At 44.0% G+C, this 71,930-nt stretch overlaps 1 protein-coding gene and 1 long non-coding RNA gene across 3 annotated transcripts; one reads left to right on the top strand and one right to left on the bottom strand.

Moving 5' to 3' along the window:
- Positions 1–27,879: 27,879 nt before the first annotated feature.
- On the top strand, positions 27,880–54,067 carry LOC101840871 (neuronal regeneration related protein). Of its 2 annotated transcripts, XM_040758051.1 has the most exons (5): positions 27,880–27,971; positions 28,451–28,494; positions 29,744–29,808; positions 47,412–47,489; positions 52,284–54,067. In XM_040758051.1, the coding sequence occupies exons 3-5, from the start codon at positions 29,806–29,808 to the stop codon at positions 52,407–52,409; spliced, it is 207 nt and encodes a 68-aa protein (XP_040613985.1). In that variant the 5' UTR covers positions 27,880–27,971; positions 28,451–28,494; positions 29,744–29,805; the 3' UTR covers positions 52,410–54,067. The 2 variants fall into 2 exon arrangements, with proteins under 2 accessions (XP_040613985.1, XP_005065354.1); XM_005065297.4 differs by lacking the exon at positions 27,880–27,971 and having other exon boundaries at positions 28,328–28,494.
- Positions 31,179–38,582, bottom strand: LOC106022446. The gene is made up of 3 exons (XR_001197423.3): positions 38,392–38,582; positions 34,784–34,837; positions 31,179–31,549 (listed from the first exon to the last, which is right to left on the bottom strand). It is a non-coding gene; the product is annotated as an uncharacterized LOC106022446 (long non-coding RNA).
- Positions 54,068–71,930: the final 17,863 nt, after the last annotated feature.

Raw genomic sequence — 71,930 nt, 5'->3', positions numbered from 1 at the left:
AGCTATTTGATTTAACATTTTTCAATAAGCAATTTTGATTATATTCCTTCCCTGTTACCTCCTCCCATTCCTCACCCACTTCCTCTGGATCCTTTCTTAGTTTTAGTTTTTTTGGGGGGGTTGTTATAGTTTAAGTTGCCCACAGAATTTGATTAGTGTAACGTTTAGTCTTCCTGCCCGCCGCCTGGGTCCTGTTGCCGCTTTCAGCCCCAAAATAACACACAACTCACTATATTACTTATGACGCTGTTGGCCGTTTGCTTGGTTTCTTATCGGGTACCTCTGACTTGATCATTAACCCATAATTACTAATATGTATTTTATAAGGACTTATCTTTCTGAGGACGCAGTCCTTAGCACCCGTTGCTCCCGGGAGATCACAGGCGGCAACTCTATCCACTGCGTTTCCCAGAATCCTCCTAGATTCCTAGTCCCACCTATCTTGCTTCCCAGTTGGCCAGATTTCCCCTCCTCTAGCAGCCCAATAACTCCTCAGCGGGTAGCGGGGACTCATAAGTGTGCCCCCCTTAATTCATACTTAGAATGTTGATGGGCTCCACCTTGTGCAGATAACCACAGCTTCTGTGTGTTCCTAAGTGGAATGGTCATGGCGTCTCCAGAAAATGGCATTTTTCAGCAATCTGCTCCATTCCCCAGCTCGTCCACTTAAACTGCGATATGACAGCATTCTGTTTGTGAAAAGAGAGCATAGGGTGACAGTCTAAATTGGTGCTGCCTACTTTGCAACCTAGAGGTTGTTACAAAGTAGCAAAGATGAGGAATTTTTTTAAAGGCTTCGGTTACATTAGCTCAATCAATGGGCTGTCTAAGTGTTATCTGTGTTATTTCCCCCTTGCCACCACAAAATAAAATTTGAAGCCTGGCCTTCTCCCACAATTAAGATGCACAGAGAATCATTCTCCAATCAAGTAAATACTCATCAGTTAGAGTTCCCATGCGAGAGTGCGGAGAAATAGCTCCATGCATTTACAGCTGTTTCTCCACAAAGGTGCCAAAATATATGCATTGGAGCAAGGGCAGCCATGCAATGCAGGTCTTGTGAAAACTGGATTCAAACACGCAAATCTTAGGTAGCACCTGTTCCCCTCCAAACACAATTCAACTCAGAAAACAAAGACATTAAAGTAAGACCTGAAGAGGAAACAGGCAATACTTTAAGACACTGGTGTAAACAATTACCTAGAAAGAAAATAAGCTTCTGTGCACAGGCAAAAATAACTTTTTGTTGCTCATTATAAGAATGAGTGGTTTTTGCACATGGGAGAGTCCAAGCACAGCCTCTCCCACCAAAACTAAGTAAGTTCACACAAGCAGATGTTAGTAGAGCCGGTTTCCTGTCATTTGCAGTGAGGTGGGTGGGGTTAGAAAACATCTGCAGAGCAAAGCAAACAATTGGTACAGGAAGCGGGCTTCATGGAGTGGGAATGTCTTCGCGAACTGACCACTGGCAAAGCGTTAACACCTAAAATAGACAAGGAGTTAAAACATGAAATGCGAAAACCAGAAAGAAGGAATGCAGTTAAGAATTGGCCAGTGAGGGCTTCATGGAGTGGGAATGTCTTCACGAACTGACCACTGACAAGGGTTAACACCTAAAATAGACTAGGAGTTAAAACATGAAATGTGAAAGCCAGAAAGAAGGAATGCAGTTAAGACTTGGCCAGTGAGGGCTGGGGAGTTGGGTCAGCTGGTGGAGCATAGTGGGGTGGCTCATGCTGTCTGTTAGCTTCAGCTCCGGATGCCCTGTCAGCCTCTTCTGGGCTCCACAGGCCCTGTCGCAAGCCCCACAGACACACAGACACACAGACACACACACACACACACACACACACACACACACACACACACACACACTGCCACAGCCTTACACTCGTAATTAAAAAGAAAAAGGAGATCTCTGAGAAGACGTTTACTGGCAAATGATACAAACAGGTGCTTCTCAAAAGCAGTGACTCAAAGGATCAGATAGTTTAAGGAAACGCATTTAACATTATTGGCCACCAGGGAAATATGTCAAAGCCACAGCGAGCTCCTACATCATCACAGCTGGTATGGAGAGCACAAAGCTAATAAGCGCTAATGAAATTCAGGGGACAGGAGGCTCCCATGCACCGCAGCTGCAGTGATGGTTAGCATAGCTGTACTGAGAACAGTGTGCATGTTCCCTCATATACTCATATATATATATATATATATATATATATATATATAGTTGTTGATTTCAGATCTTAGCTCCTGTAAATAGTACAGCTAAACACATGGCTGTGCAATCATCACTTGGCGCTAATACTATTTGTCTTGAAAATGTATGTGGCAGTAGGAGAACTGGATTATGTGATAACTCATTTTATATATATATATATATATATATATATATATATATGTATATATATATGTATGTATACATTGCCCACTTTTAAAATAGAATTTAGGTTTCCATTCTCTGAGAGAGGCAAACGGGTGTCTCTCCCAACAAAGGGCCACTCATCAACAATTACATTCAGGGACAGGGTAGAGAGTACCAACAAGGCCTGAGTCAGCCCCACAGTGTCTCCCCAGCCAATTTGCAGTGTACTAGTGCAGCTAATATATATGTAGGGGTATGTAAGAGCAAACGGCATTTATTGCTAAGACAGCGTATGCGGGGTCGTTCCCCTGTACAGAATGGCAGTGGCCCCAGAGAGGAGCATGCAGGCTGCTTTTAGGCCCAGCTAGTGGAGTTTTAGGGGCGGTTAGGTCACCTCGAACGTAATTGGATAAACGGGGAGCAGTACGCTAGCATGCTTTTGCTAGGCCGCAGACACCTGAGCCAGAACCTCGAGCTCACATCCTCTCCATCTCATTCTGTATGGGAAAGTGCGCTGATGAGATTTATTCCCCCGTGCAACAGTCACTCCCCTTCCTGCTCGTGGAAGTTGCCGCATTCAGCTGTGGCTTTAAATACCATTTGCCCTCTGCTTCCAACCAGCATGTGCTGGCTTGGAGCCAGTGCTGTCCACTTAAAATTTCCAACGCTGGCTTCCAAAACACTCACAGGAAAGTCTCAGACTCAGACGTGAGCATTGCTTAAGAGTAGGGATTCTGCAGTGACCCAAAGAACTCTACCAGGGAACTCTTACAGCTGATTAACACCTTCAGCAAAGTGGCAGGTTACAAGATCAACTCAAGAAAGTCAGTAGCCCTACTATATACAGATGATAAAAGGGCTGAAAGAGAAATCAGAGAAACATCACCCTTTACAATTGCCACAAACAACATAAAATACCTTGGGGTAACGCTAACCAAACAAGTGAAAGACCTGTATCGTAAGAACTTTGAATCTTTAAAGAAAGAAATTAAAGAAGCCCTCAGAAAATGGAAAGATCTCCCATGCTCTTGGATAGGTAGGATCAATGTAGTAAAAATGGCAATCCTGCCAAAAGCAATCTACAGATTCAATGCTATCCCCATTAAAATCCCAGCACAATTCTTCACAGACCTTGAAAGAACAATAATCAATTTTGTATGGAAAAACAAAAGACCCAGGATAGCCAAAACAACCCTGTTCAACAAGGCAACGTCCGGAGGCATCACTATCCCTGACCTCAAGCTCTATTATAGAGCTATAGTCCTGAAAACAGCTTGGTATTGGCACAAAAATAGACAGGCAGACCAATGGAATCGAATTGAAAATCCGGGTATTAACCCACACACGTACGAACATCTGATCTTCGACAAAGAAGCTAAAAATATACAATGGAATAAAGAAAGCATCTTCAACAAATGGTGCTGGCATAATTGGAGACTGGCATGTAGAAAAATGCGGATCGATCCATGTTTATCGCCATGCACAAAACTTAAGTCCAAATGGATCAAAGACCTCAACATAAATCCAGCCACACTGAACCTCTTAGAAGAGAAAGTGGGTGGTACCCTTGAAAGAATTGGTACAGGAGACAGCTTCCTGAACATAACACCAGTAGCACAGACAGTGAGATCAACAATTAATAAATGGGACCTACTGAAACTGAGAAGCTTCTGTAAGGCAAAGGACACAGTCAGCAAGACAAAAAGGCAGCCCACAGAATGGGAAAAAATATTCACTAATCCCACATCTGACAGAGGGTTGATCTCCAAAATTTACAAAGAACTCAAGAAGCAAGTCTCCAAAACAGCAAAGGACCCAATTAAGAAGTGGGCTGCAGAACTAAATAGAGAGTTTTCAATAGAGGAGTCTAAAATGGCTGAGAGGCACTTGAGAAAGTGCTCAACATCCTTAGCCATCCGGGAAATGCAAATCAAAGCAACTCTGAGATACCATCTCACTCCTGTCAGAATGGCTAAAATCAAAAACACCAATGACAATTTATGCTGGAGAGGATGTGGTGAAAGGGGGACACTCCTCCATTGCTGGTGGGAGTGCCAACTGGTTCAGCCACTTTGGAAAGCAGTATGGAGATTCCTCAGAAAAATGGGAATAAACCTACCACAAGACCCAGCAACTGCACTCTTAGGCATATATCCAAAAGATGCCCATTCATATAACAAAGATGTCTGTTCCACTATGTTCATAGCAGCTTTATTTGTAATAGCCAGAACTTGGAAGCAACCTAGATGTCCCTCACCCGAAGAATGGATAGAGAAAATGTGGTACATCTACACAATGGAGTACTATTCAGCAGAAAAAAATAATGGAATCATGAGATTCGCAGGCAAATGGATGACACTAGAAGAAACCATCCTGAGTGAGGTAACCCAGTCACAAAAAGAGAAACATGGCATGTACTCTCTCATATATGGATTTTAGACATAGATCTGGGGAGTGCCAGCCTACAATCCTATTGCCAGAGAGTCTGGGAAACAGAAACTTCATTTACTGGCTGGTTAAGTACCGAGCTGAACTCAAGAAAGCCAGTATCAGAGAGGGAGGACTGATGATCAAAGGGATTAAGACTGGGCTGGTTGAACCCCCAGAAACAGCTGACCAGACAAAGGTTAACTCTTGAATCCCAGGCATCAGCCTGGGAATCCAGCATGGGACTGATCAAGACCCCCTGAATCTGGGTGTCAGTGAGGAGGCCTAGGTAATCTATTGAGCCTTGGACAGCAGATCAGTACCCATCCCAAGTATACACACGGTCTCTGGACTCCCATAGAACAATGTGAGGTGCACTCTCACCCTGAACTCTTGGGGAAGGGTCTAGGCCCTGCCCTATATGAAATGACAGACTATGGACACCCCCATGGAGGGCCTCACCCTCCCTGGGGGAATGAGGGGATAACGGGGGGGGGATGGGGGGAGGGCACGGGAGGAGGGGAGGGAAAGGGAGAGGGACCTCGTACTGACTTGTGAAGCAACCTTGTTTCTTATCTAAATTTAAAATGGAATAATAAAAAAATATTAATGAAAAAAAAAAAAAAGAAAGAGTTTGGCAAAGACAAAAAAAAAAAAAAAAAAAAAAAAAAAGAGTAGGGATTCTGGGGCACAAACAAAACTCACCACCCAATAGGGACATAGCTTTCGGTTCAAATTTTTCTCCTACCTGAGAGTGGTTCTCTTTCTCTCCCCCCTCCCTCCCCCCTCCCTCCCTCCCCCTTCTTCCTTCCTTCTCCTTCCCCAGAGCACTCTCCCTCTCTCTCACTCATATAATTGATCTAATTGGACTCATTTCTCTTAGGCCCATTCTTCAATTTAAACTACATACATTTTAGAAAAAGATCAACCCAGGAGAGGCTTTTATGGAAATAGCTAAATATGAAAGGCATGCTCTCTACATTAGTCCCTAAACATCCGGGCTCTGGAAGGATAATGCTTCCCCCGTGACAGCTATTATAATGTGAGTCACGGCTGTTTGCCTCCAATGATTATCATCCTTCTGCCCTTTCCTGCCTCCTTAGTGAGATTGCCCTAACTCTTCCCAGTCTCCACAGACTGACTTGAGGGAACTGCCGACAGGAAGCCCTCCATACTTGTCCCCATCTGAATGTGTATTATGCTGAGTGCCTGGCTCAAAAATAATCCAGTCAGATTGTTTTCCCAGGACAACGGTAAAAGATGAAGAGATAGTAGCTTTTAAAAAAAAAAAGCCCGAGCAGCAGGGCGTGGGTGGCGCACACCTTTAATCCCAGCACTTGGGAGGCAGAGGCAGGCCTGTACTATCTAAGAAGCCAAGCACAAGGGAAATCCCCAGGAATCCACAAGGATGGCCCCAACTAACAGTCTAAGCAATGGTGGAGAGGCTACCTTAAGTGCCTTTCCCCTATAATGAGATTGATGACCATTTTATATGCCACCATAGAGCCTTCGTTCCATAGCTGATGGAAGCAGAAGCAGACACCTGCAGCTGAAATCCTGGAGTCCAGTGACAGAGAGGGAGGAGTGATGAGCAAAGGGGTCAAGACCAGACTGGGGAAACCCACAGAAACAGCTGACCTGAGCAAGTGGGAGCTCACTGACTCCAGACTGACAGCTGGGGAGCCTGCATAAGACAGAACCAGGCCCCCTGAACGTGGGTGTCAGTGGGGGACTTGGGCAGTTTATGAGACCACTGGCAGTGAAACCAGTATTTATCCCTAGTGCATGAACCGGCCTTTTGGAACCCATTTCCTATGGAGGGATACCCTCTCAGCATTGATCGAGGGGGGAGGGCCTCGGTCCTGCCCCAAATGATGTGACAGACTTGGATGATCCTCCATGGGAGGCCTCACCCTCTCTGAGGATTGGATAGGGGGTGGGATGGGGATGTGGTAGAGGGGGGAGGGGGAGGGTGGGAGGGAGAGGGAACTGGGATTTATATGTGAAATAAGATTGTTTTTAATTTAAATAAAAATTAAATTTAGAAAAAGGAAAAAATTGATGGTTTCATATAAGAATATAACATATTTTAGTTATTTTTACCCCTCCTTCCTTTCCATCTTCCCCCTCTTCCTCTTGCTCAAATCTTTCTTCTTTCCAAATAGTTTACCTCCTCTTTTCACATCTTCTTATGTGTGACCCACCAGGTTCAATCAGAGCAGTTTGTGGGCGTGTTGGTGGGAGACTGCGTACTGGGCGGTGGCAATTATCAGTGGTTGCACCACTGAAGCCAGTAACATATTCTTCCCCAGAAACCATCAACTACCAATAAGTAAATTCTCGGGAAGAAGATGGGCCTTATGGATCCCATCTGTGATGAAATATTGATAGGTCTGTACGTGGTAACCACAACTCCACTGAGTCCACGTAGAACTCAAACACACTTCAGTCCTGAATGAGATTACCACCGTGAGTTTCTTTTCTGAAGTGACCAAAGGACAGTTTAGATTGCTTGGTTTTTGAGACCAGATTCTACTATGTTGATCTGGCTAGCCTCAAACTCTTGGGTTCAGGTGATCCACCTGCTTCAGTCCCCTAGATGTGTGGTGGGCACACTGCCCAACTCAGAGAACTTTCTTAAGAAATCATGTGATCTTGAAGCTTCTCTGGAGATACTTGAAAGCTCCAACTTTCGAATCCTGTAACGGTTAGTCTCAGTAGTCAGTTTAAAGAGATCTGGAATCAGCTAGGAGATGGCCTCTGAGCATGAACGTTTTCACTGTTAAGTCACAAGCATGCGAACCATACCCAATGTGCAACTGCATTAAATTCGTGCTTTATTGTCTTCAGAGTCTCCTATTTTACACCTCACTCCACATGTGCTGGGAAATTTATGTCTGTTTACACTCACACAATAGAAATTCCAATCATGCTGTACGTCCTACAGTGAAAAGTGAGTTATCCAGTTATCTCTTGAGACAATCACTGTTGGTTCACATGAATATATAAGTGAAATTATATCCACATAAAATGTAGTATAGTGCTCATTCTCATCTAGGGTTAATTGAGAAAATTAAACTCTCATAGCCCATAGCATTCATTGTATGTAATATATTTAATTTTTCTTCTGAACACCAGGAATGGTTTTAATTATATAGTCCATGGGAAAGAATCATAAATAATTTTGTGTGTTCTGAGGCTCAAATGAGAGACTCAGTACCAGCTATTGTGACAAAAGTTAAAATGGAGACTTCACACTAATGAAACCATGTTTGAATCTTTCTTTTGCCCCTCCGTAGGATTGAGTAATTTTCTATAGTTTTGTATAGAATCATGTTTCCATTGGTTTCCTGTTTTTGATGCTGAGCATGATTCCATTATATGAATAGACTACTGTTTATATGCTCATTCTCCGGTTGATGAGTATATGGAGCATTCCCAGTTTGGAGATAATTTAAATAAAGCTTGGGTGAGAAGATTTGTAATGTCGTTTGGTGATAAATGCACACATTTCTCTTTTATCTTCTGGTCCAGGAATGCAGTTCTGTGTGTCTGAATCTGGGCTTAACCTTCTGGTTGTTCTGAGCATCTTAAGATGGCCGTATAATGTAGGGGCCAAAGATAGAGCAGATCAAACTCTTGGATGGCACAAGACAAGTTTGACCCAACAGCATCACTAACATTTGTACAAAGTAATGGGTTTCACTATGATGGTGCATAAATGCATTATAATATACTTTCATCACCCCTTGTTATCATGCGCTGCCTTCCCTCCTAGTGTCCCCCACATTCCTTTCCTTTCAAGGCCTCCTTCTGCATTCATGTACTATCTCTAATTTTTGTCTGCATGTTGCTGTTACATGTATACATTTATGTAAATATATAAACACAACCCGCTGAGTCACTTGGTGTTGTTCATATGAATATACTTTGGGTTGATCATTCAATATTGGGGAGCCAACTGAGGGAACTCCTTCTTGGAGAAGAGTATTCATTAACTACCTGTAGTTCTTCATCCAGGGGTGGGGCCTTGTGAGATTTCCCCCAATCACATTTGCATGTCAACTGGTATGGCCATTATGTAGGTCTTGTTTAGGCTACCATATTGTTGATATTTTTGTGGGTACAACTTCCATGCCCTATTTAGAAGATACAGTCTCTCAGCAGCTCCCACTCCCTCTTGCAAGATATTGCTTGAGCCTTAGGTACAGGGGTATTGTAGACTTATCAGCTATACTACTCCTTTGCATGTGCCCAAGGGATCCAGCATCCCATTGCAGAAATACTTGTTCAATCATCTTCATTGCTGCTCTGTCTATAGACAGGAAATGAAAACAACATTAAATATCCTTCAGCCGATGAATGGATAATGAAAATGTGGTCCACATACACAATGGAGTCCTATTCAGCTATAAAGAAGGGTGAAGTGATGAACTCTTCAGGTAAACAGATAGAACTAGGAAATACTGAATGAGGCAACTTGGTCCCGGAGACACAATTACCACATGCTCTCTTTTACTTGTGGTTTCTAGTTCCAAACCTTCTGATGTGAGTATATGATTTCCAGTAAGCATAGAAACCATGAAAGTAAAAAGGGAACAGCGATGGGGTGGGGAGAAAGAAGGAGTTCTAGAGAAGGGAATTCGCAGGACACATATGCCTTGAAGGGAGAAATGGGAAAAACTGGAGATGTGCTAACCAGGGAAGGAAAGACAGGAGAATATGGAGGGAGCAGTAAGAAAGAAGGATTAAAAAAACATGTTTGAAAAACTTATAGAAAAACATTATTTTTATTTATCTAAAACTGCATTATGTATGTAAACATATGTATTTTACACATAAATATATATATATGTATACATATACGATGTAATTTTAGATAATATATATATGGGCATATGTATGTGTGCATATATTGCTTGAATGAAGTTATACCATTTGGGGTGATAATACCTCCCACCAAGACCATAGTCTATCCAATAAAATTCACAGTACCAGTCATGAGAAACCTCTTTTTAAATTGCTGGTCAGGGCATCCAAGAGACTTCCAAAACAATATAGGTTGTTTCCGTTGCCCTTTGTTGCTATGCAGAATTTGGAGACACCGTATTTCAGACACAGGGCATTGGAAGAATTGAGCTGATACTGGCCTGGAAGCCACCTCTATGAGAACTAGCATTAATCATTCTATGCAATCTGTCAAGGGCAGAAAAAAATCAACCAGGAGTCTTAGCAACTGTCATGTTTACACAATACAACAATGACCTAGAAGAGCAAGATACCCTCAAAGGTGTCTTAGTGGCACTTTTGTCTTGGAGATATCCAAGAGCTGTCTCATTGGACTGAAGGCCTACTCAATGGGAGGGAATTTGGGCCTGGTAATGTAAACCGAGTCAACAACCCATGACCGAAAAAGCTTTGGAACCCAGAGGAGAGCCTACGATTGCCACTTTCCTAACAGCGTTCTTTTTTTTTTTCATTTGAGTTAGTTATATTTTTTAATAAATTTTATTTAAATTAGGAACAATCTTATTTTACATATCAATCCCAGTTCCCTCTCCCTCCCATCCTCCCATGACCCCCACCAATCCCCCTATCCCATCCCTCATCCACTCCCCAGGGAGGATAATACCTTCCATGAGGGATCATCGAAATCTATCAAGTCATTTGGGGCAGGGCCTAGACCCTCCCCTGAGCATCTAGGCTAAGAGAGTATCCCTCCATGAATGGGCTCCCAAAGTCCGTTCATGCACTAGAGATACATCCTGGTTCCACTGCCAGAGGCCCCATAGGCTGCCCAGGCCTCCTAGCTGACACCCACGTCAGGGGGCCTGGCTTGGTCCTATGTTGGTTCCCCAGCTGTCAGACTTATGTCCATGAGCTCCCACTAGCTTAGGTCAGCTGTTTCTGTGGATTGTCCCAGTGTGGTCTTGACCCCTTTGCTCATCACTCCTCCCTCTCTGCAACTGGATTCCAGGAGTTTGGCTCAGTACTTAGCTGTGGGTCTCTGCTTCTGCTTCTATCAGCTACTGGATGAAGGCTCTAGGACGGCATTTAAGGTAGTCATCAATCTCATTATAGGGGAAGGGCATGTAAAGTAGCCTCTCCACTATTGCTTAGGTTCCTAGTTGGGGTCATCCTTGTGGATGTCTGTACAATTCCCTAGAGCCATAATTCTCTTTAAACCTATAGTGGCTCCCTCTATTGGTGCACCACAGTAGAGATGGAGAAACTCAGATGATTTTAAGCTTTATCCTTGGTCCTAGAGTCTTCTTTGTGGAGGGTAAAACAACTTTTCCACAAGGGAATTTTGAATATAGCTAACCCAGAGGCAATCCCTATGACTGGTCTCTGTTGTACAACTGAAAACAATGGTCTTATGTTCAAGACCAAGAAGTAGCTTCCAAATAATGATTATTCCATTTGCTTTAGGATTCAGTGTTAACTTCGCGGGTGTGATTAATTCTGCTCCCCCAGCCAGGAGGGTTCATAGCACTATTCCTTCCTTGACCAAGGAATTTAATTTTAGTCCAAAGAGCACAGTATATAGACAGTCATATAGCAGTTTCTTTTAAAAAGTAAAAAAAGAATTTAGTGAAAGCTTGGAGAATTAAATAGAACGCACATGTCCTATAAAGCACACACTCCTCAACTGTCTGTTTGGATGCAGAACAAGAGATGTGACTACATTTACCAGTTGAAAGAAAGTTGTATTTTAAGAACTGAATAGTACTCTACTCTATGTATGTACCGTATTTTTATTACCCTTTAATCTGTTGATAGACAACTAGGCTGAAACAAATGTCTTGCTGTAATGAATAAAGCATCGATAAATTTGAGGGCGTAAACATCTCTGTGTAGGGAATGGAGTTCTTTGAGGATATAACTAGGTGTGAAATAGCTGAGTCAAATGGTAGTTCTATTTTTAACTTTTTGAGGGATTGCCAAACTGATTTTTCACAGTGGTTTGCGTTAATTTGCACCCCCTAAAAGCAGTGAATAAATGCTCTTCTTTCTCCACATTCTGTCCAAAATTTGCTGTCAGAGTTCTTGACGATAGCTCTTCTGACTAGGACTAGGTGGTATCTCAAAGTAGTTACGGGAAAATGGATAGACTTAGAATGTATAATATTAAGTGAGCCCACACAACCTCAGAAATAAAAAAAATGCATGTTCTCTTTTATATGTAGATCCTCGTTGCACACGTGTCTACATGTTACAGAATAACACGTATAAAGGAGAACAAGGAAGGTAAATATTAGATGGTGAGGAATGTAGGTAATAGACGTGTATCATGAAAGAAGATTTAAAGCTAATTGTTTTTGGAGTTTTAACTCTGTCATTTATTTTTTCCAGGGTTTTTGGTAGAGAAGTTAACTGGGATGGATAGACTGTGGCTCTAGCTAATTTCCCTGCATGACTTTGTTTTTTAACCTGCAAGTGCTTTATAATAAATTTTAATTAAAGAAACATTATCTAGAGCAGCAGTTCTCAGTCTGTGGGTTTTAACTCACATATCAGGTATCTTGCAGATCAGATTTTACATTACAATACCTAACAATAGCAAAGTTATAGTTATGAAGTAGCAATGGAAGTAATTTTATGGTTCAGGCTCGCCACAACATGAGGAACTGTATTTTAATACAGTCACAGAGTTAGAAGGTGGAGAACCAGTGGTCTAGAGGAATCTCAAATGGCCGAGAAACACTTAAATTTCAACATTCTCATCCATCAGGGATAAAGCAGTCCAGGGAACACAACAGCCACAGCTCCAAGAGGTGACATGGGTGGCTTTGGTCATTCAATGGGTTATAGATGTTGGTCATCATTCAGGAGGGTTGGTTACGAGTTGTTATTGGTCAAGGTTAGGAAAAAAGCTTAACAAAAGAAAAGGGGTGATATAGTATGGAAATGATGAGACAAAGATGAATTGTTGAGTCTACTTTTAAACAAACATTAGTCTCAAGTGTTTTGCATCTGTATGGATTTCATATGCTGATACAAATTTAAGGTTACTTTTTGTTATACTGCTCATATGTTTCTACTCTTGTTTAAGGCATTGTACCCATGCAGCTCATTTTTAAAATGTTATGTAAAGTAGTCTTTGAAAGATATTTAGGATAATAAATACAGGTTAATAGTCACCTTAGCTATCAAACATATAGTCATGTTAGGTATGTTTTCAGGATCATAAGAGATATATTTTGGATAGATAGGTGATCTTAAAATACTTCAAAGACATGCAGAATATGGCTTTTAAAACATTTTAATAACACAAGGATTTTCATGATAGGGAGACATGTTTACTCCTAGCAGCATCAATTTACTTCAAAAAAGGATGATGGGCATTGAAGAACATTCATATGGAGCTTTCTGTATGATAAAAGCTAGTCATTTGGGCAGGAAACTGCCCTTGTCTCAACTGTTGACAGTTTCTGTCCAAATTGGATCAGCAGGACCCAGGGAAAGGCAACTGCCAAACTTTGCCAGGATAAGGTAGGACAGTCCTTCAAAAAATGCCGCTTCACAGAGAAGTCTGTCAGATTGTCTAGGCTGCAGATTGATGCCTCATCATTGCAGAGGATCCCTGGGTGACTGTCCAGGCAGCCAGCTGTTTCTGACGTTTCTTTTAGTTTTGTAAGTTGCTTGCTCTGCCCTTCCTGTTTGCTAAGGTAATATAATATCCTTCTCGGGTTTTTGACAGAGTTGGAGACTAGACAGTCATGATTATGGTTTTCCTTGTTACGATAGAAGATAAGTTAGGTACAGAACCTGGAACTCACCGAGATGAACAATAAAGTATTTTCTACGAAACTGCCAAATACAAATGGACTAAATATCGTGAATGTAACTCTTACATAACAATTATTCTTATTATACATAGCTTTAGTGTGTTAGAGTTAAACCTTCTCGTTTCTTGTATTTACACAGAAAGGGGAAATGTACAAAAAAATGATCTTTTTGTACGCTGTGAAGGTGTGCCATTCTGATTGGTTAGATAAAAAGCTGAATGGCCAATGTCTAGGCAGGATTTTTCAGGCAGGGAGGACGGTTGGAAGAAGAAGGGAAGAGTTGCTATCCAGATGGAGAGGAAGTAGTATGGGCAGTGCATAGTACAGGTCATAAAGCCACAAGACCAAAGTAGGTTGATAGCAATGGGCTAATTTAAGTTACAAGAGCTAGTTAGTAGCCAGCCCATGCCATCAGCCACACTGTTATAATTAATAGTAAATCTCCATGTCATTCTTTGGGGCCAGTAGTCCAAATTGAAAGGTCTGATTGATTACAAATTCTCAAAATAATGTCTGTAGGAGGAAGGATGTATGCCGCCATTAACCATGTAACTTACTAGAGGCGCATACAGATGAGGTAATAAAAGAGCGGTTTACCACACCGCTAACCACACCCACTTTAGACATGACTAAAGATGTATACGGATGGACGTAAAGACGTATACGTACGTAGGTGGTGAACTACGTCACTAGCCAGGCCCACTTTTGGGCATGGCGAGGGGGCGTTACGGGGGAAGGCATTAAAGACTGCACAAAGGAAGTCTTGGTCTCTTTTCCCGGATTTCGGCTTCCGGTTCGGCAGCAGCAAACTACTGGACTCATCTGGGTTACTTGTTTGGTATCTTGTGAGTAATTTCTACAATAAATACTTAGTTTTACTTTCAGTAAGTGTGCCTTTTATCGTTACAGTGTCATTTGGAGCATCAAATGTCTATATATTTAGTGACACAGGGTGAATAAGAGGTCAAATAAATAATATTTCAAAAGTATTTAAGAACTCTAAATTTAAAAAAACCACAACCTCTTCACCTCTCATTTGATAATGTTTTTGGGTGGAGGACTGCAAAACTAAGGTTGTGACAGGGATTGAAATAATAGCTCACAAACCACAACATGAGGGTGACTGAAGAATTGTCTTTAGACATAAGACATTGGTTTTGAGTTTCCACACAGTAATCCTATTGCAAATGATAGTCTTAGGATTTTTGTGCTAGAATGAAAGGAGTCTGAAGAACTTTCTAAGTTAAAGTTAATAGAATAATAATATTGTCAGTTCCTCTAAAAATCTCCCTTTAGTGCAGTGTTCTACAGTGTTATGTTTAGCAATCTATAAGTCATCTTAAAGGGAGACTTGAAAATCATTCTCCAGCCATGAATTTTAGCTCACTCACTGTAAACTGAAGCTGTAGAGAGCACTCTTGTGGGTTTTGACCTAAATTTGGTTTACACTGGAATAGGGAAATGCTGATTCTTGTTGGCACAGTAAAATTCTCCTTTTGAATATTCTACTAGCACATTTATATTCACACACACACATTCAAGATACATGTGTATATACTATGAAACCTCTGGTCAGAAAATATTGCTTTTAAATTCTTTGTTGGTTTTTAACTGTGTGTGTTGTCTGTGACTTCAACCAGGATTATTTTCTTGCTAATACAAGATCAGACTAAATGACGTCATCCCTGATGGATACATTTGTACGTCTTGAAAGAGAGGGTGCAAAGATTGTAAAATCCACAATACCAGGAAATCTGCCGTGAGACATCCTCTCAAATAAATGGCCGATACAGAGGATCTAAACAGTGCAGTATCGTTAGACATGCTGGAGTGGAATCAGGAGTCTCAAGGGGTCGCATCTCTGGATAGGGAATTGTGGAAGGATGATGACAGCTGAGAGAAAGAGAGTTTTAACCTCTCCCAGAAATGAGCCTTCTGACTGGTTGTCCAGAGAACAGTGGTCATTCCTGAAACTATGCATACAAAAACAACAATAGCAAACTCAGCAGTGTGTGTGTGTGTGTGAGTGTGTGTATGTGTGTGAGTGTGTGTATGTGTGTGAGTGTTTGTATGTGTGTGTGAGTGTGTGTGCATGTGTGTGAGTGTGTGCATGTGTGTGAGTGTACGTGCGTGAGTGTGTGAGTGGGTACGCATGTGTGAGTGTGTAAGAGTGTGAGTGTGTGTGAGTGCATGTGTGAGTGTGTGAGTGTGTATGCATGTGTGTGAGTGTGTGTGAGTGAGTGTGTGAGTGTGTATGCATGTGTGTGAGAGTGTGTGAGTATGTGAGTGTGTGCACACATGTGTGAGTGTGTGAGAGTGCTGTGGGTGTATGTGTGTGAGTGTGTGAGAGTGTGAGTGTGTGAGTGCATGTGTGAGTGTGAGAGTGTGTGTGAGTGCATGTGTGAGTGTGTGTGTGTAGCAATGTCTGACTTCCTGATATCCCATGGATCTTGCCATGCTCTAGCCCCATCGTGTCACTCAAGCTGTGTCCATCTCTTGGAAACTCCCACAGTTTCAGGCCTGAAGACTGTTGCCTTGACTTTTCCACTCTAATAAAAGTGTTCATCCATTGCTTTTTAAATTCATGGCTCCATTTCATGATTGAGATCCCAGTGCAAGCGTCAACCCGGAAAGGGCTTACCTGAACACCCCTCCCATCAGTGCCCTTCCTGGCATTCTTTGCTACACCTTCTGTTATTGCTGCTAATGTTCTTTGGCTGAAAATGCTTTCCGTACTGTTGCTGGCGTCTTCACAATTGCTCATGGCACTAAGTTCCACCGGGACAATGCAGCTGTGAGGATCTTGTCCATTGCTCTATCCGAGATGCCCCACACCTTGTCGTCTGCATAGTAAACAAATGCTCAACAAATACTGAAGGTAATAAATGGTACCAAGGAGTGTAGGAGAGGTATTGTGATGTGATGCTTGAAGGATTCAGTTTAATATACAGAACTTATGAAAATTCAGGATTGGAAGTTGAAACAAAGACAGCAATACAAAGAATCAATGTAACAAAGAATTTGTTCTTTCAGAAAATCAACAAGATAGACAAATCTTTATCCAAACTATCCAAAAGGCAGAGTGTGAACATGCAAATCAACAAAATCAGAAATTAAAAGGGGGCATAACAATGGACACTGAGGAAATTCAGAGAATCCTCAGATCACACTTTAAAAACCTGTACTCCACAAAATACGAAAATTTAAAGGAAATGGACAATTTTCTGGATAGATATCACTTGCCAAAATTAAATCAAGAAGAGATAAGCAATTTAAACAGACCTATAACCCCTAATGTAATAGAAGCAGTCATCAAAAGTCTCCCAACCAAAAAAAAAAAAAAAAAAAAAGCCGAGGACCAGATGGCCTCAGTACAGAATTCTACAAGAAATTCAAAGAAGAGCTACTGCCAATTCTCCTCAAAGTATTCCATACAATAGAGGCAGAAGGGTCATTGCCAAATTCTTTTTACAGCCTGCAATAACCTTGATACCCAAGTCACACAAAAACACAACTAAGAAAGATAACTTCAGACCAATATCCCTCATGGACACCGATGAAAAAATACTCAATAAAATACTGGCAATTCGAATCCAAGAACACATCAGAGAGCAAGCAGCCAAATATCAAAAGCTCCCTCCTTCCGTGTCCTCGTACAGGCTTCCACCAGAAGGTGTGGCCCAGACTAAAGGTGTGTCTCCCAGCCCCAACGTCTCAGAGATCCAGATGAGTGAACCAACCTACTTCAAATGAAGCAAAAACAAAAACAAAAAAATCCCTCACAGGTAGGTGTACCTCCCACTTTTGGGGTCTTAGCTACTTCCCGACGTAGTCAAGCTGACAATCAAGGAGAGCCATCCCAGAAGCCAATGAGGACCGATCACTCATACAACTGTGAGGAAAGGCCTGGTCTCGCCAGGCCCTTCACGAGGGACGCCCATGTCTTACTCTCCCTGGGCCGCCACCAAAGGAGAGAAACTAGCTCCACAGAGCAGAAAGCCATGGCGTGCCAACCACAGTCTGAGATGAGAGAAACAGGGGACCCAGAAAGCTGAGGAAGCAGGGAGAGAGACAGCTGCCGTGTCGACCTGGTGTGGACCAAGAACCCTGGGGGCCGGAGTGGGGGCGACGCCTTCTAGGGGGAGGAAGGGGAGCCGTTTTCTGCAACTCTTCCTACCCCAGTTCTCCAACTGCTAAGCCTGAGGTCGCGCTCTCCGGTGAACAGTTGTGTTCCGCCTCTTCGGCTTTCCGGGTGTAGTTACAAGGCAACAGCTGCTGGATGTTTAAAAACACTGGCATCTTGGTGCAAAGCGAAGCAGAACTCTGCACATGAAAACTTGGCTTTTTTCCCTTCCGCTCCAAACTGTCCTAATGTCAGCTCCCCAGTGTGAGAAATCTTTGACTTCTAAGGGAAGTCTCGTGGATCGTCCTAACCCCAGCCTCAATCCAACCCCACGCTGTTTCATTTATTCCTATAAAACACAGAGTCGAGCAAAGCAGAAAGTTCACAATAAAATACTGATTAGGACATGTTTCTTTCATTCCTGCAAAGTGATTCATGTGGAGTAAGAAAGCTGTGTGCAACACCAACATCAAGATGAAATCGAAGCTAGGAAGTCTGAGGTGTAAACGAGATTGGGTCAGAAAACTAGCCAGACAGCAAAGCCAAGGCGTTAAGGGCGTTGGAGACACGCAGTTTGGTCGTGTCCAATGGGTCGTAGTCAACAGAGCAGTTGCTGTATGCTGGTTAAACTGGTACGGGAACATGCTAGTTGACTGGTATAGGACATGCTGGCTAACTGGTATAGGTCAATCTGGTTAAATGGATTCTGGAACCATGTTTTCTGAGTGTGAGCCTCCTTACCTTCATTTACACAGTGTCAAAACCCAGGATGAAAAATAATTTAGGCACATAGGATATATATATACATATACATATACATATATATAGAGAGAGAGAGAGACTATCTTGGTCATTATTCCCTAAGTAATGTAATATAACAACTATTTACGCAGTGTTTATACTGCACTGGATACATGTCATCTGGAAATGAGCTACAGTATAAAGTATATAAAAGTATATAAGCTTGTGTAAATTGGTTTATACTAATGTTATATCCATTTATTTACATGTATTTGCATTATATACATTTATACCCATGTCTGAGGACTTGGGAGTCAGAGAGGGATCCTGGAGTCAGTTCTCTGAGGATACTAAAGGAAAACTATGATCTGATGGCTTAACCTCTCTCTGAATTTCACAGTTGTTCTTCTGTGAAATACAGACACTGATATTAGTATACAGGCTAAGCAACAACACAAGGGCTCTGTCATCCTTGAGCTAAAGTATCTGTCCATGGAGAATGCTTGGCTTAAATGCAGTCTTCCGGGGGAATGCATGCTCTTGTGAAAAAGTGATGCGGTCTAGTCAAGATTTAGGCTGCCTAAGCATTTTTACTGGTGAAATCTGTGATCCTTAATAGATCTTTTCACTTGTTTTTTTTTTCTACCCATTGCTCATCTTGAAGTCGGAATAAAGAGATGGTTTTATAACGTCTCAACATGCAGTAAAAAATAATTTTTTAAAGAAAGTGTAACAAACATTTGATGTTCCTATTGTCAAACACACACTCACACACACATGCACAACTCTCACACACACACACACACACACACTATTTGTTATTCTTTACATGTATATTTCCACAAAATCTCAGGAGACCACACTGTCTGATGTATTAAGTGACTGGAAGGGTCTTTCCATAGGAAGGGAAGGTAATGACCTTACATATTTTAAGAAGGAAGAAGAGTAGGAGGAGGAAGGGGAAAGAAGAGGAAGAAGAAGGAGGAGGAGCAGGAGGAAGAGGAGCAGGAGCAGGAGGAAGAGGAGCAGGAGCAGGAGGAAGAGGAGCAGGAGCAGGAGGAAGAGGAGCAGGAGCAGGAGGAAGAGGAGCAGGAGCAGGAGGAAGAGGAGCAGGAGCAGGAGGAAGAGGAGCAGGAGCAGGAGGGGGAGCAGGAGGAGGAGGAGGAAGAGGAGGAGGAAGAAGAACCTTCTCATCCTAATGGCAAAGACCCTGCTGTCTTCCAGTCAGCTCTTTATCCCTTGGGTCACTCTTTCCGTCTCTTCCTCTAAAGTAAAGCAGCACTGCATTTGGTGGACGGGTGAAGAAGAGACTACGTGAAAAAGCCCCACCCTCCACACCTCAGGCTGCAGTGATTCTTGGGTCTGAGGCTGTGCCCGCTAATAGGACAGGACATGGCTTAGCTGCCAGGTGCTTGTACTCGTTTCAAAATTACGTTCCATATGTACAGGTTTTCACTCTAACCATACCACAATACCACAGAATGTGTAAATCTAGAGGGTTTTGTTTTGGTTAATCTACCTGATTGCCAAAACAGGCAGTACCCTACTATAACAGAATACATTATTCAGCATCTTTGAGCATGTTTTGGCATTTTCCCAATGTTGTAGAAAATACTCGTTCACTGTTTTAATCAATTTTAAAATTCCAAACTTAAACAAGGTAGAAAATTCTTTGTAAAGGCAAATCAGTTCACACACACACACACACACACACACACACACACAGAGAGAGAGAGAGACAGAGACAGAGACAGAGACAGAGACAGAGACAGAGAGAGAAAGGATGCTGGGATTTTAAAATAATTTACTTTTGCTTATTTTAGCATAGCATTAAGCACTAGTATTATTTTTAAATTTCCCCAGTAAAGTTCAAATCAGTTTTAAGGCTAGAACCTTTTAATGTGTTCCGAATGCTTGGTTTGTGTGTGTGTGTGGGGGGGGTTGGACAGTTTTCCTTTGAGATTTCTTTCTCTCGTTCCTTTGCTTCTGCAACAGGCTCCCCTTCTCTCCTCCAGGACCAGCTTGACTTTTCCAGGGAGTTTCAACTATTTCCAGATGTTGAGACAAATAAAAGGTCACGATACCAGAATCTTCACAGGTTCTTAACTCTTACATTTACCTTTTATCTTCTAAATACTTTGGGTCTCTCCCCCCCCCCTCATTATTTTCACAGGACAACCGTGCCTGCGGGCCGTCCTCCATCAGATTTCCGCATCCACTCTTCACGCATGCCAAGTTCTTGCCGATATTCCTTTCACTGCCTCTGTCCTCAGTGGCTCAGTCCTTGGCATTTTATGCAGTCTCTCAAGACACACTGGATCCCTCAGGAGGAAGGCAGCTTTCTGAGCATGCTCTCAGTGTGCGTCTCTCAATGGTGAGGCAGAGAGTCTCTCCCCTCAGCAGCTGTGTAAATACAGCCGGGAAGCTCCAAGTAGACAGAGGCATGCCAGTTATTTTCCTTTCCCTCACGTGTTTTGGAATGCTGCTCTGAGAAGCACGAAACACAATTTCATTTACTTAAGCCTCCACAATGGTATCTGTCACACACACACACACACACACACACACACACACGTTTAAGTGACATTTAAGGGCTGGACAAAACTTTGTCCTTGATGTGCTACAGCGACAGTGTCTCCCGCTCTGCAATAGCTCGACTGGTAACTACTGTGTGTTTGTGTGTTTCAGGCGCTTTACTCTCCCATATATCTGGTGGAAGGAAATGTACTAGTTTGCTAGACTTGACATGACTTAACAAAACACACCAGACTAGATACTTTAGACAATAGACATATTTATTTACAATTCTGATCCAATACAAGAGCAAGATAATACCTAGCTTGGTTTCTCTGGAAATCTCTTTGTCTTGCAGATGGCTTTTTCTTCATCCTGTGTCTTCATGGGTGACTCCCTCTGCCTGTGTCTATGTTCGTGTCTTTAAAGTTGCTTTTAACCTGAGACTAGGGCCCAACCATATGACCTCTTTTGGCCGTCATCATTTTAAAGACCTCTCCGGATACTAGGACCAGGAATTCAGCTTGTAAAGTTGGGGGTACAATCCACCTCTCAGCGGACGGGAAGCACAAAGATATAGCAGACACTGGTGAGAAGCTTACTCTAGGCAAGTGGTTAGAGCACTGCCCATGTAGCCAAGTGGTTAGAGTACTGCCCATGTAGCCAAATGGTTAGAGCACTGCCCATGTAGGCTATACACTTCACAGGCACAGGATGAACTCTATCACTACCAATTTTTATACCAAAACTCACTTTCTTCCTGTGTTTTGAGTTTTAGGAAAGACCATCATTATTCCAGCAGGAACAAAGCCAGAAGCCTGGCATCATCATAAGCCTCTCTTCCAGCTAGTCTCTTGTGTTGTGTGGAGGCTCTCAGGAAGTCTGAAAGCCCACCTGTGTAATTAACTCGAAGACTCCCTTCTTTCCCTGGGTTTTCAGCTTAATTTGAGATATTCAAAATTACTCACTGGGATTAACCAGCTAATTTTTTAAATTGAATTTACTCCTTCAGTTCTGTCCCTCTTCATACTCGAATCCATCCTTCAAAATACTTTGGAAAAAAATGTTTATACGGAGAAAAAAATCAGTCATGTCACATTCTGTTTAAATGTTTATTTGGCTTGTGCCTCAATAAGGATTGCATTTTACATTCTGTAACTCAAGTGTGCGATATAATTCTTCCCTATCAGTTGGGTTGGTTGAGTTTCCAGAAATAGTCTAACCATCTCTAGACGACCATCAAATCCAAGGACGCCAATTCACATTGACCAAACAATTGGGATCTGCTTCTCAGAGACATCTCACCTGGACTTGTGGGTTGCGTGGGGAGTGAGGAACCCCAGGAAAGAAGTGGCTGCTTCATTAACAATGAGGAAACCAACAATGGCTGTTAGGCAAGCCATCAATAACGGCGGAGCCTGCTTCCAGGGGAGAAGACAGAAAACCTAATTAAGACAAGTGTACAGTTCAGCATAGAGGCCCTCGGAAGCTTTATAAATTGGACCGGGAGCTCAATGATAGATTCCTATAAGACTCAGAATTTAGTGTGTCTGTGTGTGTGTGTGTGTGTGTGTGTGTGTGTGTGTGTGTGCTGAAGTGATGAGGATTGAATCCAGAGATGTGTATATGCTAAACACTCCCACTAAGCTATACCCCTCAACCTCCAAGCTAAAGTCTCTGTTCTGATATGCGTGTGTATACGCATCTTCATGTGTGTGTGTGTGAACATGTGTGTCTATGAGGAGGGAGTCAGAGGTAAAAGTCAAATGTCTACCTCAATTGCTCTCCATCTTATGTTTTTTGCAACAAAGTCTCTTGCTGTTTGTTTGACTGCACTAGCTGTCCAGGGCTTCCCCTTTCGCCCCCGCCCCCACCACGCCCCCACCACGTCCCACCACGCCCCCACCCCGCCCCACCACGCCCTAGCTAAGGACTCAGCTTTTCACATGGGTGCTGGAGATCCATAGGCAGGTCCTCAAGCTCATACGGCTGAGAAAGCGCCCCAAAACTTTCTGTTTGTTTTGTTTTTTGAGGTAGGATTTTTCTGTGTTTGCAAGGTGACCTCAAACTCAACAATCTGCTTCAGCCTCCCCAGTGTTAGGACTGCAAGTGTGACTCCCCACACTGGGCATCTCAGCTAAGGTTTGGAAGAAGCTAGTGGCCGCCAACTGAAGAAGGAGCTAAGCGCTGCCCCGGCGGCAAGAACAGCAAATGGAAAATAAGAACCTGGTGCTGTTCTGAGACTCACTGGGGAGCAGCGTGTCCTTCACGTCACCAGAGAAGGGTTAAAGCTGGTGAAGAGCCAGGGCGGGGCACGCCACGCCATCTAAGATTTATGCCAGAAACACATCTACAAGGCTTATTGTTACCACGTGTCCAAAAATAACTATATGTCCAAACACTGCCCACAATGTCACATACGTAACGTGTGGTGTAAGCTTCAGCCAAAAGCTGGTGGAGGGCAGACGAAAGATTGTACATAAGTAACTGACCCAAAGATTCACGGGCCTGTTTTAAACCACTCTTTATATAGCCTTCCTCCTGGAATCTGTGACCCCAAGCAAAAAACGCTGACTAAAGTCTCAGGAACGTGCATGTGAGATATGTTGGGCCGGTAAGAGGATGTGTTTGAGAATACATTTTCCGTGAGGGTTGCCTGTACCCTTCCCTTCTGATCTGCTCTGCGACGGAATATTCCTTGGTATACTAGCAACCAGGAACAGAGCGCAGGAGTCCTGTTCTAAGCCAGGGTTCTCATTCTCTCCTGCCACTCGGTGTCAGCAGCTGCGGAATTTCTAAGCTTGGGACCCCGCCCTGCTGCCTGTGCTTTGACAAGCTCCCCTCCCTGTCCTCAGCAGGCTGCCTCCTCCTTTCCGACAAATTCAGCTTCAGCATCCGGCTCCTCGAGGAACTTTCTATGAAGCTGAGTTTGATCCAGAACTTGCTGTTTACACCGTGTCCAGAGAAGAAGGTTATGTTTGTCTTTATTATACTGCACCAAATCTTCGGGTTTCCATTCTCTCTCCACGCCCTAGCCCCACACTGAAAATACTGTGACGGTAAAGGCATTGTCTACTTTGTTGCTTTTTTTCTCTTTCTGAAGAAAACCTTGATTCTATCCAGGTGCACGCAGCCTGCCCGACTCTAGGGAGCCCCTTTCCATTCCAAGGAAAAAGATCTGATTCTGACTGTAAGTCAGTTTCTCTCAACTGGTGGTCAGCTTGCCTTCAGAGAGGATTTGGCAACACCTGGGCACATATCAGGTTGTCACAGAGGGTTTGTTACCAGCATCTTATGATGGACAAGTCTTCCCTCCACCCCATTCTCTGTTCCAGTAAAGACTCATCTGGTACCAAGTTGGGGTTTGGGACTTCCCTTGTTCAAGGCAAATTGTTGACAAACCGTTGTGGGATGTTTGTACATTGTGGGAAGATGTATTGCTGCGATTGGTTTAACAAAGAGGTGAATGGCCAGGAGCTAGGCAGAAGGAAATAGGTGGAACTCACAGGGAGAGAGGGGACGCTGAGGAGAAGAGAGGTGGGGTTGCCAGCCAGAGATGGAGGAAGCAGGATGGGCAGTACAGAGATGAGGGAACACCATTGGGCAGAACACAGATTAACATAAACGGGTTAATTTAAGCTACAAGGGCTAGTTGGGAACAGGCCTAAGCGAAGGCTGAGCTCTGGCCATTAATAGTAAGTCTCTGTGTCGGCATTCGTGAACTGGTGCCCCAAAGAAAAGTCTGATTACAGGATATGTTGTTTTTCCAACTGGTAATGGGCTAGGAATGAATATATGTCCAACAAAACTGGTCAGAACCAAAGCGAGGGACTCTGGTCTGATCATATACACTCCGAGGTTACAAATGGCTTTCATCTTGTAGCAGAACAAGGTGTGTCGTGACTGAAAGGGAGAGGTGCTCAACTACACAGTCTGTAGGGTAGACAGCTCTGAGCAGGGCGCAGTGGTCAGGCAAGCGTGAAACAGCCGTTGCTGCTTGGGCGAGGTGACCTGGTGTGACGTCCTTTCTGACCTTGAGGAGTTGTTCCCGTCCCCCATAACCTAGAAGGGACTCAAGAATATTTGTATTCTTTGTGTTGAATAGTTGTATTATGGTTGTCGAACAGTCGTATTATAGTTGTTTTCTGGAATACGAGATGACGGAGCTATGATTTTGAGCCAGCATGCTTAAATATCTGTCACCTGAATGCCTATGCAATGATGGAAAAACTAACATTTAAAAAAATACAAAATTGTCCTGGTTTCAAAAAGACATCTTAAGGTAACTTTGCATAAGCATTAAAATCCACATGTCTGTGTCAGTGCCTGTGTGTTTTCGTGTGAATCAGTGTGTAGGTGTGTGTGTGTGTGTGTGTGTGTGTGTGTGTGTGTTGGGTGATTATGGGATCATGAGTGTGTACACAGGTCCATGTGGAGTCCAGAAGTCTTGAACAACTTTGTGAAGACACAATACACACACACACACATGACCACTTACTCCAGAAGGGCAACCTAGGACAAACCAAAGTAAGGATTGCATCAAAGTCTGACTTGGTGGACAAGTGAGTTTTTACTGTGGTTTCTTACAGGACTATGGGTGAGAAGTTACTCGCTGGAGCAACGCCAAAAGCAGCTCCATCATAGGAAAGGCCACCCCAACACAGGTCACAACTCATGAAGACTACGTCTGTGGAACACTCTGCACACTTTGAAAGCCGCTGGACACATTGAAGGGATTCCTTCCCCATGGCTTGGCTTGGTTCACAGGAGTCCCTTCCCCAGGCCGTTGTTTGATGCTGCTATCAAGCTGGGGAAGAACGGGGATCTTCTACTTTTCACCTTTCCCGAGGGAAGTGTAAAATTCATTTACCCCTCGAGTTTTCATGAGCCCCGACCTCTCCTCCTAAATGTTCCGAGGGGAGCTGCTATGCTATAAGCCGCCTTGTCTATTTATTTTTGAGAGAAGGTCTCCAGCTGAGTCCCGAGCTCACTTATCTCCTTAACTAAATCTGCTGTCCTGGCTCCCCCAGCACTGAGGCTGTATTCACTGCGGCCTCACCTGCCTTTTCCCACCCCTCCTAAGCAGCTGAACTCGGGTCCTCACGCTTTGCAGCTGGTAGGTATCACCTTTTGCCTACCACGTAGGTGTTGGGCATCAACACGGGTCCTCAGGCTTGGCGTCATACCCACTGAGCCCTTTCTCTTGTCCAGGACCCAGTTTCTGACAAGTTGCTGGCATGGGTTTTGGTAACCTTGGGTGTGGTAGTGACCTTGGGCTGAATGGCAAAGCTCTCCTGTGAAATCCCCCTAACCAGCCTTCCAGGGGTCCAAACAGGAGAAACAGCCTCCTCTCCCACAGCTAGACTACTTCTCTCCACATCTCCACACTTTCTTCCCAGTGTTTTCCTGACGGGAAAACGTTGACCATGAATGCACCGGAGAGCTTTGATGAATTAAGTTTCTTTCCTTTGTTCTTTGCCGTCCTTCCCGAGTAGTTCCCACTGTCCCCTCCAAAACACTCCTGGTGGTGGTTATGGTGGCAGTGGTGATGGTCAGTTTTTCAATGAAGAGCCATCTCCCGGGCTTCCCAAGCATCGCATCATGTCCTTCTGAAAGGTACTTGTTGTTTCCGTGGCTTTTGTAGTTTGAAAAGCACTCCAGTCTTCCAATAAGCTTATATTATTTTAGAATTATGCTCGTAAAAGATTATTTCTCAAGGCTTACTATTTCTGTACCCAGTGCTTGACTCTTAAAAAAAAGACAGTTTGTAAACATATGGCTTCTTAAAATTGAGCTTTGTAAATCTGTCCTTTCTTTGTTGAAATGGAAAACATTCCTTTTAAAGACTAGGAGTAAAATATAGATAGAAAATTTAGAAGCTATTAGGAACCTTTATCTCCCCCACGCCTTGGAAAAGCAATTAATTAGGCACTAATCTTTGCCGCGAAACATCTGACAATTACCATAGTATGGTAGATATCCTGCTGTCTTGGCAACGCCCACAGTTTGTTGCAACATTTTTGAGCTATTGCATTACTACGTAAGGTCGATTTTTTTTTATAACATGAATTCAAAAAATGAAACAAAACAGGTTTTCCCCGCCCTCACCCCCCAAGCAATTCCCAACTTAAGAAAAGTTGCTCTACTGGGTCTGGGCAGGAGAACTTTGAAATCCTCGAGGGAAGAAGAAAGCTCTGGGGCGGCCGGGCTTCTCTGGCTGCACCCACCCGGGCCTCCGCTCTTTTGCGGTCTGTGTGTGCGCGCGTGCGCGCGGCGGAAAGCGTGCGAGCAAGCGCGGAGTGGGGACGGTGCCCGCGACCGACCGCGTGCGCCCCGCTGCCCGCAGCCCCTGAGGCGCTGCACCGGCCTGGCGGGCTTCAGGCTCGGGCTTCCCCGGCTCGGGGGCGGGCGCCGCGGGCAGCTCGCACAGCGGCTGGGACGGGGACCTCCGTGCGCGCCCCGCTGCGGCCGCGGGCACCATTTTCTGCTGCGCTCAGGACAGGCACACACAAGGGAAGGCGGCGGGGCCGCGGCTGCCCCGGTTCCCTCAGATGCCCCGGCCGCAGGTTTATTATTACAGTAGGGCTGCACCGCCTCTCCCTGGCGGGCCGCCTCCGCGCCTGGCACGCCCCCAAACCGCCGCCTCCGCCTCCTTATTTGTCTGCAAAGCCGCCGCGCGGCGAGGCGGGGAGCCCGCCAGAGTGTGCGCTGCTCCGCTCCCGGGGCTGCTTGGCGCGGTCCCCCCACCCCACCCCGTCCCTCCCGTCCCTCCCGTCCCCACCTCCCCGAGGGCCTAGTGCCCTACGGCGGCGGCGGCGGCGCGGGTGCGGGGGCCGGGGAGCGCGCGCCTCTTGGCCGCGCGCCCACGGGGCCGCGAGCCGCCGATTCCTGCCGAGTAAGCAGTCTGGCTCCGCGGTGGCAGCAAGGCTGGGGCGCTGGCCGCGCGCCAGCTCCATCAGAATTAGCTCATTGTTCACTAGTACACTAGCAGAAGAGAGAGGAGGAGGTGGGAGGGGAAGGGGGGAGGGAGGGGAGGAGAGAGAGAGAGAGAGAGAGAGAGAGAGAGAGAGAGAGAGAGAGAGAGAGAGAGAGAGAGAGAGAGAGAGAGAGAGAGAGAGAGAGAGAGAGAGAGAGAGAGAGAGAGAGAGAGAGAGAGAGAGAGAGAGAGAGAGAGAGAGAGAGAGAGAGAGAGAGAGAGAGAGAGAGAGAGAGAGAGAGAGAGAGAGAGAGAGAGAGAGTTGAGATTGAGAGGCTGGTTTGGAGGAGGAGAGAGAGACACAAGGCACACACACTTGGAGAGAGCGCGCAAGGCAGGGAACCCTTCCCCTCCTTTTCCGAGGCTGCACTTCTTGGAAGTGAAGCAGCGGGTTGGGGTTTTGTTTCCCTTCCCCCCTCCGCCCTCCCCTTCCTCCACCCCTTTCCCCTCCCCCTCCCTCAGCTGTCTTTCTAGCATGATGCCCTTTTTCATCCACATTTGTGTTTCAGGTGTAGAGAGGAGAGAGAGTGAGCAGGGCGCGGGGCTTTTGTCTGTAAGTATACGCCTTTCTCATCCCCAGCTGGGAGCGCTGCTTTCTCTTTTGTGTCGGTCCCTTGCTCAAAGCTGGACCCTTCAACCTTGCAGAGTTCATGCTTTCTCCCTCCGAATTTTAGAGCTAAGGTGACACCTTGGAGAAATTATGTCATTTCGCTCCTGCTGCGCTAAGGCTGGGGTTCGACTTGACCTCCACACTCCTTTGTTTAATGCAGAAGTTGAGAGAAATGAATTCTTTTGTGAAGGGGTGGGGTTTTTGCTGGCTGGTGCGGTTGATTTTGCTCTTGCTCATTGTTAGGAGCTGTTTTGTTCCTTTGCATTAAATGCACTCGGTGCATGCACGCTTACCCTGTATAAAACCCTCACACTTGATTACTCTTTCAGGGTTGCTGCTGCGGCCGTGGGTCTTTTCATGCTTTTGCTCTTGAAACACTTTTTTCTCCGTATTTGCTTATAAAGCAGTTGAACTTGGGCTTCGGGAGCATTAGAAATAAATGACTACTTTTTCTGGTGCTGCTAATAACTTGATTTGCATTTATGTTTATGCATATGCATTATAGGGAAACTCTAGGTGCCTCTGATACCCGTTTGGAGAACTTTTAGTTTTTCCATTCATCTTAATTTTGCCATAACTTACATTAACACAAGAGTTGTGCTCTACTGGAGAAAAGCTGGAGGGTGAACCATTGAAGCTTGTACATGAATGTTTATTTGGTTTCGGGAGAAGTGCATTATGGTGTATATTCCTGACTTTCTCCCCTGTGTAGGTTTTTTTTTTTAAACACGGAAGGTTATGTAATGCAGAGCCATTTCCAAAAATATCCACACTGAGGCATTACACTACGGTGGTGGAAGGCTGACTCTTGCTCTGCCGTCTTGATTGCAAATATACTGCCAGTAGTATGTCTGGGAACAAAGAGCTGCCAGAAAACAATCTATTTTTAATCAACCCGGGTCTACTTTTAAGTTGCTAAACCTTTTGAACTGCGATTTAAAGATGAACAAGACGCTAAGAATAGCCCAGGACTGCAGAGCCAGGCGCCAGGGATGCCTTTGTTCCCTATGTAAACCTGTAGACCACTTGGAAGGCTCTTGCAGGGACTCCAGTGGTTAGAATAATTTGCACGGAACTGTGTTCAGCACACGCAGTGGTTATTTGTCCGTGACCTCTGAGGAGGCATTTTTTTTTTGCATTTGCTGACCTGTGTCGAAGCAATATGTCTACTGTATTTAAACATATTTTGCAGGTTGGTCTCCCTGGACTGAAGAAAGGGAGAGCAGAAGCCCAAGGCTATTAAGATTCTCAAAAATGGTAAGACGTGGTCACCAGAAGAAACTCTCAGTAGCTTCCTGTCAGTGATTACATATGGGTATCAGCCCACCCTCACCCAGCCTGACTCTATTGTTCCCACCCGGGCTGACCTTTCAGAGAGAGGCTCTGCTCCAGCATGTGGGAGCCTGCCGCTCAGTATCTGTATGAACTGGATGCGGTGAGTTAGAGCTGTTGACTTGCAGTCATTTTGAATAGAAAGCTAAGATCCCTGATTCCAGAGCTAGGATGGTTTTTTTTTTTAGCCCAAACAGCAGAAGTGCTCTGCTCCTAAGAAGACTGACATGTTGTGACACACATGAATGGAGAATGACAGTGGTGTCCAAGCAAAGCTTTGGGTCTTACGTTTACAGATGGCCTGAACTTATCCGGAAACTATGAGTCTGTGTCTGAGTAACAAGCCATAGTGTGTGCCTTCCTTAATAGCAGTAGACATGATTTTTAATGAATACATCATGTATTGTTATTCGTGTGTGTGTGTGTGTGTGTGTGTGTGTGTGTGTGTGTGTTTTCTGACTTACAACTTCCTTTAAAAGAGGCATTTCAGTTTCAGAGGGCAGGCATATTAACCTAAATCATACTCAGGAGGAGGGTGACCCGCAGAGAAGATAGTTAAATTTCTGGTCCAATAAAGTATCATGGAAAATATGCACCCAAAGCAGCTAAACAAGTATGTTAAACTTAAGTGCGGGAGAAAATAAAGACAAAAAAAACGTTGTGCAGCTCTCTGGGCAGCCTGCCCACCCGGAGACGCTGATGGCTCTCACAGCACCTATTTCCTACTTAAAACGTATGCTTTCCTAGCTTACTTCTTTATTTTTTCTTTCTTTTTCCTTTTAAACGAGGGTGGAATTCGGTGAATTAAAATTGGATCTGATGAACTTCATGTTTTCTTTGAGAACAACCAAGAATTAGCTTTCCCAGGAGAACGATGAATCAGAGGCAGTCAAATGAGTTCAGGTTGGCTCTCGTTAAGAAGGGAGCCTTGTGTGTGTGTGTGTGTGTGTGTGTGTTTGTGTTTAGCATTTGCCTTGCCTGCCTTTGCAACAAGTGGGTGGGCAGAGCACTGGGCAGAGCAGGTTTTGCTTGGGCTGCTTTGCTAATGGTGAAATTTAAAGAATTGGGGCAGAAAGGCAAGGGAAGGGAGCATGAGGTCAACCTTATCAACATTACCTTCACTTTACCTTCCCAGTTGGCCATTTTTGCAAAGTTGTAAGGCAGCGGTGGCGGAGTCTCGTTTCCATTGTTCAGCTCTTTAACTGGAGTGGGTGCATCCCTCACCTCCGTCCCAGACCCCTCTACTCTCCTCCTGCTGTGGGAGATAGACCACAGAGGCTGGATGTTGCAGTGTATCAAGTGGCAGTTCAGTTAAACATAAGCAGGACCGTTGAACCCTGCCAGAGTTGGTCCTATGGATCAAGGTCAAAGCAAGACACCACATCTCAGTGGTAGGGGGTGGGGTGTGCTTCGTGCACGAGGCAGGCTTGCCTGCCAAGCCAGGAATGAAAGTTGGAGTCATTCGGAGGCAGGGAAAAAAGCAGAGACAAATTAATATTAAACGCTAATTTCCCTCACGTGTCCATGTTGTGGTGTGGCAGAATGGACGGTCGCAGTTTGTTTCTCTCGGGAGGATTTTTTTTTTTCTGGTGGGAAAAAAAAAATCTCACAACTTCTCGGCGTTCTTTTCATCAAGATGTCAGGCCCTTCTGGCACAAGCCCATGCCTGAAATAAAACCACCAGCAGTTATTGTCTGAGGGCGATTCCAAGTCACTTTCTAGAAACCCTTGTATCTGGAAAGTCTGAGCTCTTAAAAATCTTGGTGTATAATGAAGTAAAAAAAAGTTTCAAATATATGTATTTTTTTTAGAAAAACCTGATACTAAAACCTGATACTAGAGATGTCTTCAACCTCTTTCCTTTTTAGCAAATGAAGTTAATTCCCCTTCTTTGATTAAGACTGGGTTACTTTGTAGAACTCTGTGTCCAGTTGACTTGAAGATCTGCTCCCAGTAGAAATTACTTATGGGAAGCAGGGTGTTTAACCGCTGTCCGTCCCTGGAATGCTCCTTAAACATACACCACCTACATAGTGTAAGACACTACAGAGAATCTAATTTCCATCTACTGTAAGGGCTCATTTCAAATCCAAATTTATAATCTAGCCACTCCAATGTAAGAGATTAATCCTGTAAACTCTGGAATTCTACAGGTTGTGGTAGGGTATCTGGTCTTCTTACACACCTTGAGCTGGTAGGGTGCACTGGTTAGTTTTTTGTTTTTGTTTTTGTTTTTGTTTTTTTTTGTCAACTTGATACAGACTAGAGTCACGATCTTACTGGCCTGTGGACATGGATGTGGGTTATGTTTCTTGACTAATGATTGATATGGGAGGGCTCATTCCTCTGTGGGTGGTGCCGTCCTGGGGTATAATGCAGGGTAAGTAGGATGTGCGGAGCATTCCGGCATACAGTGCTCACCCGTGGTATCTGCTTCAGTCCCTGCCTCCAGGTTAATTCTCAGCATGGTTTTCTTCACGTCACTGACCATCCTATTACCAGTGACTCAGTCCCCAGCCTTTTTAGTTTCCCACTAAACATGCCCTTGCTTTTATTGTTTGCAATTTGTAGGGTTTTGCATAGTTTTTTAAACTTTACTGGAAGCTTTCAGGAATCTTCGAGATTTTCTTTTTTTCATTTCATATAGCTTTTTGATGTTTAATTTCTAGACCTATATTTTATGATGTGTGGTTGATTTGTGGATTTTGTTTTGTATATGTCACTGAGGAGACTTGTATGGGTAATCCCAAAATAAGAAATTTGAATATTTGCATATCCATTTACCTGGTCACTAAAAGTCCTTGAGTGCATGACACACACAAATATGACTTGTATGTGTCAATGAGGAGAAAACATTCCAGAATATCTATTGAAACTAGCTTGAAAAACCAGATTTTTTTTAATCCACTGCCAAAGTTAAAGTCCTGGTTTTACCCTCTGTGTGGTAAACCTGTCTCCTGGTGTGTGTGTTTGCCGTGGATGCCTACTGGCATGAGCGTGGCCTTGGAGTGTCTTAACAGAGATCTAGGAACTGGAGCTGTGTTAGTTCCCTTTATGGCTGATGCTGGACGTTAAGACAGATGGGTTGACTCTTGGAGCGTTCATGGCACTCTGCTTCTGTAGAAGCCAGGAAGGAGGCAGCCAGAGGCTCAGAGGGAGACTCCTTCAGCAGCTCCCCTGTTAACATCAACTTCCTGGTTGAAAGAAAAAGGCAAGGCTGGGCGAGGGCTGGTCTTATTGGCCTCCCGCATCACTAGGTTTGGGATGTAAGTTGACAAGTTTCTGCAGTGACTTGTGCTCACCTGGGAGGTAATTTCATACAGTGCTGTCTTGTCTCTCACCAGGCCTTCCTGTGCCCACGAATGGGAGAACTGGTCATTGTTTGGGGAAGTAGGACAGAAGAGATAATCAGTCTAAATGGGTTTAGCCCCAGTCCGGCTTACTCCTGAGCTGCAAAGATAGTCAGGTTGGAGATGTACCTGAGCACCTATTGTCTTGGACTAACCCATCTTGGAATAATTGGCTATTCAAAGCATGTTCCACTTTAACACTATGTATTTCTTGAAAAGTCAGATATAGGTCAAGTTATCATAGATATACAATGGGAATTTACTTCATTTTAAATCCTTCCAAAGTCAGAAAATGCGCTTTTAAAATATAAATATCTTGAACAGATGAACGAGTAATCCCCAAGAGTTTCGAATGTTTAAATATCCATTTACATAGTCACCGAAAGCCCTTGGGTGCATTCAGATGCCCTGAAAGGTGGCGCTGCCGTGTCCTTGACACCACGTTTTCTCGTTAGTGCTGTTCGTAGCTGGGGAGTTTTTGAAGACTGTATCCTTACAGCTCCAGTGAAATGGAAGACTGAAATAATTATCTAAATAACCAGGCTTTAAAGAACTTGTGACTTCATCTGATGCACCCTGGTGTAATTCTAAGGCTGGAGTGGTATGTATAAGTGGTAGGGTGTGCCTGCTTTATCTGTATTATAAACTCCTGTGCTACAGGCAAGGCAATCTTATCAGCAAATCCAACCCAGATACACAAAGGGGAAAAGATTCAAGCGTGCTTGGACTGTGGTATCTTGTCTGATGGTGTGTTGTTGTAAGATTCCAACTTTAAACTGCTCTTCTGGCTTGAACTATCAAACAGCTCAGCCCTGGCTCTAAATTTATCCAGAGTAGACATTTAGGGACATTATTATCTTGAGAGAGTTTCAATAATATTTCACCTCATTGGCTGAAAGAAAGTCACAATGCTTCTGTCTACTGCATCGTGAACACTGCCAGCCATTAAATTCTCAGTATCAGTCCGTTCATTAGTAGTGATGACATGCTGCTAACCCCAATGGCATAACTTGTTAGTAGTTCATAAGCTTTCTTTTTTCATATTGCCCGATTGATTATAAGCCTACAAAGGTCAAATTTCATGCTTAGAAATGGTAAACATGTAGCAGAAGCCTAACAGATATTTTGTGTGTATGCATGCTAATGTCTATTAAGTTGGATGTTTTAAAATTTATCTCTAATGAGTTACCATGATTAGTTCTTGTGAAGTAGAAGTAATTTGTACCATTAACCTCTCCTTGTAAAGCCAGGAATCTGAAATGAATGTAACTTTTCATTTAACACAGCCAATTATTTGCCATTATTCCTTAAAAGGGCAAGAAACTTTATGGTCAAACCACCAAGTATGGCAGTTGACAAGAGAGAGCAGTTTGGACCTCTCCAGTTCCCAGTGTTTGGAGCCATGCTCTGAGTAGGCATTGAGGTTCCAGCACTCTGGGTTTGCTTGATCCATCCATGGTACTCAAAGCTTACAGTAGCTTACCCCACAGCTATAAAAATCCCCTCCTGAGTCCAGGAGGAGCTGTCAGCCTTCTGACTTTAATACTCACCTATTTCCAGTAAATTCTGAATCTATGGTCCCAAGGACACAGAGGCAGCATCACCTGAAGACACGAGAGTAAGAGGAGTAAGTTAGTGGGAAGATTCCCCCATGCGTGTTGTCAGCTGAACAGCATTTCCACCTAAGCACCGTGCACGGCTCTAAAGCTTGTGGAAGGCACAGCCCTGGCCCCCAGCCTCAGTGGATGCATATGCTAATTGTAGAAGTTTAAGACTAGCATACAGAGCGAATCTAGCAAGGCTCCATATGCAAGGCCCCTTGACCCAGGACCAAGTGTAAGATGGAGAGACAGACCCATAGGATGAGGATGGATGGTACCATTGGAAATCTCCCTGATGAGACAGAAACTAATCTAGGTCCAGAAATGACAGGTTTACCATGCGTGCCTCCCCACCCCCCCACTCCTCGCACCTGAGGCTGACGGTATCGTTTCAGCCTCTACATCCGCTGTTCATCCCGAGTGTGGTGCCCGAGTCCTCCGTGTGGTATTTCAGGAAGACTTGCACACTCACCTGGGGTTAGCACGAAACCTAAGCACTAGACGTGAACTGTTCTGGAGAGAGAATAATGTGCCCTCGCTGCATTTTCTGTCCTAAAGTCTTGAAAACGGTCTTCACTAAGCATGGGGTACACGAAGAATTAATTAAGTCTATTCGGGTAGATTTAGAGCAGGCAGAAGAGAGTACTAGACAAGAGGGGTTAGAGCAGGAAGTTATGCTTGCAGTGGTGCTCTCCTTCCCTGTGAGGACCTCTGTGCTGTCAAGGACCAGAACTCAAAAATTAGACCTAGGAGTGAAGTTCTCGGTGGGTGCTCTAAGCAGTAAGAAGCCACAGAGCAGGCATCTCCCAGATGGCGGGGCGCACTCACTCAGGTTACCGGATTATCTCAGGTTCTCTGCCTTCTGACTGAGAAGCCTGTCTCCCACTCACATACTTTCCGGTTAAAGGCACAGCTGACTTTCTTGCATCCTTTGGCTGTCCTTGGACGGAGGGTCACCCTAGTGGGAAAAGGGATGCCTCTGGCCAGTGGTTTGGAAAGGGGACAGGAAGCCCGCCTCTTAGTCCTCCAAAGGCAGCAGCAACCCTGCTTTGTGACAAGTCCCTCAGTGGTGCCCACTGAGCCAGAGGAGCTTCCTGCTGTGCCTGATGCCTGAGAGGACTGAGCTCCTTCCAGTTAGGCAGCCTGGGTGCTCATGCTCAGGCTGTGTGAGGGACTCAGCCTCCTGTCTCCCCTCAGGTCTTCCTGTCTAAGGGGACAAACTCAGAAGTGCAAGCCAGCTCCGAGCAGCGTAGCAGCGTCTTAGTACAATCGTTTGCCATTTGAGTCCTGTAGGCTTTGTGTGGTAGCCAATAGCCATGAGCATCTGAGGGAAGTCTCCTCACGTGGTTCACCAAACTTGGGGAAAGCCAAGTCTGTCCATGAGGGTCTTTCTCAGAGCCCCACTTTGGGAGGTGTTAGCTTCAAGATCTCCACAGTAAGTGACAGGACTAGCACCCAAAGCCTCTTTAGGCGAGGTGGGCCCACCCTGAGCCTTTTCAGTGAGGGTAGTATAGGCCAGTACCTGTAGTCCCTACAGATGAGTTGGGCTTTTCTCCAAACTCTTCAGCAAGGGCAACATAGGTGAATATTGTTTCTAGGACTGTTTACCTGCCCTCCATCTTTTTCTCAAATATATATATTTTTAGTGCTTTTTCAAGATTTTCCTAATTTTAATTTCTGGGGGTGAAATCAATTTGCCAGGAACCATTTGATATAGTCCTTTATTTGTAGCCACGATTGTGATTAGTCAGGTCACTGGTCGCAGGACTCCTTCCTTCTGTGTTTTTTTTTCCTTGATCTGTAAGGAACGCACTGCCTAACAAAATGAAGATGTCCTTCAAGACTGAGAGGGATCTCTGAAATGAACCCATTGCCTCATCCAGGTATCACACCAGTACCGTTCCCCTTGGTGCTAACTCACCAAAGCATGCCTTCCTAAACCGCTAAGGTGGTGAGCTTGAAGTGCTCACACGCTGACCACCACATAAGCCTGCCTGCCTGCCTTGGGAGCAGTAATGGCTGTGGCGTCTTGCTCTCCCCGCTTTCCTCTGTGGGTAGGGTGGTGAATCCAGAGACGGGGATTCAGAACTTTTGAACAGCTAGTTAAAATGCTTTTGCATTGTCATTGCACAGTGTGGAGGCAAGCCCTAACCTTCATTAACGTGCTCTGGTAGGACCTTGGAATGGAGCCTACATCCATCTATAGCCCAGGTTGACCTCTGCTGTAATACCCAACAAGGACCTGGCATGTCCCCAGTGATCAATAAGTGCTCCAAGGCTTGTGGGATGAGTCAGTGGTCATAGATACATGACAGTCAGGCATTTCTGGCCAGAGCCAGGTGGCCTACTTACTCCCGGATTTATAACCATTAACGTCCTGACCCTGTGCAGAGTGGCCGTCTCTCAGATTATTAATCTTGCGGTCCAGGAAATGAGATGAGTCTGGAAAGATGATGCATTCATTGACCGAAGTCTCTAGCACTGGGCATTTTGGAAGACTTGGGGTTAGGGAGGTAAGGGGAAAAGTTAGGTTAGAACTAACCATCCTAGAAGCACAACTCCTTAAACTCTTTCACACCCCTTTAAGCAGAGTGGCACCGTGTTAGCTCAGAACGGTGGATTTGTTTGGTCTGCTGTTTCCGGGATGCTGGCTGCTGAGTACCATCGCGCACTCGGTTAGGATGGTTAGTAGTGACCGCGTTTGCAGCAGGCAGGGGCGGGGATTGCCTCTCAGTGGGGCAGAGTCTCCTCTGGCTTCACAGCAATGAAATCTCTTAAGACAAAATGAGTGTCTCCTCGGCCTGCTTTCTAAAACCTTCAGGGTGCTGTGATTATACAGCTGGAGGCATTTCAAAGCCCCGATTCCAGAAGGCTGGGTCTCAGTGTCCCTCGGGACTTTCATGGCGGACAAGGCAAGACTGACCGGAACGTGGGACGGAGGAAAAGATGTAGGAGAGTGTGGCCAAAGCACCGAAGGTCTGTGTATTCCTTTTTTTAGCTGAAAGGGACAGTTAGGGACACTGGTTGGAAAAGAGGGGAGCACGGCCAAGTAGCCGCTGCCAATGAAAGCGCTGGATCCGAGCCTTACCGACGGGTGGTCAGAACAGAGGGAGTTTCAGAAAGTGCAAAGAAGTGTTGGCATGGCCGGCCAGCTCGGGCCCCGCAGCTCCTGCACACAGATCACTATCACACAGCGTCCTTTGATTACTGGGGCAGGTAACAGCCTTCCTGGTGGAGCCGGGTTTGATACAATTCCAGCGGGGAAAACTACCACAGTCTGGAGAGGGAGACTTTTACAAAAGTTGTTTTGTTGAATATAGGGCCAGGCGTTTTGAGGACACTTTTGTTGGGTAAAGTTGGTGTCTAATAAAGGAAGCCATTTGGGGCGGGGGACAGGGAAGAGTTAGAAAGTAAGGGGGAAAACGCTGCTTCCTGGATGACCTCTGTGAAGGCAGAACTGTAGTCAGTAGTTAGATGGGTAAAAGCAATGGCAAGCTTGGCCCCAGTGAGTGTTTGGTGTTAAGCCCTTAGTAGCCCACCACAGGGGAGTTTCTTACCTTTCCCTGGGTCATCCTTGTAAAAGTTCCCCCAAGGTTTGTTGAGACCATGGTCTTCAAGTTTGTCAGGCACTTGCTCGGTGGGCATATCAGCGTGTGGGGGTTGGCAGCATATGGCTGAGCATGCGCCCTAATGCGTTGTAGGAACTCAGTTGAGCCAGACGAAAAAGAGAAACTGTGCAAGGCATACAGCCGTGGTTCAAAGTTGTGCAACATCAGATGGCGTAAGACTAAGTTAATTAGAACTTGGGCAGCTGAATTATCCAGCCCACTGCTTTCCTGAACAGGCTTTCTTTGATTTGTAGCTTTGTCAGGTGTGTGTGTGTGTGTGTGTGTGTGTGATGTGTGCATGCATGTGTGATTTGTGCATGTGTGTGATATGTGTCTGTGTATGTTATGTATGTGTGTATGTATGTATATGGACAATACATATATGGATGTATGCATGTGTGTGATGTGTACATGTGTGATGTGTGTGTAATGTATGTATGTGTGTGATGTGTGTGTGTGTGTGTGTGATGACTGACCAGAAGCCCGTGGATCCACTGTCTCCACCCAGCACCGAGGTCACAGACACTTGCTGCCACACTCAGATTGTTCATGAGCACTGGGTGTGCAAACTGTGGTCTACACAGTTGTGTAGAAGCACTTTTTCCCACTGAAAGGTCTCATCAGTACTCCATCCCCTAAAAACCTTTTGGATGGTCCCAGTACAGATCAATGGGACATTACTTGTTGATAAAAATGTGCATTCTGTGTTTTACAAGGCACACACCAGGTGTCCACCACTTCCCAGAAAGTAAGGACTTCGTAGTATTTTTTCATGGATTGACTGTGCAATTGAAATTACATATTCAACCAGTTAGTTAATACAGAGCCAGCATATCTGCTTATATCTTTAAGCCTTCTGTCTTCATATGTTTATATCTTGATTATCTGTATTTAATTTTTCCGAAGCCCCAATGATCTGTATCAGGCCAAGTCTCTGAGCTCTGCTCTCTTATAGAGTTTGGGTCTAACTACACACTGTCCAGTGCTTTGGCCTGGCAGTTTGCTTAGTTCTTGATAATAGAATCTTAAAATTATTCAAATCTTGTTACAGTGTCTGGGAGGCAGGTCTCTACCTCTTTTTATTTAATCTTTACTAAGTCTCCCTACCCCCTCTTTTTTTTTCCTGAGAACTGTTTTTTAAACTTTAATTTTATTGTGAGAGGCTTGGTTGTCTACCCTGTCACAATCAGTTCAATCAGAGGCTCAATTAAATTTGTTCTTTGGCCTCATAGAAGCATCTTATTTGATAATGTGAATTTTTACTAAAATCACCAGCTGTTCTTATCCTATAACTTCGGTTATGGTTGAATGTAGTCTTCCTTGTGGTCTGAGCATGAAATGAGACTCATTCTATCGCTTGCTATTTGGTGTCTTTAGACCATGACTACCTAGTAGTCGGCTTGTTAACCCGTCTCCATCTTCTCATTAGCCCGTCTTTAGAACTGTCTGGATTCGTGCTACATCAATTAAAAGTTTCCAGACTGAATCACAGTAAATCCTATTTTCTTTCCGGATTTCTGATTCCCAGTGGCTTGCTCACCACCTCTCTGCTCTACTCAGTGTCCATTTTCTCCCTCCTTAGTCAAGATCGCATTGTGTTTTCTGCAGTGCATGGCCTGTCTCCACGTCTCCACGTATCATCGCTAAGGATAAGATTCTGATTCTCTTAGCAGTTTGCTTCAGAGTTGACTAGAATGTTGAAAAGCAAAGTTACAGCGAACAGGACTTCAAATATTTTCCGTGAAAGAGAACAGCATGCAGAACTGCAACGGCCTTTGTAGGCCATCTGAGGAGGAGCTGTTGGAGAGTTCATTTGGGGGTCATATTAAAACAATGTGGTTTCTCAGCAAATGGTCTTTGTCATTTGCTGCAGCAATTGCTAGATATATTTGTGCTGTGTTGACCATTTCCTTCCAGGGAAGCTGGGAGAGAGGGAGGGAGGGTAAGGGGGAAAAGGAGAGGAAAACTGAAAGATGGAGGCTGCCAGTGTTTCTCAGGTTGGATACAGTGACATCCGGCATCTTGATGTAGCCGTGTAGAAGCTTCTGCTCACGTAGTAGATTTCCACAGCGGCAGTATTAACACTCTGAGGACTGCGGAACAAATCCTGGGTCCTCAAAGACTGCTTTATTTTTTTTCCTCCTTAAGGTTAGCTCTATTTGTAGGAGTGGCTGTTTACTGGAAATAGGTTTTAGAAGAACAAATAATTTGAGAAAATTGCTTTTGACAGTGGGTATCAAAAATGTAACCATGTTTCATCTCCAGGGCACTAAGAGGGGGCGCTGGGGCACCCTTGGGGGTTGAAAGCAGGCCTCTGTATTCTCTAGAGGGCCTCAGGGAGATGCTCCAGGTAGCTCTAGGGAAAGCGCAGGGTGTCAGTAGTGACAGGTGAGCGACCACTCCATGTTTTGATTGTGTGACCCCGGGAAAGACCTGCCAACTCTCCCTCAGCGTTTTCATCTACAGAACGGTGAGAGGACAGTGGTCCCGGGAGTGCCCACCCACGTGCTCGGCCATGGTGCAAACACTGTGTATGGGCTCATTTCATCCTAATAGTGAAACGGTGGGGGTAAGTCATCGTCCAGTGTCCTTTTCCTTTTGACGGACCTTGGAAGCTGGAGAAATCTCACAAGATGTGATGTTTCTCCATTCTTGCTGGCAAATGCAAACAAACTCATCTAATGAAATAAGGTGGCCCAGACTTAGAATTCAGATTTGTTAAATAAATATTTACTCTGGTTCTACTCCAGGGTGGTGAAAGATTTTGATACCATGTTTGTTGGCGTCATCAGGGTAAAGACAAGCTTACACTGTGCTTTCCTGCCTCGAAGGCGTTTTGCCTGCAGCTTAACAAAGGCCATTTTCCTTTTTTATTCTCTTTCTCATTCATTTTTTTCCTTTACTGAAAAGGCAGATATACTGCTCTAAGACAGTTTTAATCACACTTGTTAAGTAATTTGCACGTATGCCCATGCACACACACACACACACACACACACACACACACACACGTATGTGTGCACATGTATACTAGGTCTGAGGATAGGAGGCAGCTCGAAGTCAGGCCAGTAGCCTCGGCGGCAGGCCTTACTCGCCGAGGCATCTCACCGCCCAACTCTGCTTTTTTTGTCGTTCAGCTGCAATTGCATAGCGTCAGAGCTTTAAAGGCCTCTTTAGCTTTTGGCTCCTTTGTTCGGAAAGTCTTTTCTCAGATGCGATGAGCTGTTCCAAAGCTTTAGTCTTGTGCTCTTCCTCGTGGTTTACTTTGAGCTGTTATCAGCTGTTTTGACTTTGTTTTGTCTTCATTACTGGAAAGCCACCCATTAACGTCCAGATTTGAAGCACTGGGCTTATTTCCTTGAGTCTAGACTACACTTGGCTCTGATTCCTGTACCGGACTGACCTCTAGTCCTGGGGAGGTGTCTTGGCAGAGAACTGGGAATCCCTCGATGCACGCGCGCTCTCAGTGTTGGGTGCCTGTAGTCTTCAGGTGGCCTTTATTGTGCCAGGCAAGTTCTGACTGTGAGGGGTGAGGCTGGGGTGTGAGAGGGGGAGTTTGCTCAGTGTGAGTGTTTGCAGGTGACGCCAGGGTCACTCCGCTTCATCAAGCCAATGCTGCCGTACCTGGATTTGAACCACGCCCCATCCAAGCCTAGAAAATTCACGTCATGAATGGGTTTAAACAGAGGTGTGGAAGAAAAGCCAGACACACGTGTTCACCTTTGGTGGCTTGTCCCTGCCAAGTTTTGTTGCTACCCTCGAAGCCTTCGCAACTATTCTTAGAAAACAAAACCCGAAAGAGTCGGCAGCCAAAGAGACTATTGTGTGGTGGAGCAGAGGGGCTGTGGAAGCTCTTTGGGCTGACGATTAATTTCCCATGTAAACACTTCGGTTCTGTTGCCAGCAAGGAGGTTTTCGTTTCCTTTCTCTGCCAGTTGAAGTCTAGAAATAAAATTTCACAGCTGTCAGGTTCTCACGTGTTCATGATGGTGGCTTTACAGTGAGCAGGGAGAGATCAGAGGGTTCTACTATTAGCGTCCACAAAGCTGGTCTCGGGCACTCCGACTGCTCCAGCAAAGAACCACCAGTCTTCGGGTTGTCACCCAGGGCACAGTGTGAACGCTCACACAGTCCGCTGCAGGGTATGAGTCAGACAGGAACATTTTCTCGGACCATCGGAGGAACACTCACCCATGGGTCTGACCAAGTTGGGATCTATCCCTGTCTTTCTAGAATAAATGTTTTCCCTCCCTGCCCCCCCCCCCGCCCCACTTTCTCCATGTTAGGGACTCGTCAGACTGCGTGGGCTCTGAGAGTGCCAGCGGTTATAGGGGGCCAGCCCTTGGCAGGAAGGCTCACAATGTTTTCTCTCTAATTACTCATTGTTCTAACAGCCAGTGCGTAAGTGTGTGTGTGTGTGTGTGTGTGTGTGTGTGTGCGTGTGTGTGTGTGTGTGTGTGTGTGTGTGTGTGTGTGTGATTTAGTTCCCAACACAGAGTGTTTGCCAACTTAGGCACGAACACCTTTATGCTGCTTTCTGAAACTTGGGTGGCCCAGTGTTTTTCATGCTTTCCTTTCTGTCTCCCAGTGGCAATGGGTTTCTCCCCATGTCTTTTCCCTTGAAGCAGCGTTGCCTGGCTTATGCAGGCCTCTAAGATCAAGGCTCTGGAGAGCCAGCCCAGTGTGTCATCTTTTGGCACCATCTGGCCTTGGGTGAGATGCTGCATAGAGGAAATGATCATTGTCCCCCGTTTATGGCTTCAGTTGGCATTCCTCACTCTCCAGTGCGGCCAGCTACACCCAGGACTCAGTGGCTTTTTTAGGAAGATTCAAAATTGCCCGACTTCAGAGGACACTAACCAAAAGGAGGTGTATGGATATGCACGTACATTCTCTTCAAATTACAGGGCTAGGTTTCACAACCTCCTGGCCAATTAGGCATAGTAGAGCATGTACGTATGTAGGCATACACTGTCTAATTGGCAGTTAAGTTATGAAATATACCCCTTTGCTATACAAAGAATTAATTATGGAGTTGGCTACCCGCTACCCTACTCCGTTTTCTAGTGGCAAGGGGTGGGCATCTATCTTTTTAAGTCCTAAACAGGCCATTGTGTACATCCTTGAAACACAATGGACCCCTTCCAAGGGTAAAGAATTACATTACAGTTATGGCCATTAACAGCTAAGCTAAGCCATGCAGCAGCCTTTACTCCAGGTTTCTGTGAAGGTTTGTCAAACAGCTACGTAAGTGACTATTAGCTGTGTGGCATATATTTGCTCAGAGTAAAGACATAACGCTGCCTTTGTTGGCCTTTGTCTCAGAACAGACTTTTCAAAGAAACATTGATAAAAGTAGTAAACAAATAGGGAAAAATTTAGAAGCTTCTAATAGAAATTACCAGCTGGTAATACATAGAAATCAAATTCTGCTGTGGCATATGGGAGTGACAGGAAGTAGGACAAAGGACTTTTCCACTCCCCTACATGTGGACCACAAGACTACTGGAAAAAAAAATAAAAACAAGCAAACAAAAAACCCAAAAGCAGCAAGCTTCCAAATGAAAACCTTGAAAGGGTTTAGGCAATGTTCTAGGTTGCTTTTCTTTTTCTTTTGAAACACGAAAGACTGGTTTTTAAGTCCCCCCATTACACACACACACACACACACACACACACACACACACACACACACACTTTATTTTCCTAATTTAGAATACTAGTTGTTACTTACAATTTCTACCAGGTAGCAAATGGCTTTCAAGCTAATTACCTGTAGGTTTAAAAATTGAAGTTATTTTTATTAGGGGCTTGACAGAATAAAGTAAGTCCTCAAAAAGAGGAGAAAAGAGGAAGAAAACATAGAAAGGAAGAAAGGGGAAAAAGTGAGCGTTTTATTCTCAATGTGGATGCTGTGCTGGGATATTTAAACTTAAGGCCCAGCAATCAAATACTTCAGAATGAGAAATCGTACATTTTCATCATAAGCCATATCTAAATGTATATCATAGATTTAAATATATTAAGACACCTTCATGTAACCCTGTTCCTAATCTAATCATCAGTGAAGTAAATACAGCTTTGTGGGGGAAGGTGTATTAATTAGCAGGCTCAGAGACAACTATGTACACACTTTCAGGTAAAAAAAAATAAAAAAACACTAAATTCTTCCTTCTCTATATTTTTGAAGTAAGCACCCATATTTTTGTGGTTGTCAAAAAAATAGCTTATGTCCCTGGGCCCCCACTTGAATTCTAAGAGAGTAATAGTCTACAAGGATTTGACAGAGAACTCCCCTGTTGATTTTTCTACATGGAAGAAAAATTTGAAAGACCACGCACTTCTCTTGTGATGCTACAGGCCTTTGTTTTACTTGTTTAGTAGGGTGTTTCCATGTTTGTTACCCAGAACATTGGCATTTCTGAGCTACTAGCCGCCATCCCCCAAAGTAAGAACTCCGTAAGGCTTGAAAAGGAATGTCACTTTAGTTTTTATGAAAATTGTGAACTTGGATCCAGAAAGGCGAGTGTAGTTAGACGCACATGTGTGGTCGTGTAGGCATGAACCAACTGGTACCAAGGAGACAGAGGAGCTTTGAGTTTGGTCCATGATGCATTCCTATTGTCTGACTCCCATCAGCATTTCCGGGTCCTCATCAGGAGTCTAGAAAGCCGGGCAGGGTGCAGCAGCCTGTGACACTGTTGGGTCCTGAGAGCTACAGAGGGCACAAGGGTGTCTTCCTGCTTGGGGCACATTACCCATCAGTCTGTTCCTGGATTTGCATCTAATATTAACTAGCTTCCCAGAACTACTTAAAATTGCCAACCAAGACCTTCTCCTGCCAGAATTTCTGCATGTTACACTACACGTTGGTTTTGCTTGTTCCTGGTTGATGGGTGTGCTAGTAAGTAGCGCCATGATGCTAAATGCTAAAGCAGTGTGACTTTGTTAAAACGGAATACCCCCAGAGAAGCACACAATCACAAATGCCATTTCTTGGCTTTGCCTCTGGTTCCTGAGGAAACCATTTCTCACTACTCATTTTTATTTTTTTTAAATCGTAGTGATAATGTTGAAAAGTGACCAGCCACTGAGGTTAATTTATGTTACATGAACTTACTCTCTTGGTTTCAGTTTGGGGTCAAACTTGGGCTGTTAAGGCTAAACTGGGATTTTGTGTGTGCTATGATTTTGTCATATGCCTTGGGGGAAATAAAAAGGTTATTTATTTCAGATTGTAATTCGATTCCCTCCTGTCTGGGTAGAGAGAAGGGCCAAGCCTGGCTGCCTGTCCCAAGCAAGGCAGATGGCGTCATTCTTTAAGAAGGAGCTGGGCAGAGGAGGGACACATCTGTGACAGGGAAGTGGGGTAGACTTGAGGGAATCACGTGGTTCAGAAAGCAGATGCACCCCAAAGAGAGGAAATGGTTCCCCTCTGACAGGATGAGCCCTCAGTGGGCGGTGGCTGGCCTGTTTTGAGAGGGGAGTGGGGGTGGGTTAGAGAGTAGACATTTTGCTTTAGGGGAAACTTGAGGCCGGAAGCATACTGGAAAGAAGAGAGCTTCGGTCTAGGAACCTAATTGGAGCTGCAGTCCTGACCCACGATGTGTTACTTTGGGCAAGTTGTCCTGACCTTCGTGAGTTTCCATCTTTCCGTTTGTGTAATTAAAATATTCCTATTCATAGGCCTACTGCCGGGGTAGATTAAATAGTATACGCGGTTACTCTGTGAGCTGTGAGGTGCCGTAAACTTTACTGATGGGACAGCAAAGACAACTGCCATGATGTTACCCCAGAAAGTGAACACAGGAGCGTCCATGTTTCCTGCTTCAGACCCCCAACCGCTAGACAGATTGAGACAGACCAAATATTGAGCCATTAGTTCGACAATTAGTGCTTCCAAAACTGAAAATGACATGCGAGTCTCTTTGTTAATCCGTTAATGAGATGTGTTCTTAATCATTGCGGTATAAGAGGCTTATTTACAAAACGTAGACCTGGAAGCCTCTCCTCATATTCCACCCCTCACTTCGGGCAGTGCGGTATCAAATGTGGATTGGTCCTGACAGATGGCCGTTGCATTCTGTTTCTAAATTTTTTTTAAAAGAAGATTTCACAGTTTTCCAGTCTAAATCTGTTTAGTAATTTAACAATTCTTGTGCCAAGTTCTTTCTTATAGCTGACCTAAATCTGTAATTTGTAGTTTTGAGCCTCCCGGCTACACATACTCCCTCCATCTTGCTTTCTGGAAATAGAGAACAGCTGGCCAGCAACCTTATGCTAACAGCCCTTTGTATATGCAAAGAAGACTTGCTCAGCTGGCCTCCCTCCCTCTACCTCCGCCCACCCCCAGAATTCATCAACTCGTATTATCTGAATCATTCATTGCACAGCTGCCCAGATCCCTGCCCCTCTCCAGATACTCAGCTACTACAGGGAGCTGGATACGGTGTGGCGTGAGTGACCCAGTACAGCTGAGAGACTATGAGACATCTCTGCCCTCCTCCGTCTCTTCTTTGTGTCTTTTCTCCAACCTTCCGACACACGCACGCACACACACACACGAGGGATAATCCCTAACAGTGTTGCTCACTTCCTGAGCATTCCTGTCACCAACATGGAGACTTGCAAGGGTACTCATGGAACACAAGATTCTTTGAAAGCTCTCCGTGGCAGCTTAGCACACCCTGCCAGATGTGCTACTGAGTTGCCACTTTGCATGCTAAAGCTAACATTGACTGAGATCTCTGCTCTGTAGAACTCCATCTTGGAAGGCTAGCCAAAGTGCCCCCTGGTTGCAGCGCACATTAGGAAGATGTGTATTAAGTTTCCTGGTGCTCTGAGAACGGGAAAGAGGAGAGCATGGGATCTAGAATGATGGTGGGAAACGGAGCTTGTGGGGGTGAGGCCATGTGGTTTCAGGAAGGACCTTGTCTGTGATCTGAATGTGTGCCTTTATGTCTCCATAGGTTTACTACCCAGGACTTTTGGTCTGGGTCAGCCAAGAGCCATTTCCATACAAGGAAATGGAGGGAAGTCTTACTAAGGTAAGAGCCCTACCTGCTGTTTTCAAATTTGAAGCATAAACACACTTAAGGAAATAAATCAGGCTTATTCGATTTTCATCTTAATATCCATTATGTGCTCCCATAATAATTCACTAATATGACATTATGCTGGTCCTGGATATAACATATTTTTAGAACATTACCTAGAGCTGGGCTTAGTGGTGCAAGCCTATAATCCCAGCATCCCAAAGGCTGAGGCAGGAGAACTGCTGGAAATCCGAGGCTAGCCTGGACTACGTAGTGAGACCCTGCCTCAACACAAACAGGGCAACAGCAAAAAGAACAAAACAAAAGGAAACTGTCCTCATAACCAGAAGTGGCACGTAACTCAGATGCAAATTTTCTCTTAAGAATCGTGGAATCAGTGTGTTAAATGATCAACCCAAAAGTAAAACAAGCAAGGTGGGTTGGCAGTGGGTGATGAGGCTTCTCTTAGAAGACTGAAATTTCTGGTGGTGCCAGGGAAATACTAAAATGTAAAAAACTTAGATTTTCTTTCTTCTAGTTTTTATTGCATTCCTTATCAATATCATTTTGGTGTGACATCTTATTTGGGCAAAAAAAAATGGGAATATTTTTTTTAAATTAGTACTTACCTTGAAACAAACAAAGAAACAAGGTAAGCAACCAGTTTTCCCTGCAGATACTTTGGACTACAGTAAACATCAATTTGACCCTAAAGGGGAGGGTTAGTGCTGATCTCCTGGATTCACAAAAAAGAAAGAACCTATTGAAAAGGAAATGTCCATCCACACGTCTCATGGGGCTGGAGACGTGGCTCAGAGGGTAAGAGCTCTGCTGCTCTTCCAGAGGGTCAGGGTTGGATTCCCAGTGTCTGCATGGTAGCTCACAGCTGCCTTTGACTCCAGTTTCAGGGGACCCAACACCCACTTCTGGCCTCCTGGGCACTATATGTTCATGGTATACAGACAACACACGCAAGCAAAAGACCTGTACACACACAATAGTAATAAAAAATCAAAGTTTCATGTCACTGAAAAAGACCTGTACACACGCAATAGTAATAAAAAATCAAAGTTTCATGTCACTGAAAAAGACCTGTACACACGCAATAGTAATAAAAAATCAAAGTTTCATGTCACTGAAAAAGACCTGTACACACGCAATAGTAATAAAAAATCAAAGTTTCATGTCACTGAAAAAGACCTGTACACACGCAATAGTAATAAAAAATCAAAGTTTCATGTCACTGAAAAAGACCTGTACACACGCAATAGTAATAAAAAAATCAAAGTTTCATGTCACTGAAAAAGATCTGTACACACGCAATAGTAATAAAAAAAAATCAAGGTTTCATGTCACTGAATAATGGTGCCACCTCAGATGTGCTATTGCTGTCATTTCCCTGCACCAGAAGACCTTATTTGCACTAAGTGGTTTAAGCAGTTCCCATTATTGACAGACCCCCCTCCCCCAGAAATCACAGCCCTGTCGTCTGTCTGGCAGTTGGCACAGAAAGAAAGCAACCCTAAGTCATTTTTAGTCTTTCAGAGAATTTCTGAAGGTCAGGTTGAAACTTTTGGCAGAAGTGCGGACGAACGAAATTCTACCGGGCCTGGTGGAACTAAATTTGTGCTGGTCTTAACAGGGCTGGACTGGATAAGAACCAAAGCACAAGAACTAAACTGCACCCCACAACTTAAGCAGCAGCGTGAACCCTGGCCCCTCTTCCTCTTCCTCCCCATTACTATTACTGCCATTTGCTGTTGTCGTTGTTGTTTTGATGGTCCTAGAGGTAGAGCTCCAGGTGCATATTCTGCCACCAGGCTACATGCTTGCACACGCGTGTGTGCTTCTGTCCTTGGGCATTCTTTTCTGGGCCAAATCAGAGCGCGATTCCCCCCTGAAGCGGCTGAGGGTGGAAAAGAAAGCAGTGTAGTTAATAATCCTTTTCCCGATCAGCCCTCATCCCAGCACCCGTCAGCACTGGCAGTGTCAACCAGGTGGCGAGGTGTGAGGTCAGCGGTGTGTCCCTCCTCCGCCGAAGCTTGCTCTAGGGTGGGCACAGCTGGGCCGTAGGAAGCCACACCTTCAGCTCTGCCATTACCTCTTCTCTACTAAAGCAGTGGCGTTTGAAGCATAATGTTGTACCTGTCCCTTTTTTTCCCCAGAAGGGAACGTCTGGAAAAGGACACCACCTTTACACGCCTGCATGAAAGATAATGCCACTTTGCTTGGTCCAAAGCGCATTACTTAGTGATAGGCCCGAGCTAGCGGGCCCCGGGAGGAACTCCATCCATTCATGGCAATGTGGCTTCCGGCAGAGCACGCCCGAGTGGACATTGAGCGCCTCTGCTTGCCCTCCACCGTCACTCAGGCGTCTAGCTTACTCAGGTCTCCCAAGAGCCCCTGTGTGGGTGGCGGAGGAAGTCATTAAGGCCTGACTTCTGGGATAACGAGCTACGCTGGAGACAGACAGTCAGGGAAGAGGACGCGGTCTAGTAAAGCCAGGCTCCAGAGAGGAGCTACAGAGAGAGCCTGTCTCTTGGGGAGTTGCTCCCTGTGAAGGCAGTTTCAGTTTCCTTTAGGTGGCAAAGCCTCTGCATGACCTCCTGATGGCCCTTCTGTCATCCAGTTACTTGGGTGTGTCCCATAGAACGAGTTAATTAGGGGCAGATTGGGTAGGGGCTGCCTTTTGTTTCTGTTTCCCTCTGTAAGCTTAAGCAAGCAGTTCAGAATGGCCAGGAGTGAAGTCCACGATGGATCAAAGTAGTAGAAGAGCTAGATCCGATCTGAGATACTCCACAGTTTCTTGTTTCAGGAGAGAACGTTTCCCTAGCTCCCAGTTTCCATCTAATAGTGTTTCCCACGGAGGTCAAAGGTTAGTGAGGCTGAGTCTCATAAAACCAAGATGCAGCTGCTCTGTGTGTGCTGACTTTGGGACAGTTTCAAGGCCACCCTAACTGGTCAGATGAGGTGGTGGGCATTCCTGGGAAAGTATCAGTGGATTTTATTTTGTTTTTAATTTGTGCATCGTATACCAGATTCCAAGTTTGAAATTGTTTTCACAACTGCTGTTTTTACTATGTTTACACACGATTATTGAGCGCCCCAATAATACGCTCTGAGGAATTTTGTTTAGATCCTTAATGGTGTGTGGAGAACTACACCTTTATGGCTATTGACTGATACCAAAACGCCCTCTGAAATCACAGCCTAGATGGGACCATTGAGGGACACTGTGGGTTCCATGCAGGGTTTCCATGTGGAAATACCTTCAAAGTCACAGGCACATCAGGTGTTCCTCTTAGCAGGTGTTGCTTCCTCAGCCTGAGTGATCTACCCTGAGGCTGCTGGAAATAGCACTCACTTCAGGTTGCCTGGGAGTTCCTGGCTCCCAAGTTCATCCTAAATACAAATTCAAATGTGACAATTTACAAGTCACAAAGTAAGATTGTTACTGCAAGCCAAATACGCCCACCCAGCCAGATTCATTGATGGAAACTTCCTTGCTAGCACCTGTAGCCTGAGCAAAGAGTGGTTTAAAAAGAAAAGGAAAAAAAGAAAAGAAACACTTAAAACCCACAAAGGCCATCTCCCCCATCCCCTGTAAGAAAATACCAATAGGCAATGGTTTAATTGAGAGAGAACTTGGTCTCATGGTGATTGTGTCTGGACGGAACATGCTGTCTTTCTTAATGTCTTTCTTAATGAGATTTCCGTGTCAGTTGTTCCGTGGGCCCTACCGTTGTCCTGCTCCCTCACTGTTAGGTTCTGTTGGAGGCTGCACACACACACACACACACACACACCGCCCCCGCCCGTCAGTCAGCCTCCTCTGTGTGTCAGCGGAAGCAGCAGTGTGGTCATGGGCCATCATCGTCTTAGTCACCAGCTCTGGAAGGAGAGACTTAATTCTGGGCTGCCTGGATCTCGCTGTCTTTGGGTGAGGGTTCTCACTCTCCTCTTCTTCCCAACAATGGCATCTGAGATTCCGTTCCCTTGTACGCGTCTCCCACGCTTCCGTCCCCGGGTACCACTTTAGCAGCTCTGACATCAGTGCTCGTGTGAAAGTGCACAGAGAAAGATGGACGCATTGTGATGTCTTTTAAGAGTATTTCATTGCGTAACAGGAAATGAGATGACTGTCAACACTCGGTCACATCACTCACTGAAGAAAACAAACAAACACACAAAACATGGGTCTAGAGAAATGACTCGTTGGCTAAGAATATCTTCTCTTCTGGCAGAGGACCCGGGTTCAGTTCCTAGCACCCACCTCAAGGTTCCCAACCGTCTGTAACTACAGTTCCGGGGATCCAGTGCCCTCTTCTGGCTTCCTTGGATACTGGGCACACATGCTGTACACATACATACATACATACATACATACATGCATACATACATACATACGTACATGCGGGCAAATGCTTATACACATACTATAAATCTTTTAAAATGTGTTGGCACTCCTACGTGTACTCCTAACCCAGCTTGATCCTGGGTACTGTCTAATGGTAGCTGCTCTCCCAGACTTCTGACTCTTGAGGAATGGCGTCGCCACCACGGAAGAAACTCTTGCCTCTGCACTAGCAAAGGGAAGTTGGTCTTTCATTGCTTCATCACCCACTGACCTCATATTTACATTCGAGAGAATACTGTTAATATATAAGCTGCTTGCGAAATAGCAGACATTCAAGGATGAGAAGTGGGTAGAAAAAGGAAAAAAAAAACCTTTGCAAATGGTTCAAAAAGTATGACTAAGCGTTTCTTTGTGGTCTGTCTGTCTGTCTGTCTGTGTGCTCCCTGCAGGGAAGACTTCCCATGCCAAAGGAAGTGAACCGCAAGAAGATGGAGACCAGCGCTGCCTCCATGACTCCACCAGGCAGCCGTGGACGCTGCCGCCGCCCAAGTATCGGTTACCTCTACTCTTTTTAATTGTTAACACCTCCATTTGTATTGCATTTGGTGTATGGGGTTTTTTGATGAGGTCTTGGTATCATATATGGGAATTTTTTTTCTCTCTCTGTGTAAATCATCAAATATAAGAAGAAGCTATGGGACTCTAAGCCTTGCTTTAGAGAATTTAACAGTGGACAAGTAGGTATCATCAAAACGGTTTCTAATCATCCTGACTCAAGTGAAAATGCTCAGAATTTCACACTGTGAATCCACGTTTACAACCCCTTACAGGTGGGCCTTCAGGCCTGGTTTGCTACAACAATGTCTTCCACAACTCAAACTCCCACTGCGCTCACATGACTGGTCCACTCCCAACTTTTCATCACAGGGCTCCCGACTGCTTCTCCCAGAGGCTGAGAGTCCCCCCACTATTTTTTTCCTCACTTAGATGTAACAAGCCTAGTAGTTATGTTCATCGATTGTCTGTATATCTCCATATTTTATCCATGTACTCTTTTGATGTATAGAAGTAGTTTGAAACTCATTGTTTCCTTGTGGTAAGTGACCGAGATGCTGCCACAGGACCTGAGACACTGATGAATGGTGCTATTTTGGACTTTCAACATGCTCCTTGGCGAGGTAGCTCTGATGGAGTTATTTTTTATTTCCATGTTCTGAGAAGGTGTTGTTGGTACTCTGTCTCCCCGAATGTTGTTCTCCAGGCTGGATTGTCCTGTTCTCCTGTCTTCAGTGTGGCTTTCTTCTTCAGTGTTGTAGGTTGAGCAGATGCTACCAAGAGTGTGAGGGGCTGTCCCCTCACGGCTGACTCTGGTGGATGTGCAGTCACGGTAGCGGGAGCAATCACAAAACTGTAATGTACCTACCAGAACTCTTCCGTTCTGCAGCCTCACCTGCCTGACTTAGAAAAAGAAAAGCAATAATCTCCCCAGGCATTCCGAGGTATCTCTCTGGATTCTTTTGTGTTTGGCTGGATATTTAGGGGGGTAAAGGTCCACTCTTTTTTAAATAAGTGCCATGTGGGGGAAAAAATCCAAAGTACTGACATTTCAGTAGGAATTTGAAAATTATACCTTTCCCAAAGTTGAAGTTGGAAAAATGTCTTTATAAAATAATGAAGATGAAGATGATGATGATAAAAGGTAAAACACCTTTATTTGGCAGTTTTGATAAGCAAGATGTAGATTTTACATTTTTGTCCTTGCTCCCAATGAAACGGATGAGCAAAAAAATAAAATCTGATAACGCCATCTCTTCACGGAATGTTGTTGTGTTAGCCAGACTGAAAGCCCACCTTAATTTTTATATAACGTCTTTAGCTCTTCCTGTGACAGGGCAGGCCTTGCTCTGAACTGTTTGCGCTTCTGACTGTTACACACCGCTGACGCATGCACGGTCCTTCCTCCTCCTCTTCTCGCTTCCCCAGTGGCCTGAGCTTCTTGTGCATTCTCCCCCTCCCACCCCCACCTTTGTTAGGATAGATATATCAGCTGTGTAAATAGAGCAAGAAAACAGTATTGTGCATTTGTGGCATTTATGTAGAGTTGCGGTTGCGCACTGCTGGAAAACTGCAGGCTTTGTAACATGTGGTCTCTACTGTTGCTCTCATAAGTACCCAATGTTATTTTAGCTATTTTAGTAGTATTTGTTCAATAAATATGCAGGCTTTAAGACAACCGTTGATTTGGTTCATCATTGCAGAGTCGTACTTTTTAATGCCGTACAGATTCGTGGTAATTCTGTGTTCCTGGGACCCCTCAAGTCAGGCCAAGTGTCAGAAGGTACTTACCTTTCCAGAGGATTTTCTCTTTGAAGGTTTTTATGAGATTAGGGGCAAGGCAGGGGCTTATTAAGATGGTGTTAACATTGCCTTGGTCACAAAGGAGAGTTAAATCCAAATCCTTTCACTTCTAGGCATTTCTCTCTAGGGTATTCCCACATACCTCAGAATGCGCGTTCTCACCCCTTCCTCATCATTAAGACCCACTTTGAAGTGTTTGCACCTTCACACAGACAAAAGGCTTATGTTTTAAGAGGATACAATTCTGAAGTGAAAGCATAAGCCATTAATGTGTAGGTGTGTAATCACTGAGAGCCCTGTAAGTGAAGAGATGCCTTCATCAGAGCCTCTTAGAGGTCTCAAGTGACTCTGAAAACCAAATTGGGGGATTCATATTTCATAGGTACCTGGCAATATTCTCCTAGTTCTTTTTTGTGATGTGATGTGTGCTTGTGTGCGTGTGTGCGTGTGTGTGTGTGCGCGCGTGTGTGTGCGTGTGTGTGTTGCTGTAGACAGCCTCCACGGTTTTGTGCATGCAAAGCAAGCTACCCTACCAACTCAATGGTATTCCTACACCTCTCTTCATATGTCCTTTAGGAAGGCGGAAGTTATGGGGACATCAAGAGAGCTCTAAGAGAGACCTAAGATTAGAGGAACTGAGGTGCCCAGCCAACAGCCAAGGGAGTGGGCATGGTTCTTCAACCCCAGCCAGATCATCAGATGGTTCTAGCCCCATCTGACATCTCCTTTGTTGAGAAACTTCTACTGCTTTACTCATTCATTACGGGACTGAAGAGTCACCTGGATTTATGCAACAGCTTCACAATCAAGTGGTGTGGGGCAGATACTGAGATTTCAACTCAGCAGAGAGTAAAGAACAGAATTCTGAAGTAAAAGCCAGAGGGTGGGAGGAAGGAAGGGAGGGAGGGAGGGAGGAAGGGAGGGGGAAGAAGAGGGAAAGAGAGAGCAGTCTGACCATCCCCACACTGCCAAGTCTGTCCTAAGTAACGTGTACAGAAGATGATTTGGGGGAAGATCCTGGCTCCTGATTGTACCTGTCAAAAGGTAGCTTATAAATTGGAAAGTTATTGATTTTAACTTGAAATTAATGCACATCTCAGCACCTGTATACATACCCAGAAGCTAATGCCTCTGCATATAAGGGAAGGTCTTCATTGATTTCCTTCCTGCTTAAAAACAATCCTTATTTTCACACTTAACAAGCTCCCTTTGCTTGGAAGGGTATCACAGCTATGAGGTGATATGCTCTGCCTTATTGCCTTCTTGAACTAAGATTATGAAAAGATGATGAGACTGGGCCATTGGGGTGCCATTTCTCTGTTATTTTCTTTCCATCCATCTTAATTATCTGTTGCTACACTTTGCATATTGAAACCATTTAGTTTCATATCCCACAGGTTCTATGGGTCAGGATTTCTGGAGTAGTATAGTTGGTGGTTATTAGTATCTCTTTACAGCCAAGATGTCAAATGGAGCTACAGCGATCTGACCTTTTGGCTGGGGTTGGAGAACCATGCCTACTCTCTTGGCTGTTGGCTGTCTTAGTTAGGGTTTCTATTACTGTGAAGAGACACCATGTTCACGGCAACTCCTATACGGAAACATTTAATTGGGTGGCTCACGTACAGTTTCTGGGGTTCAGTGCATTATCATCATGAAGGGGAGCATGGTGGTGTGCAGGCAGACATGATGATGGAGCCGAGAGTACTGCATCTTGACTCTGAGGCAACAGAAAGCTGACTGACTGTCACACCGCCGAAAGCTTGCGAAAAAGAGACCGGCTCCCACAGTGACACACTCCCTCCCACACGGTCACACTTCCTAATAGTACCACTCCCTTTGGGGGCCATTTTCTTTCAAACTACGACAGCGCCTCAGTCCCTCTATTCATAGGTCTCTCTCTCTCTGTAGAACTGTCTAGATGTCACGATAACTTCTGCCTTGCTAAAGAATATTTCAAGAGAAGTTTGGGGATATAATTGAGTTGGTCTAGAGTAGCTTGACTTATATGCACAAAACCCTGTATATTAGCCACAGCAACATGCACATGTACACACACACACACACACACACACACACCATGCACAAAAAAGAGCTAGGAACAAGCCCAAGTAACTATGACCAAGTATAAACCTCACTGTCATGCTCAAGTGTTGGTCCCATCTATAATCACAGAACTAAGGAGCTTAAGTCTGAAGGGCTACCATCAGTTTGAGGCAGCCTGGTTTGCATAGAGAATTCCAGGCCAGCCTGGTCTACAATGTGAGACCAGGAAAAAAAGAAAAAGAAAGAAACTAGAAAGCAACCAAACAAACAAACCCCAAATCTGAAAAGCATCACACTGTTTATGTAAACCAGCCACTCACCTTATATCCTATGCCTATGGTGTACTCTATGGGAAGCATCACACTGTTCATATAGACCAACCACTAACTTCACAGCCTGTGGTGTGCTCCACAGGGTAGGAAATCAAGCTATAGCTCTTGAAATGGGGGAAAACTGAAGAATTGGGGGGGCATAATTTTGAAATAGTACACCATCTCTAGTGAAAGAACTCAGAGTTTATTGTAGGCTATAGGAAAAGCTGAAACCTGGAATTACAGATGCTTCTTCAACTGAAAGTTCTTGGAGCCCTGGAACAAAACCTGAGCAGTGGAGTATCCATTTACTAATTAAAGTGCTGTTCGCCCCACAAGAAATAGTTACCGGCAGGTGTAAAAACACAGAAGTCGGAATACCTAATGTGTACAGTTCTGAGAAGAACCTATGGTTTAATGGGAGGTCACTGAAGATGGCTTATTCGGCCTCCGTAAAGTTTACAGTGACTGGTGGTGGACCCTGTCCTCCTCTGTAAGCCCATGAGAATCATTCCAGGAGCAGCCATCAGACTGTCAGTGGTCAATAGCGGCTGTGGCAGGGCAAGGCTGAATTTGAAGGCTGGCTTGGGTCAAGCAGGAGCCCCAAACTTCGATTAAAGACTGTTCTCTCACCAGTGACCAAAAAAATGCATTGTCATATCACATTGGAGTGCAGATGGCCAACCAACTGTGGACCGGATACAGCCTGTTGACCTCTTGAGTTTGTCTACGATGCGTTTTTAAGGATGTCGCAGCACAAGCTTAAAAACTGAGAGATTCCACGTAGGCATCTAGGTGGAAAAATGGAAGCTGTAACAATGGAGGAGAGAGCTGCAGAGCAGACTCAGCCTCCTAAGTTCCTCCCTTCATCTGCTCCTTGCGGCCTCTGTCCTCACACCCTGCCTCACTCGTGTCTGTCACCTGCCTCCGCTGCAAAGGCAGTCGGCAACATTACTCTTCCGGGCCTAGGCAGTAGCGGTACCCTTGTTTTACCGGCAGAGGGCCAGGAACCTTTATCAAGAGTTTTTGTTCCACAGTGGGACTGCTTGCAGTAACACTAACCAGACTTCACCAAGCTCCTCCGTGCTATCCAGCAGCTGTACCAGCTGCGCATGCTCAGGTTCTCTTTGGAAATGTCCAGGAACCCTCCTCCAGGCATTGAGATCCTATGACTAACAAAAGAAAAAAAAAAAAAACCCGTCTTGGATTGGTTCAGGCAAGACTGTCTGTGAGCCGAAGAGATTGATGAACTTCAAACTGATGAACTTCAAACTGGGGTCTGCGGCAGCATCCCACGGAGTGCAGGCTTGTACGCTTGCGGTAGCTTCAAGGGAGTTCAGGGTCTTCTGTATTCTTTTCCTAAGGTGAGTCTGCGGAAAATGACTCTGGGTTCATGACAAGCCTTTTCTGAACTGTTTCTTTTTAAAGAGAGAGGCTTCATCTATCTCAGATGTGACACATGGCCCTTAACATGACACCAAACCCCCAGATGGAGGGAACAGAAGGTTTCTTCTAATTAGTCCTGAAGACAGAGTCTCAGGCTTTTCCTTCTTCTACTCTATAGTACTAATGAGCAAGAAATGGGCCTTTGGACTCATGGGTTTTCAATGTCTGGAAAGCGGAATGATGGAAATAGGGACAATATCTGCTTTTAAAAAAGAAACAAAAAAATTCTTCTTCCTTTTCCTCCTCATGATTCTTAGCAAAGATTACCTTGTTTCTGAGAGAGACTGGAGAGGGTGCAACAGTAACAACAACCAAACAGTAAGAGACCTCAAATTGGAAAAAATGGCTTCTGCAAGGGATTGCATAGAATCGACTTCTATTGCTCTTCATATCCATACAGAGTGTAGATTTACTTGACTAAGAAGAAAAAGCAACGAGAAACAGGTTAAGACATCACAGACTGGCAATGTTGATTTACTCACTCGTTCGTTCATTCATTCATTCATTCATTCATATGTGCATTCATTCATTCTGAGCCCAGACACTGCTATGTTGCCTAGGCTGGCCTTGAACACCTGTTTCAGCCTCCTGAGCAGCTGGGACTACGGGTGTAGGTGGTTGTGTCTCTTGCTGAATACTTTAATTGGAATGGTAAGGCTTTCTGAAGATACCAAGTGGATAAATCCAAAGACGAAGACTCTCTCATGAGGATTCTTTCAGATGATGTACACTGTTGAATAAAATTGAAAAAAAACTATCATACAAATTATGACATGAAATGTTCATTCAATTGCAATCATTTCTCCTCACATTATCATATAAAAATGTTTAATATCTTTCCCTAATCAGAACAAAGATTCTGTGCTGGTAGATCAATTAGCAGCCTGGAAGAAACGTTTCATTATTAGTGGTATTCTTGATCTTGCCAGGAGTTCTTATGAAATCATTCTTCGAAGCTAGTCAACAGCATTCAAGAGTTGCATAACGACCGTGCTGGGGAAATGACCTACCTTGTATGTCAGTTACTGGCGCCATTAAGACCATACCTGACAAGTACTTAGAAGAATGACTTGCTTTGTCACATGGTTTGAGAAGTTACAGCCTCTCATAGTGGGGAAGGCATGTTGGAGCCCATGGTGATAGGTTCATATGGTGGTGAATCCTCAGGTTCCATACCAGGAAGCAGAAATCCAGGCCTGAACTAGGTTCCAGCTATAATCTGTAAACCCAGGGCTTCTACTACCTCTACTGGCCAGGCACCACATCCCAAAGTTTCAGCGACTCCTGAAATAGAGCCTATGAAGGACATTTCATATTCAAATCACAACACTGTGATTTGCTGTGATAAAAACGCCACGGCCTAAAGCAACTCAGGAAAGAAAGGATTTCTTTCATTTAATGCTTCCTGGCAACATCCCATCCCTCAGGGAAGTCAGAGCAGGAGCTCAAGGCAGGACCCTGGAGGCAGGAACTCATGCAAAAACCACGGAGGTTGCTGCTTACTGGCTTGCTGTCTGTCTGTCCATGGCTTGCTCAGCAAGCTCAGGGGTGACACCACCCACAGTGAACAGGTTTCTTCCACGACAACCGTCAAACAAGAAAATGTCCCTCAGGCTTTGTCTGCAGGATAATCTGGTGTGGCAGTTTTCCCATTTGAGATTCCCTTTTCCCAGATGACTCAGTTTGTGTCGAGTTGACAGAACCTTGCCAGCACGCCTTTGCTATGTGTCAGAGCGTGTTGACCATCTTGTTCTATCATGTACTTAACATGCAACCGTTACAGCTGCATTACCTTGATTTGCATTTCTAGTGGTCAGTTTCACAAAGCCTTATAGAATTTAAAACAGCTAATTTGAGTAGAAGAAGAAAGCCAACGTTCCCTCTGATAGGAATTGTACCTGATTTAGCTACTTGTTGGTGAAGTTTGCCCCATGGATGAGTATTTTTGAAAGACATTTTCTATAATTGAGTTAAATCCACAGCTCCAAAGCAGAAGCAATACACTTAAAGTTTCAGATCGAAGTCTTTCATCAGAAAACATTGTTTTGTCAAGTGTTTAATCAGCTTTTAAAAATGTGGGTTTTATTCCTGCCATTTCTGAAGAAATGGGTTTTTAAAGGTGACTCTAAATGCAAGTGTTACAGCATAATTAACAATAATTGAGAAGTCAGAGTGAATCTGTCTTGGTATGCTTCCCAGAAACGTAAAACGTGAATTATTCAAAATAACTGGAGAGTAAATCTCTGCTACTCAGAGTTCCCAGTGAATCAAAGATGTAGAACCTTCCCAGCTGTCAGGCAACTAAGAAGCAAACATATTTTTTGATTATAGATAATTTTATAAATTTTGCCACATGGCATTAGAAGTTCAAGGAATTGAATTTTATTGCTGTAGTAAAACATTTTCAATGTATACAGCACATATACAAACAAAGGAAGTAGAATTTGTGTGGACTTCCTGTGTCATGTGAGCAGTAAATAATCTTCATTGGTAGATGCATGAACTAATGACTAAAATTTGTCAGTTTGTTAATGCTTGCTCTGGGATGTGATTTTGCATTTGTTTTTACTAAGTGCAATAGATTCATGTCTTCATCTATAGTGCATTGCCTCTGCCTCTAAAAGTAATTCACTTTGCAAAGATTTCTTTTTCTACTTGGAGGTTTGTGTTCACAGGTCACATCAAAAAAGTGAAAGTTTGGGTGCATTTTAATTATAGATAAGTGCAGTAAGGCGATAAAATCTTTTCGATAAAAAATAATGCCACATTAAGATAAATTTCTTAAAAATCTTAGTTCAAGAGGAAAAAGAAAAAAATGTCAAATTTCTAAAAGTTGCTGAAGTATTTTTTTTAAACAAAATGAAGGTATCTTACTCAAATACCATGATGTTTAGATTCCATTGTATATATTTGTACAATAATTAAAACCTCCATTTTAAAATGCAGACTAATACAATATTCTCTAAACAACAGCTTTTCTCTCTCTCATTCTACTCTCATAAAGCATATCCTGACGATAGATTTTCTTTCCCCCATGACTCCCAGCCCCTCCCTCCACCTCCTCTCTCCCCAAGATCTATGCCATCTCCCTTTCCCATAAAAAAAGGGCAGGCAACCTGGGGATATCCACCAAACATGGCCTAACAAGTTATAGTAAGTCTGGAAAATCCAGTAGGAGGAAAAGGTCCCAAGTGCAGACAAAAGAGTCAGAGACAGCGCTACACTCCCACTGTTGGGAGTCCCCCAGGAACACCAAGCTATACAACCATAACATCTATGCAAAGGACGTGGGTCAGACCCATACAGGGTTAGTGACCCATAGAGTCACTTCAGTCTCTATGAGCCCTGCTTAGTGGATTCTGCAGGCTGTGTTCTTACGGAGTCCTCGACCCCACTGCCTGGCTCCTACAATCCTTCCTCCCATCGTCTTCTGTGGGGATTTCCCTGGTTGCACCTAGTGTTCGGCTGTGGGTTTCCATATCTGCTCCCATCGTTGCTGGGTGAGACCTCTCTGATGACTATTGGCCTAGGCACTGATCTATGAATATAGCAGAATATCATTAGGAATCTTTTCATTGACTTTTTTTTTTTTGCTCCCAGTTGTGTTTGCTTCTGTCTTGGGACCCTAGGCTGTCCTGGCTCTGTTTCCTGGCCATCTAGACAATGACAGGCATGGGCTTTCTATTGAGGTGTGGGCCTCAAGTCGGATCAGTCATTGACTGGTCACTCCCATAAGTTCTGCACCACCATTGCCTGCTGGAAAGACAGGTTGTGTGTTGAAGGTTTTGTGACTGGGGGGACGCTCCAGGCCCACTTCTAGGAGCCTTGCCTGGTGACAGAAAGTCACCAGCTAAGGCTCTGTATGCCACATTACTAGGAGACTTTGCTAGGAACACTTCTGTAGATCCCAGGGAGTTTCCATTGCACTGGGAGTATTAGGGTTTTGTTTTTTGTTTGTTTGTTTGTTTGTTTGCTTGCTTTTGCTGTTGTTTTTTGACTTTTAGTTCTTTGTTTTGTTTTTGCTGTGAAGAGACACCATGACCATAGCAACTCTTATTAAGCAAAACATCTGTTTGGGGCTGGCTTACAGTTCAGAGGTTTAGTTTATTAGTCATGGTGGGAAGCTTGGCGGTAGGCAGGCAGACATGGTGCTGATGAGAGTTCTACATCTTCATCTTCAGGCAGCAAAAGAAACTCTGTACCATACCGTACACAGCTTGAGTGTAACAGACCTCAAAGCCCACCCCCACAATAACACTTCTTCCAATAAGCCTCATCTACTCCAACAAAGTCACGCCTCCTACTAGTGCCACTCCCTATGGGATACATTTTCTTTCAAACCACCACACCCACATTGATCCCTCCGTGTCACTTAGCCTCTCTGGGTCTGTGGATTGTAGCACGATTATCCATTAATTAACAGCTAATGTCTACTTGTACACAAGCACATACCATGTTTGTCTTTCTGGGTCTGGGTTACCTCACTCAGGATGATCTTTTCTAGTTCCATCCATTTTGCCTGCAATTCATGATGCTATTGTTTTTAAAAGCTGACCAATACTCCATTGTGTAAATATACCACATTTTCTTTATCCATTCATCAGCTGAGGGATACCTATGCTGTTTCCAGGTTCTGGCTATTATGAATAAAGCTGTAATTAAGCTGAGCAAGTGTCCTTATGGTAGGGTGGAGCATACTTTGGGTATGTGCCCAAGAGTGGTACAGTTGGGTCTTGAAGTAGATTCTCAGTTTTCTGAGAAACCAACACATTGATTTTCATAGTGGATGTACAAGTTTGCACTCCCACCAGCAACGGAGGAGAGTTCCCCTTGCTCCACATCCTTGCCAGCATGAGCTGTCACTTGTGTTTTTGATCTTAGCCATTCTGACAAGCGTAAGATGGAATCTCAGAGTTATTTCAATTTGCATTTCCCTGATGGCTAAGGATGTTGACTATCCTTTAGGTGTTTCTTAGCCATTTGAGATTCCTTTGTTAATAATTCTCTATTTAGATCCAAACCCCACTTTTAATTGGATTGTTGGTTTGTTGGTGTCTAGTTTCTTGAGTTCTTTATATATTTTAGACATTAGCCTTCTGTTTGTCAGATGTGGAGTTGGTGAAAATCTTTTCCCATAGTATGGGCTGTCATTTTGTCCTATTGACAAAATCCTTTGCATTAATGAAGCTTGTCAGTTTCATGAGGTCCCATTTACTGTCAGTCTTAGTGCCTGTGTGACTGGAGTTCTGTTCAGGAAGTTGTCTCCTGTGCTGATGCATTCAAGGCTATTCCCCACTTTCTCTTATATCAGGTATCTGGCTTTACACTGAGGTCTTTGGTACACTTTGACTTCAGTTTTGTGCATGGTGATAGATAAGGATTTATTTGCATTCTTATACTTATATCTACATGTGTTCTTTTTTTCCATTGTGTATTTCTGGCTCCTTTATGTGTAGATGTGTAGATGTATATCTGGGTCTTTGATTCAATTCCATTGATCAACCTGTCTGTTTTAATGCCAATGCCAATTGGTGTTTATTATTATAGCACTGTAGTACAGCTTGAAACCAGGGATTGTGAAACCTACAAATGAGATTTTATTGTACAGGATTGTTTTAGCTCTCCTGTTATTTTTTTCCATGTGATGTTGAATGCTGTTCTTTCATGATCTGTAAAGAATTTTGGTGGAACTTAGATGAGGATTTTGTTGAATCTAGATTTCTTTTGGTAGGATGATCATTTTTACTCTGTTATCCTACAAATTCATGAGCTTGGGAATTTTTTCTTTTTCTTTTTTTTCACTTTTTATATTGGGATCTTTTTCTATCTTCTGATATCTTCTCAATTCTTTCTTCAGAGACTTGAAGTTGTCATACAGGTTTTTCACGTGCTTGTTTAGAGTTGCCCCAAGATATTATATCTTATTTGTGGGTATAGTGAAGGATGTCCTTTCCCTTATTTCTTTCTCAATCCATTTGTCACTTGTGTATAAGATGGCTACTGATTTTTTTCATTTAATCTTGCATCTAGTGAGTTTACTAAATGTGTTTATCCGATGTAGGAATTCCCTGGTAGAGTTTTTGGGGCTGCTTATGTATATATCATATCATCTGCAAATAGTAATACTTTGACTTCTTCCTTTCCAGTTTATAACCCCTGATATCCTTCAGTTGTCTCACTGCTCCAGCTACAACTTAGTTACTATATTGAATACTATGGAGAGAGTGGACAGCCTTGTCTTGTTCCTGATTTTAGTGGAATTGCTTTGAGTTTCTCTCCATTTAATGTTGACTATAGACTTGGTGTAAATTATCTTTATTATGTTTAGGTATGTTCCTTGTATTCCTAATCTCTCCAAGACTTTAAGATGAAGAGGTATTGGATTTTGTCAAAGAATTTTTCAATATCATATGAAGTGATTGTGTGTGTGTGTGTGTGTGTGAGTGCTCACATGCACGCACGTGCACGCGCGTGTGTTTCAACTTGTTTATGTGGTGGATTACAATGACATTTTCATATGTGGATGCATCCCTGTGTCTTTGGAATGAATTCTACTTAATTGTGATGGATGATTTTCTGGTGTTCTTGGATTTAGTTTGCAAGTTCATGATGAAATTGATCTGCAATTCTCTTTGTTGAATTTTTGTGTGTCATCAGGGTGACTGTAGTCTCATAAAATGAATTTGGCAATGTTCCTTCTGTTTCTATTTTGTGGAATAATTTGAAAAATATGGGTATTCGCTCTTCTTTAAAAGTCTGGTAGAATTCTGCTCTAAAAATGTCTGGCCCTGGGTTCTGTCTGGTTGGTAGACTTTTAATGACTGCTTCTATTTCCTTAGGCATTATTGGTCTGTTTAAATAGTTTATCTTGTCTTCATTTAAATTTGGTAAGTAGTATTTATCAAGAAAACTATCCACTTCTTTTAGATTTTTCAATTTTGTGGAGTTTAGGTTTTTAAAATATGACCTAGTGATTCTTCAGATTTCCTAGGTGTCTATTGTTGTGTCCCCATTTCTGTTTCTGATTTTGTTAATTTGGATATCCTCTCTCTGTCTTTTAGTTAGTTTAGATAAGGGTTTATCTATCTTGTTGATTTCCTCAAAGAACCAATCTTTGTTTCATTGATTATATGTATTGCTCTCTTTGTTTCTATTATATTGATTTCAACCCTCAGTTCATTTCCTACTATCTATGACTCTTAGGTGAGCTTGCTTCTTTTGGTTCTAGAGCTTTCAGGTGTGTTTCTAATTTGGTAGTATGAGATCCAATTTCTTTATTTAGGCGTTTGGTTTTATGAACTTTCCTCTTAGCACCACTGTAATTGTGTCCCATAAATTTGGTTATGTTGTGAATTCATTTTCATTGCATTTTAGGGAGACTTTAACTTCTTTCTTTATTTCTGCCTTGACTCAATAGCCATTCAGTAGAGAACTATTCAGGTTCTGTGAGTTTGGGGTTTTCTGTTGTTGAAATCCAGTTTTAATCTGTGGTAGTCTGATGGCTTGCAGGTTTATTCCAATTTTACTGAGTCTGTTGAGACTTGCTCTGTGACTAGGTATGTGGTCAGTTTTGGAGACTGTTTGTGAGGTACCGAGGAGAAGACACATCATTTTGTGTTTATGTGAAATGTTCTGTGGATATCATTTAGATCCATTTGTTTCAAAACATCTATTAGCTCCAGTATTTTGCTGTTTAGTTTTTGTCTGGATGACTTTCTCATTGATAACAGTGGGATATTAAAGTCTCCCACTATTAATGTGTGAGGCTCAATATGTGACTTAAGCTTTAGTAGTGTTTCCTTTACAAATGTAGGTACCCTTGCATTTGGGGCAATGGTGTTAATAACTAAAAGATCATCTTAGTGTATCTTTCCTTTGATGACTATGAAGTGTCCTACCATGTCTCTTTTTATTACTTTTGGTTTTAAGTCTGTTTTGTTAGATATCAGAATAGCTGCAACAGCTTGTTTCATAAGACCATTGGCTAGGAAAATCGTATTCCAAACCTTACTCTGAGGAAATGTGTATCTTTGCTGTTGAGGTGTGTTTCTTGTATGCAGCACAAGGCTGGATCCTGTTTTCATATCCATTCTGTGTCTTTTTTATTGGAGAATTGAGTCCATTAATATTGAGAGATACTAATGACCAATGGTTGGCAATTCCTCTTATTTTATTGTTGCTGTTGTTGCTGCTGCTGCTGCTGCTGCTGCTGGTGTGTGTGTATGTGTGTGTGTGTGTGTGTGTATGTGTGTGTGTTCCCCTTCTTTTGGCTTTTCTGTTGTGAGACTGTTTATTTCCAATGTTTTCATGGGTGTAGTTAACTTTCTTTGGCTGGAGTTTTCCTTCTAGTACCTTATGTAGGGATGGATTTGTGGATAGATATTATTTAAATTTGACTTTATCACCATATCTTGTTTTCTCCATCTGTGGTGATTGAAGGTTTTGCTGGGTATAATAGTCTAGGCTGGCATCTGAAGTCTCTTAGAGTCTGCAGAATATCCTTCCTTATCCTCCTGGAGTTTAGAGTCTCCATTGAGAAGTCAGGTGTAATTCTAATAGGTCTGTCTTTATGTGTTATTTGGCCTTTTCTCCTTGCAGCTTTTAACATTCTTTGTTCTGTATGTTTAGTGTTTTGATTATTATGTGGTGATGGGACTTACTTTTCTGGTCCAATGTATTGGGTGTTCTGTAAGATTCTTCTACTTTCATTATCTTATCTATTGTTGATTATTTTTTCTTTTTACTCTTTACTCTAGCCAGCATTTCTTTTTTTTAATTTTTTTTTTTTTGGTTTTTACGAGACAGGGTTTCTCTGTATTGTTTCGTAGGCTATCGGTCCAGCCTGGCCTCGAACTCACTGAGATCTGCCTGCCTCTGCCTCCCGAGTGCTGGGATTAAAGGCGTGCGCCACCACCGCCCGGCTCTAGCCAGCATTTCTTAACTTAAACTATCCCATCTATATTTTGCCTCTGGGATTTTACCTTCCTATATTTTTCTTTACTTCTTACCCTGTGGCTTGCTGTGTAGCTGAGTGGCTGGCCCCTGGAGTCCTCCTCTCCTCCTTCTCTTACTCTTCAGTCTTTGCATCATTAAACAAAAATTCCACAGCATAAACAAATGTAACACATCTTGAAATAATATTCTACAACACATGTCCTTCTTTAGGTTAAGGAAATTTTCTTCTATGACTTCGTTAAAAATGTTTTCTGGGTCTTTGAGCTGCTATTCTTCTTCTATTCTTATGATTTTTAGGTTTGGGTTTTTTTTTTCTCATAGTGTTCCAGATTTACTGGGTGTTTTGTGACAGGAAGTTTTTTTAAATTTAACATTTTCTTTGACCAATGTGTCTGTTTCCTTTATCATATCCTCAACACCTGAGATTCTCTCTTCTATCTCTTGTATTCTGTTGATGATACTTGTGTTCCTTTTGCTTATGTCTGTTTTCCATTTTCAGGATTCCCTCAGGTTGTATTTTCTTTATTGTTTCTATTTCTATTGTCAGGTCTTGGATAGTTTTATTCATTTCTTCCAATTTTTTTCTTGACTTTAAGAAAATGTGTTCATTTTCTCTTTAAGGACCATCATCACCTTCATAAATTTGGCTTTCAGATCCTTCCCTTGTGTTCCAGCTGTGTGAGAATATTCAGGGCCTGTTGGCATAGGAGAGTTGGGTTCTTGTGGTGACATACTGCCCTGGCTGCTGTTGATTTTGCTCTCATGATGGTGTCTAGGCATCTGTATTTGGGGCAATTATAGGTCTAAGTGCCCAATGTGTGAGTTTGTCTTTGTTGGATGGGTGTCCCCATCCTTCCTTTTCTGTTTCTGCTCTGGTTTTCTAGCCAGAGTGCTCTGCGGTTGAGTAGAAGGTCTCCACCTGATTTGGGGGCTGGAGTTCTGATGGCCTTCTTGGCCTCTGGTCCATCTAGGGGTCCTCCAGAGGAACTGAGGGCCAGGATATGGTGATGGGCAGGCACTGAGAGGGGACATTGCTTGGGAAGGCAGGCTACCTATGGTTCTGGTGCCTCCACTGGTGTTGGAGCTAGGACATGGTGAAGGGGAGGGGAGTGCTGTTTGTGGGTAGGCTGGGAAAGCACTGAGAAAGTAGAAGCAATTCTCAGACAACCATCCTACCTGGGGTTCTGGCAGCCAGCATTACATCTGGTTGGACATGGGACTTGGGGCCAGGATATGGTAACAAGGAGAGTAGAGGTTGTTTTGGACAGGCTGGGCAGATTCTGAGGGAATGTTGGTGGTCTTGGGGGCGGGGAGGCTTACCTGGAGTTCTGGATGCCAGTTTGGCCCCTGGTAAAGCAGGGACTAAATTACACCTTTTGAAAAATATGTGAACTTAACTACCCAATTAAGAATTGTACAAAAGCACATTCCTTCTGAAGATTTCTATAAGAAGGGTATTTTGGGCTGGGGGGATCTTCGAAGCACTTGGTATGCTAGCGTGAGTACTGAAGCCCAGATCCCCAGCACCCATGGAATGCCAGATGCCATCGTGCAGGTCTGTCATCTCGAGAAGGGAAACGGAGAGAGCAGAACCTCCAGAGCCTGGTGAGCCAGCTAACCTGCATACCAGGCTGTGAACTAAAGAACTTCCTGGGGGCCAGGTGAAAGATGAAGACTGACACCTAAAACTGTCTCCTGACCCCCACGTGCATGCCATGGCACATGGGAGCTCCACCGCCATGTCCCCACACGCCTACGCACATGTACGCGTATCATATACATGTGTAAAAGGGTCGGAGCAGCACATTTTGAGAACCACTGACTACACAGCAATCTAAGTTTTTTCATTCCTCATGTGCTGTTATGTTTTAGATGGTATCTCACTGTCCCAGTGACTGGCCTTGTTGTGTAGACCAGACTGCCTCAAGCAGAGATTTGCCTTCCCTTCCCTCGTGGTGTTGTGCATAATAGCATGCACGACCACACCCAGCCTAGCGCACCGGGGGAATTTATTCTTGGCTAGAAATGCTTGCTGGTTAGTCATGATGCTTGAATTCGCACCCCTCTCCCCTTGACTGTTACCGTCCGTCCGCTAACCATGGCGCTGTGAGGGGAGGTGACATCAAGGGAGTCCAGCGCCGGTGCTTTTCCTGGCAGAGAAAGGAAACCAGCGTCCGGAGTACTTATTCAAGCTTCACTATGGCAACCTGGATGGGCCGGTAAACCACACGGGATGGTGGAGGCAGACCAGAGTGGGGTGCACTGTCTTCAACCGTAAGTCTGTTGTTCTGAGGTCGGACCAATGAACACGAATGAGAAGGGAAGGCCAGTCCTCCTGGCTAAAATTCATATCGAGGTGGAGACAGCATCCCTCTGTGTGGAATGGGCTCTCAAAGTCCATCTGGATGACAGGGATAAATGTTGATCTATTGCCGGAGGCCCCATAGATTACTGAGGCCTCCTCAGTGACACCCACATTCAGGGGGTCTGGTTCAGTCCCTTGCTGGCCTCTCAGCCATCAGTCTGGGGTTCATGAGCTCCCCCTTGTTTGGGTCAGCTGTTTCTGTAGGTTTTACCCACCAAGTCTTAACCCCTTTGCTCATCACTCCTTCCTCTCTGCAACTGAGTTCCAGGAGTTCAGTTCAGTGCTTAGCTGTGGGTCTCTGCCTCTGCTTCCTTCAGCCACTGGATGGATGAAGGCTCTAGGATGGCATATAAGGAAGTTGTCAATCATGTTATCAGGGAAGGGCAGAGGGTACATGCATTTTAATGTAGTAGAAATTCATAAAAACGTGGTGTGTGAGTGGAGAGATTTCAGACAGACGAAATGGAAGGTGAGAAATTTCAAGCAGCGATTTTACACATGCCCGATGAAGACCCTTTCCTATTAACCCGGCTTTCTGCAGCCTGACCTCAGGCATTTGCATTTGGACAGCAGCCTAGCTTTGGATTCCGCCTTTGGATTCCATGTTTCTAGGGTACATGGACAAGCTCTGCACACCATCTGCTTGAGACATCTGCTCCCATGCTGACCCCAGGCCTGAATCAGCTGCCCCCTCTTCCTCACTACCCCAGTCTTCTTCCCAGAGCCCTGTGGCAATTAGAGACAGAAGAACCATTCCGGTCAGGGACTCCTGCAAGGAACACATAGATACACTTCTGTGGCCTGATTAATCTGTTGAAAAATAACTAATAACGAATTTAAAAAAATAATTTGCTTTTAGGAGGATGGAGTTGATGTGAATGATCTTGTTTGGCTGTATTATCATAACCACTTCCTGAAAGGAGACTTTTATCCCAGAATGCTAGGGGTGATGGTAAGGCTCTTACCAGATTCACAGCTGACTCCGTCTCTGACAATGTGTCATCTGGAGAGAAGCAGGCTGCTGTTCTAACATGGAGAAGGAAAAGATAAAGGTGCCTTAATAAAGATAAAAGTGTGTAGATTATCACAGAGACAAGATAAGAGGGAATAAAAGGAGAAATGACTCAGTTTGGGACAGAAGGTGAATTACATGACCCCATCAATCAGTGCAGAAAATCCTAGAGTACTTCAGAAACAAAACAATCTAATTCTTTGAAGTCAGAGGGAAATTTGAAAATAATCAATATATACATCTATGTTACCTACACTGGTATTTGATGTGATACACAACATTATATCTTACCGTGGCAGTAAATGAATCATTACAAATACAGAAAAATCATTTGAGGAATTCAAGTCCATTACTGAAGATTAGTCTTTAAAAATATGGGAATTATGTAGCTAACATTAGGTTTAATGGTTAAAAAAACTGAGTTTCTCTTTTATGACTAGATACAAGATTTCTGTTTCCTCCATTCTTATTCAGTATGCTGATAAAAATTTTAGCCAGTGCAACAAAGTAAGAAGGTGAACCAAAAAAGCATATTGATTATAGGGAAAGAAAATAAAAAAAAGCCAGTCACGGAAGGAGAGGTTATATTAAATATCTAGAATGGATAAACCTATAGACTTGTGTTCCTACCTGGTGACAGTAAGAAGGAATGCATTATTGCTGTAGCCAACAACTTGGATAAAAACCAGAGAGTTATGCTTGGTAGGGAAAAGGACGATCCCAAATGATTATCATGTATCCATGTCCACAATATTCTCAGAAATGGAAAAAGCGAATGAATAAAGAACAGATCAGCGGGTGCTACAAGGAAGGGAGGGGTACGACCGGAAGCCTCGTTGCTTGGTAAACATGTTCTGTGTCCTGACTGTGGCATCGCACCTCACTCTGACCACACGATGCTGCTCGGAGCACTGAATAAAAACTAAGTGAGATCCTGCACTTCCTTACAACTATGTGTGAGCGAAATCCCTGCACTAAGACTAAGTGAATCTACAAATACCTCAAGGTAAAGGAGTACCTAAAACTGGAGACAGAAAATACCAAATGTCCTTGGAATATCCCACAGCAGAAAATCTAGGTACCCAGGAGATTCCGTGGTATACCTCAGTGCCACAAAGGCTTTATGTTCCTGTTGAGTTCTCTTTTATATATCCTTTTATATATCATTGCACTGCTGTCCCAAAGGTTTCTTACCAAGTTACATTGGTATCAGTAGACGAAGTATCAAGATCTACCTCCAGGACACTTCGCCAGTGTGGGATGCCGTTACTGCCAATTTTGTAAGTGAGAAACCCAGCCTTATTTCCTCTGACTGTGTGCGAGGCCAAACATTTCTAAACACTTACAAATCACTCACATCATTTTTGTTGTTTTCCACCTGTTATGATCAGAGGGATTCCTCTGCCTCTTCCTGAGGACCAAGGGCATGGAAGACATGAGCTGCTTAAAAATTGATTGTAATTTGTTAAAAATTATAGTAAAACTAACGGAGTTGGTGTTCATGGAATTTTTAATGGAGTTGGGTGTTGGGAGAATTCTAGAAGTGTTTAGGATGAGTAGAATGTCAAGGTGAATCAGAGGCAGGGTCCCAATGGGATTTGGG

The sequence above is a fragment of the Mesocricetus auratus genome, unplaced genomic scaffold (assembly GCF_017639785.1).
Source record: "Mesocricetus auratus isolate SY011 unplaced genomic scaffold, BCM_Maur_2.0 Super-Scaffold_100015, whole genome shotgun sequence".
In the NCBI taxonomy this organism is placed as follows: Eukaryota; Metazoa; Chordata; class Mammalia; order Rodentia; family Cricetidae; genus Mesocricetus; species Mesocricetus auratus.
Note: the sequence above shows the minus strand (reverse complement) of the source record. Positions and strands in the feature narration are given on the sequence as shown.

Coding starts and splice junctions, on each gene's coding strand:
- LOC101840871 (XM_040758051.1), top strand. Junction 47,490..52,283: donor TGGAGGGAAGTCTTACTAAG/GTAAGAGCCCTA, acceptor TGCTCCCTGCAG/GGAAGACTTCCCATGCCAAA.